General features: G+C 36.6%; 3 protein-coding genes and 1 pseudogene across 3 annotated transcripts; all 4 read right to left on the bottom strand.

The window, feature by feature from the left end:
* Positions 1-7273: 7273 nt before the first annotated feature.
* Positions 7274-8212, bottom strand: LOC140531397 (olfactory receptor 6C3). Its single transcript, XM_072650354.1, has one exon. It carries the CDS (start codon positions 8210-8212, stop codon positions 7274-7276), a length of 939 nt encoding a protein of 312 aa, XP_072506455.1.
* A 23422-nt stretch (positions 8213-31634) lies between these two features.
* On the bottom strand, positions 31635-35711 carry LOC140531976 (olfactory receptor 6C76-like; annotated as a pseudogene).
* Positions 35712-50756: 15045 nt separating this feature from the next.
* LOC140531396 (olfactory receptor 6C74-like) lies at positions 50757-51692 on the bottom strand. Its single transcript, XM_072650353.1, has one exon. The coding sequence runs from the start codon at positions 51690-51692 to the stop codon at positions 50757-50759; it is 936 nt and encodes a 311-aa protein (XP_072506454.1).
* A 10460-nt stretch (positions 51693-62152) lies between these two features.
* On the bottom strand, positions 62153-63091 carry LOC140531395 (olfactory receptor 6C74-like). The gene has a single exon (XM_072650351.1). The coding sequence runs from the start codon at positions 63089-63091 to the stop codon at positions 62153-62155; it is 939 nt and encodes a 312-aa protein (XP_072506452.1).
* Between the last annotated feature and the right edge of the window lie 8998 nt (positions 63092-72089).

The raw sequence follows: 72089 nt of genomic DNA, 5'->3' as shown, positions 1-72089 counted from the left end.
CAAGAAGATTGTTTTCACAGTGACCTACAGTTGGATGCTGTGGTATTTTCTGCCACCCTTTGAGGGTGTATTGTGCTGGGGCAGACTCTAGCCTGGGATCCTCTGACTTTAGGGATGCAATGATATATACTATAAGCCATATGACATTCTGAGTGTTATGAGATACATATATGTATTAGGTAATACATTTCGCTTAAGGATGGTGCTATGAGTGTTATGCTTTACCTCACTGAACAATGTTTAGCTTATTGCTGAATAGAAAGTTTGTTATATTATGCAATTAGACACTTAAAACTATTCACAACAGCAGACCTCAGGTGTCTGCCATGATTGGCATTATACCTGTCTGTAGCACAAAGATTTAGAAAGGACTTCAAAAGTCATCTAAATTTGTCTGAGGCATAACCAACATGTTACCACATACCCTCTGATTGAAAGCATCCAATGTTGGTGAGCTCAGAATACCCAAGGAATTTTATTCTACTTTTGTTCATAATTTATGTATTCTAGGTATGAAACAAGATTATTGCAGGCTGTGTTCAGCCTTCTTTTTAGAAGCAGACCATGACATTAGAGAAATGATGACACGACTTGCACTTGACTTTTTCTTGAGAGAGGGAGAGCTTCACAAGATCACCAGTCTCACTTTCTCCTCCTGAGTTATCTGGATACAGTGACCATATATTCATTAGTATAACTGGAGACAGCCCAAGATGCAATGGGAAACCTTGGTCTTTTAGGCCAAGGCATTTTCAGGTACTCACTTAACTTGAGTTAATGTCCATTCAGTGAATAGACCTCTTTAAAAAGTAGTCAGGGCGATGGTCCTTTTAAATAGAAAAGAAAAGAAAAAAAATGAATGATAAAATGAATAAATAAATAAATGGAAAGGAAGGAAGGAAAGAAGAAAGAAGGAAAGAAAGAAAGAAAGAAAGAAAGAAAGAAAGAAAGAAAGAAAGAAAGAAAGAAAGAAAGAAAGAAAGAAAGAAAGAAAGAAAGGAAAGGAAGGAAGGAAGGAAGGAAGGAAGGAAGGAAGGAAGGAAGGAAGGAAGAAAGAAAGAAAGAAAGAAAGAAAGAAAGAAAGAAAGAAAGAAAGAAAGAAAGAAAGAAAGAAAGAAAGAAAGGAAGGAAGAAAAAGAAAGAAGAAAAAGAAAAAATGTCAAAGGCATAGTGTCAGTCATTAATGGGATTAGGGCAGTGAGTAGCTGCTGCACTTTCAGCCTGGGCAAAATTGAGATGAAGAGGGAAGGAAAGTGGGAGGGAAACAGGGATGAAGGGAGAAAAAGAAAAAGAGTGACATACACAGAGTGACAGACAGAGACACACACAGAGAAAGACAGAGAAAAAAGAGGGAGGAAGGGATGGAGACATGAAGGGGAACAGTTTCAATGAGGAGGAAAACTGGGATTTTTCTGAAGAGACCAAGGTAGTTGCACGGGGAATTCCCTGACAAGCTTAGATTTTTTTTAATTACAGAAGTAAAGACAGATAATAGAAAATGAATATTAATGGAGAGTGATGTTTTTACAATAGTGTCAGGAGTGCTAATACTCTCAGCTTGTGGACAAGAGGGAAGGTAAAATTAACAAGAAGAGATAAGTTTAGAAATTGGGGGGAAAATGAACCTCGAAAGAGCACAAAAACTTTTTCTTGAATGGATAGGATGGTAATAACTGACAACAGAGAGGAGAATGAGCTTCTCATTCCTTATTTTGTTTTTAATTTTCTCTACCAATTAGAATATCCATGTGCTTGAAAATACAAAGCAAAAAATACTAAAATTGATAACTAATATAAGCAATGAGATAATGAGAGAGTACTTGATTCATAGGATCAAGATTCAACTTTCTCATTTCACAAATGAGGAAATTAATGCTCAGAGGTTCTGAATGACTTTCCCAATATCACAAAGGTTGAGTGAAGTAGAATTGGTATTTGAATCCAGATTCTATAACTATATATCCATCTCCCTTAATATGGTATCAAGTAGTCTTCCAATCTTAGAGGAAATCAAACTGTTTGGCCTAATGAACATTGTTATTGAGTACTTACAGAACTGGTGATGTGATGAATAGGTCACTGGCAATAATATCAGAAAGATCTTGGAAAGAGAAAGAGATATCCTGGAAGTGGAGAAAGGCAAATATTGTCCTATATTTTTAAAGGAACAGAACAGTCTTCAAACTGTAGATCAGTGAACTTGATGAATTTAGTGAGTCTTAAACTGGGTCAGAAAAAAAAAATCACCATTATAGAAGAGGGAAAGGCAGTATATTTGGGAAAATTTAGGGTTCTTAGTGAAATATAAATTCAGGTTAAATTAACATTGTGAGGTGAAAGCCAAAAACACCATTAAAGCTATCTCCCCTTCACTAAAAGAAAAATAATTTCCAGAAATAAGATAATGCTCTGTCTCTGTACTGAGACTTCATTAGATCTCATCTGAAGTATTATGTTTCATAATGGGCACCACAGTTTAAGAAAGATATTACTAAGCTATAAAGCATTCATAGGTGGGCAACTAGCTTGGTGAAGGACCTTGAGTCCATGCTAAATGAAGAACTATTGAAGGAACTGGGTATATTTGTATAAGAGAAGAAAAAAATTGATGGGAGACCTGAAAGTTGTCACTTGGGAGAAAAGTTGGAAATGTTCTTTTTGACCCTAAAGTGTAGAATCAAATACTGTAAGTAGAAGTTGCAAAGATGCAAATTTAGGTTTTATATCAGGAAAACTTTCCTCACAATTAGGGCTATCTATCTAAAAGTGAAATGGGGTTCCTGGAGGGGGAGCAAGTTACCTCTTCTTGAAAGTCTTCAAGATGGTTGACCACTTATTAGCAATGTTAACAGTGGGTATTGCTTTTGGCTGGACTTGATGGCTGCTGAGATCCCTTCCAAAGTTCAAATTCTTTGATCATGTAATTCTTATTTTTAGATTCTCTTTTTAGAAGTTTAGAGAGCAGATAAGAAAGATAGACATCCTAATCCTATGCTTGATGTGTCATTTAGTTTATCATTGCCCAGAATGCTGAGGAAATTGAAAACAGAAGCAGTTCAAATACGGAATCTTTTCTGAATAAAAAGTGAAAGCTGTTGAGTCATTTTGATGCTCTCACCTCATCTATGGTACTGCCAGTACAATGAACATTTTGTGTGCTATAATGCCTACTAGGCACCTACTGCCCCTTCTCCTGTTCCCACAATCTGATCTAAGGGTATTAGCCTCTGTGCTGGCCAGAGGTGCAGCCCCCACTCAAGAAAAAGACCTGAGGAACCTCCAGCCTCCTTAAGATTTCTTTTTCTTTTCTTTCTTTCTTTCTTTTTTTTTTTTTTTTTTTTTTTTTTTGTAGCCACTGGGAGCTTTATTGACACAAAAGCAGCAGGTCTGAATTTTAGCAAGGAGCTAAATAAAGGCAGTGATATAGGAAAAGGACCAGACTTACATAAAATGATTTTAGGGTTTCCTTATGGGTGGTTGAAGATGTAGGGTAAGTCTTGAAAGATAAAGAAGTTTTGCAAAATAAAGGCACAGGGTGAGAACTATGAATGACACAAGATAAAGAAATCTTATTCCCCAGGTTGGGGTAGGGACAAGGAATTCCACGGTCCAGGATAAGAGGGAAGTTTTGTAGTAAGGGGAGACTTTACAGCACCAAGGGCTTCACAAAGTCAATCAATATTATTTTAACTCTTAGGGCACTGTTTCTATCCATATTATTTCCCCACTCAACCACTAGGTAAGAGAATTCTTTGCGGGGGGAGTGGGAAGGGATGAAAGGTGCTGCTTCCTGTTGAACAGGAAGTCTGCTTCAAGGGCAGGGAATAGGTTGAGAAGGAGTAGTAGGGGTGTGAAATGAAGAGCCAGTTGAATCCAGAGTGGAGAGAGGTAAACCACTCAGGTTCATTAAGGGAAGGGGTTAGTGCTGGCAAAGTTTATCTCACATTCTACCTACTCTTTGCTTCTCTGCCTCAGCACTGCTGTCTGCTTCACCATCAACCCAAATGCTTTTGGGAGAGGGACAAAGGCATCATCCCTGCTTGAGTGAGAGTGGGGAGGAGAGTAAAATGAGGCTGAAGGAGCATCCAGGGGATGAGGGGATGAGGAGAGTGTAGAACAGGTACCCTTGCTGCATGACCATCTGCAGGTAGATAGCATAGTCTAGGAGACACAAAACCTTCCAGATAGGTCTTTGAAAGGTGTGCCTAGGTTCATGTCTTCTAACTGCTGGACCCAGAGCCTTCCAGTTTTGGCTGGAGAGGAGCTGTAGTTCCTTGTCTCTTTTACCTTTTAGACTTAGCAGACTCTTCTCCCAGTGGCCAGGAGAATATCATAGGAGTCCAATTAATATTTGGACTCCCAAGTTTTCAGCACCATAATGTTCAAGAGAGAGGTGTGAGAGCTGGTTCAAAATGTGAATGAATTCACTTAGACCTTCTGTTGGTTTATCTGCTTAGATGCCAAGCTATTATTGAAATTTTTCTCTTAATGTCCTCAGTGTTTCATTACTTTTATTATGTCACTTATATTCTGGCTCATCTCCCTTTCCTGGTGTTCAAACTGTTGATGCTGGGTTTTAGAGTTATCTCATCCCCCTTTATTGATCTATATAAGAATTACTGGTCTGGGTTGCTGTGCTGAATAACCTGTTGGTGCTATAGGATTTGCTTAGTCTCTTTTCTGGCATAGTTGCCTGAATGGGCATATTTTCATCTTGCCACATTCCTTTTTCTGACCCTCTCCTTTCTGATGTCAGGAAGGCAGGTAGAATCAATATCTACCACTTTTTTAAGAGTGAGAGTTTTATGGGACAGGTATTCAAGCAGAGTCCCTGCAGGGGTTCCTGGCCTAGGAATGATTCTACAGATGCAAGCTTGAAAGTTTGCTTTTGCTTGCTCTCAGATATGGCAATGTAGTTAGAATAAGAGTGCTATAAATATTTAAGTTCCCTGGTGTTAATTCGTAAAGTTTTTTATTTTTTACCTTGGTCAAGGAATTCAGTCTTCTCAACAAATACATTTAGTTATAATTACTGTATACCAGACATATGTAATTCCTTTCTTCTAGCGTTGAAGGGTCACAGACGTTTGGAAAAAGGAACTAGTCCACTATCTTACTAGTAACATACTTAATATTTTTTGGACAATTGCAAAATATGAATGTTGCTACAAGGACTTCCTCATCTTGTGTGACACATGACGTATGATATTTAAATGGTGATCTTACAGAGCTATCATAAGGAAAGATTTTTAAAAACACAAATCATTGTGGAAATATTCAATTCAATGCAGCAAATATTTTTACAGAGCTATGCTTGCATAAGCACTGTCCCATGAAATGGGGAGATAAGAACAAAAATAGTCTTGTTCTGATGTAGTTTACTTTGTGTTGAGGAAATACATGTACATAAATTAATAAATATAAAGTAATATCCGTAGGGAGAGACTATCCACTCTCACTTGGAGTATTCAATGGTTTGCTAATTAATATCATTGCCCCATCTCTCTCCACTACAAAAAACCATCACATAGAGGTCAAAGTGCCTTTTCTTTGGCACAGATATTCATGCTGTACTCAATAAATACTAATGGTTCCTTGCAGGATAAAATATAAAATCTTTTGGTAACCCTTTCCAACCTGGTTTTTACCTCTCTTAACATATTCTTTAGACATAATCCTCTTCCCATATTCTACAGTAGGGTTGAACAAGTCTTTTCTCTATTTCCTCACATAAAACTATTTCCCATCTCTGTGCCTTCCTCTGTCTGTCTTCCATGTTTGAAATCCATTTCATCTTTACTCCTACCTCACTTCTTTCAACACATAGTTAAAACACCAAATTCTTCATGAAATGGGGCTCTGGCACATGTACAGACCTCCTATTGATATAGACTCACAGGAAGAGGTTAGACAGATTGCTTTCAGGAGGTTTAAGTTCCGTGCACATGGATTTCTTGTTTACAGACCATGTGGTGACTAGGAGCTTCTTTGATCTTCTTCACAGGGGTTCAAAAAGGACTTACACACCAGAGCCCAGGTCCATTTTCTGTCTTTGATTCTTTAACTCATAAAATGTTGAGAAATATTCCCATCCTGAGAGAAGAGGCCTATGGGCCTTTGGCCCCTTATGGTCATGTGACGCCATGAATACAATCCCAGGTTTTTAAATGCCTTCCTCAACATTTGCACTTTTCTTTAAGATGAAAGGAGAGCAGTATCCTACAGTCCTATCAACCCAATAGATAAATTGTAAATGATCAACTCAATATCAGTGCTCTGAGGAGCAAGGAATGACCTTCAGGACCCAATAAACAGTAGCAGAGATGAAAATTTATCCAGTGGTCATGCCTAATCTGGAAGTGAATTTGATGAGATCAATGTTAGTTTGAAACTGCTCAGAGTGTACCCCTGATGTGTGTGTGTGTGTGTGTGTGTTATTTGTACTTTTTGTTCTTGATCTAATCTTGGAAATAAATATCACATTTTAAAGCTTAATAGATGTTAGCTGGCTACTGAAATGCTACAGATTGGTGGCTAGAGTGAGGAGAACATGAACAGTGAGAGCCTGAGCCAAAGGCAGGTTGGAAAAGTCAATTACAACCTTTCATGGTACACTAGAATAGGGCAAATGTATCTAGACTGACTCTCAGATCATGAGCCAGAGGATATTCACTAACTACACAAAGCATTTCCTCATTCAACCAACTGCTAGTGCCCTCCATCCTTAAATACTTTCTATTTAATCTCCTTGTATATATTTTGTATTTATTCAGCATTACTTATATGTGTACATATTATGTCTCCAAGCACAATGAAAAGTACATGAGGATAGCGATTGTTTTATTTTTTTTTTTTGGATAACAGAAGGGGAAAAAAAGCAGACTAAAATAAATGCATTTTGATTGATTGATTTTTTAACCCAAGGCATCAGGAAAAGTCTGGCATATGTAATACCTGAATTATTCTTTGAAATAACCTAGAAATCTAGAAATTCTATTAGTTGATGATATAGATGAAGCATGTTCCACATATAAGACATTTATGTAAAGGCAATGAGACAAGAGAAAGGCAAGACAATAAGGAAAGGGAATAAGCATTTATTACATGTGTTGGATGGCAGGAATGAATAGAAGTATGAAAGAAGATAGAAAAAATTAAATCAACTTTAATGAGAAGAAACAGTGATTTACAAGAGGTTATACACAGCTAGACAAAACATAATAAGTACCAGAACTTCATGAAAATGAAGTCATAACTTACTATAATACAGCATTTACCTTCTTGAGAATAGCACTACCTTTTGAACAACATCCTTGAAGGCTTGTTTTACTTGCTGGTTCCTTAGGGTGTAAATGAAAGGGTTCAACATGGGAGCAACTGAAGTATTAAGAATAGCTACTCCTTTGGTCAATGATGCTCTTTCTTTTGCTGAGGGGTTCACATACATAAAGATGCAGCTGCCATAGGAGATAGAAATGACAATCATGTGAGAGGAGCATGTGGAAAAGGCTTTTTTTCTCTGGCTAGCAGAAGGGATTCTCAGAATTGTCCGAATGATATACATATAGGACAGAATCACTAATGCCAAAGTAAATAGCAGAGTCACCAAAGCACAATAAAAACCAATCACCTCTAAGATATGTGTGTCTGAGCAAGAGAGCTGTAAAAGGGGAAAATAGTCACAGGAAAAATGATCAATGACATTGGATCCACAGTAATCAAGCTGTACAATAAGCATGAGTGGTGGAAAAATGATAATGAATCCTCCCAGCCAAGCACAGAAGACAAGCAAAGTGCAGACTTTACTGTTCATGATGGTTGTATAATGAAGGGGCTTGCAGATAGCAACATAACGATCGTAGGACATGGCTGTAAGTAGGTAAAATTCAGTTACCCCCATAAAAATGAAAAAGAATAACTGAGCTGCACAGTTGTTAAAGGAAATGGTTTTGTTTCCAGTAATAATGGTAGCCAGAAATCGAGGAATGCAAACAGTAGTGAAAGAGACTTCTAGGAAAGCAAAATTCCGGAGGAAAAAATACATGGGTGTCTGTAGGTGGGGATGCACCAGAGTAAGGGTGATGATGGTCACATTCCCAGTAATACTCAAGATATAAGCAATAAACAGAAAAAGAAAAATCACAGTCTGAAGTTTTGGATCATCCGAAAGTCCCAGAAGTATGAACTCTGTTATCACAGTATGATTTTTCATTTTTGTTTCATCCTCCAACTACAAGACCTACTGGTGAAAATGAGAAAGCAGAATGAGGACAAATGGAGATGAAAGATTTATCTACAAAACAATCAGCTAACAAAATTTTTTTAAATTAGAAAAAAATTATCACAGAATTTAAAAATCTCTGAGTTAGAAGCGGAACCATAGAAGCCATCAAATCCAACCCATATCTGGGCAAGAATCCATTTGATAACATAATAGAAGTGGACATTTAGCCTACATTTTGATAACTCTAGTAAATAACAACCTACTAGATACCTAGTAAATCATTTCCAATTTTAGAATTTCTTCTTTATATGAAAAATTTGCTTCTGAAATTTCTACCCTTACTTGCAAGTGACCGTCCCTATTTCTGAATTTCTGCTAAGTCAAAAATATGACAATCTCTCTTTCATATGACAGTTCTTCAAATACTTGAAGACAATTATCATATACCTACTTTCTTCAACCAATAGTCATACATATGATCTTTAAGCTCTTCAGTATCCTGGTCACACTCCTCTGGGTATGTGGCTTGTTCACCAATATGTAAATCCAAAAGTTTGTGTAAACTAAAGTTTGGCACCCAGAACTAAAACAATAATCCAAATGTGGTCTAATCACAGAATACAGTAGCTTTACTGTGTCTCTAATCTTGGAGCATAAGATGCTCTGAAAAAAGCCAAAGATCATATTGTTTGTTTGTTAAGCTGCCATATCACAGAATTATCACAAGTTGAGATTTCAATTCATCATCCTTTTCCTACCTCATCATTTTGAGATAAACTGTTGTGCAGTCGTAACTTCTCCATTTTGAACTTCTGAAGCTGAGTTTTTAACACCGGCATAAGTCTTTAATCCTTATCAAATATAATGTTTCATAAAAACTGGACCCATTATTCTAACTTTCTGATATCTTTCTGAATCCTATTTTTTAATATCCTTTTAGCAATAGGTGCTATTTCCATTTTAATATTCAAATATTTTCCATAACAACTCTGTGAGTAAGGTGGCACTAATTTAACCTTATTTTACAGATGATTAGCAGAACCCCACACTCAAAGCTTGGTCTTTCTCACTAGCTTATACAAACAGTATATAAAACAAGATATTCTTGTATTATAAATTATTTCCCTGAAGTTAAATTCAATAAGAGCTATTATTGTTTATATCTGAAAATACGTGGAAAGTAATTGTTACATTATAATTAATAATTTTATTTTGCCTATGTCATAATACAAATCACATTCAAGTTCAACGGATCATGATGATGAAATGAGAAACAATCCTTAAAAGATTCAACAAGTGGATGATTTAACATTTATACTTGGTGAAGTAAAACAACAACAACAAACAAAAATACGTGCTCAGATTACCTGGGGAGGGGGAGTACTACAAAACCTAAACTCATAATTGTTTATAGACATATATGGTTTTATTTTGATCTCCTGCTGCCAGAGCACAGACAGCATTTTACTTCTCTCTCAGCCCTCAGGAGTTTGTAAATATGTCACTAGTTAAAAAGCTGAAGCCAAGTCAAATGTTGGCCTTGAATAACTTCTGTATTTGTAACTGAGATCTGCTCTTCTATTTGCCTTTGTAAAAGTAATGGATGTCTAAAAATATTATTTGCATTAGTCACTGAGGTTAAAAAAAACCAACTTGTTAGTCTATTTCTAACATCCTGTATACAATGACAGTAACAACCAGGTTTAAAAAAAAAACTTCAAGACTAATAACATTCATGTTCAAAATGTAAACAGCTAGTCTGCAGTCTCATTTTTGAGTACCCAAAGTACCATGGAATAATCAGTGAAATCTTAAGTCATTTTCAAGATACAAGTGCACTAATAGGGCAAATTATCTCTCATAAAAGAGGCAAAAAAAAGCTTTTTCAATGGAGGGGAAACAGGGGGAAGTGAGAGGGAAAAAGTGAAGCTTCCTCTCATCACATTTGATTTAAGGAGGGAACAACATGCACACCCAATTTGGTATGAAAATCCATCTTACACTACAGGAAAGTAGGGGAGAAGGGGATAAATGGGGTGGGGGATGAAAGAAGGGAGGGCAAATGGGAAGAGGGAGTAATTAGAAGTAAACACTTTAGGGGAAGGACAAGGTCAAAGGAGAGAATAGAATAAATAGGGGGCAGGATAGGATGGAGGGAAATATGGTTAGTTTTTCACAACATGACTATCATGGAAGTGTTTTGCAAAACTACATATATATAGCCTATATTGAACTGCTTGCCTTCTCAGTGGGGATGGGTGGGGAGGGAGGAAGGGAGAGAAGATGAAACTCAGTTTTAGGAACAAATGTGGAGAATTGTTTTTACATGCAACTGGGAAATAAGAAATACAGGTAATGGGGTATAGAAATCTATCTTGCCCTACAAGAAAAGAGAGAAGATTGGAATAAGGGAAGGGAGAGATGTGATAGAAGGGAAGGCAGATTGGGGAAAAGGGTAATCAGAATTCAGAGTGTTTTGGGGTGGGGAGAGAGGAGAGTTGGGGAGAAAATTTGCAACTCAAAATCTTGTGGAAATGAATGTTAAAAATTAAAAATAAATAAATAAATTTTTAAAAATAAGAAAAATTATCAATAAAAAAGATGCAAGTGTATTTAAGAATTTCATCTGTGAAGATCATGGCATCCTTTCTTGAATAACTCAAGATTCAAAGACCAAAACCAAAATAAACAAATAGTCATGAATTCCCCATCAACCACTACCTCTTCTTCTAAACATTACTTATAATTACCCCATAATGTCACTGAAAACTGTAAGACCAAAAGGAAGTGACTACGTTTATGTCTGTGGTTTTAGTCAATGACAAGTCTAAATATTGTTCTCAGCTAAATTTAATTTCTTGATTTTGCTCCATTACTGCATGAAAAGCTCTCTCCCCGGAAGATTCTAATTAGTTTTTACATGAAATTTTTTTATTTAATTACCTTAAAATGTTCTCTCGAAGAAGCTGGAGAAGAGCTTCTCTTGAATATCAAGAAATATTAGTCTTTGTACCATATTTACATAGGACCTGCACACACTCAAGAATTTCAGTCTTTCCAGACTGAGTGACCCAACACAGGAGCAACAGCAGTCTTTCATAATAATCTGATTGTTTGTAAATCAGTACCATCTCAGGTAATGCAGGACAAATCAATTAAAACAACATATCTTCTCGAAGGGTAAAATGTGATTCTAGAAAATCAAAGTGACTACTCAAGACACAGAGTTGTTTCTCACATTGAGTCGTTTTCTATTTACTTTAAATCATAGATTTTGAAAGGATAGGTGTAAAAACTCAAGGATCATTTGTACTAAGAGTGGATACCAGAAGAAAATGAAATAACAATTCTTATTGTCAAATGCTACTCACTTTTGTAGACTTTTTATGACGTCAGTCAAAATTTGAGTCCTGAATTTTCTTTATGACTTACTTAAAAATCAAGATGTAATAAAACATTACTCTGTAAGAAGAGGCATATTTTAAACATTCATGTAGCTCTGTCCAGACTCATCTTTCATATATGTATTGCACAGAAACATAGATGTTATATGTTTATGTAATAAAGAACACTCCCTGTTATCCTTGTTCCACACTAGACAAAGGGATATTTCCCAGTTCATTTTGTTACTTTCCACCCAAACCAGTCTCTTGGTTTGAGATCCTATAAAATTCTATCCACTGAAACTGAGAAACAGTCTCCAAAATTCTAGAAAGAATGCTGATAGATGTTGCTCTGATGCAGGTTTCTTAACTTTTTTTGTGTGTCATTAAATGTACTCCTTAACACCCTTTGTAGAATCTAGTGAAACTTATGGAAAACGTTCTAAGAAAAAGTTTAAATGCATAAAATAAAAATGTAGGATTACAAAGCAAGTGAATTGTATTGAAATAGTTATAAATATTTTTTAAATCTAGTTCAAAGACCACAGGTACCCCTTGTTATCAAAAAAAGGAAGGCAAAATACTTTCAAACTTTCCAGGCAAGGAGCATTGTCTATTATCTAGAGCTGAATTTATCTTACTCTCTACTATTTTCTATGGGCTCTGAGGGATTCATCCAGCAAATTAATAAAGGATGTCAGGGAGAAGTTATATATACAGAAGCTATATATACAGAAGTTATGAATGAATCTATGACAAAGTTCTCTTTCACACAATTTTGATCAGAAAGTCTAAGGAATGGTAATCATAGAAAATAATTAAAAAGAAGCCCCATAAAGGAATGAAATTATCAACTAGGGTGATTAATCATGAATATGAGTTTCTAATGTGGGAAAATATTTCCCGTATTTTTCAAAATAACATTTTGCCTAAACTCAAGGGAAACTGTATTCTGAACTCCCTAGAGATGGATCAATTCCAGAAGAGATTTCTACTACTTTAAATTATGAGAGGATACTAGAACGTCCTTTGGCATCTTAGCATCTTATTTCTTATCTGCCTTACTTATTAAATTCAACTTGAAAGGTTTATGGGTTTAACTTCCTATTTTAACATCTATTTGCTCCTTCCTCATATTTTTTCATAGCTCTTATATACCTGTTTCAAACTTTTGTACACAACCATTTTTGATTATTTTAATGGCTTATATACTTATAGATTGTATAAGAATGGCAAATATGTTCTCATAACATCAAAAATGATAAGTTTTATCTGTAGCAATCATCGGTTCTTTTTTCTTTTTGACCCTTGATCTTCACTGAAGATTTTAACCTTCTTTAATCAACAACATTTCAATGGTTACCACATATCAGGCAGAGTACTAGGTGATAGGAATACTAAGAAAAAAATGGAACAGTCCTTGCCTTCAAGGAGCTTATCTCATTAATTCTTATTTTAATCACCATAATTCTCAAGAATGTGTGAATTTAAGTAATTTAATTTTCTTGCTACAAGTATGACTCCATTTTAAAAAAATAACTTCTTCATATTAAGGAAAGATTTGCTCAGTTTTGATTTTTCTTTGAAGATTTTTTAAGAAATACAACCTCTGGGACTCCAAAGGGGAAAGTCAAGATGACAGAGCAAAGAGATCACTCAGTTGAACTTTCCCAACATCGCCCTCCAAATAACTTTAAAATAATGCCTCAAATTGAATTCTCTAGTGACAGAGACAAAAAAAAGATCAGAATGAGACATTCTTCCAGATCAAGACAACATTGGAGGTTGGAATGAAAGATCTGTAACATGGAGAAGGAGACTGTCCCAGGAGCTGCCTGGACAAAGCATCAGTAGTAAAACCTAGTGGTAGTGACATAAGTAGCAGCAGCTTCAGGAGCTCTCAAGTCAGAGGTGGTAAGAGGATCTATCAACTGGTCAGAAAGACATTACATGGTACCCCTGTGCCAACATTCAATATATGAATGAACTGTTTAGCAATTCCATTGCCTCTACCCACTACTGGGTCAAAGTTCAAGGGCAAAGAACAACTTTGGTTAAAAGACAGTGGAGGCACTGAGAAGTTTCACTTCTAGTCCCAAGGGAAGACAGGCCCTAAGCAGTAGCATCAATTTCAGTCCCCAGGATTAGGGGCCATAGTGCAAAGAACAGTAACTACACTTCTGCCTGGATTGTAACACTTTGGAAGCATTGAAAATGTGCAACCCCCAGAATTAGCTCTGAAAATAATAATGCAAAAAAGCTTGAAGCTTTAATTAGTGTCCCACTTACCTCTCCACTCTAGGAATGGAGCCCAACACTAATATGACATAATGTTCCAAATCAAGAAATAGGGTGGAAAAAAAAATGAACAAATAATAAAAAAAGAATCTGATCATAAAAACCACAGGGGTGATAGGGAAGATCAAGACACAAACTCAGAAGAAGACAATGAAGTCAAAACAACTACAAGCAAAGCCTCAAAGGGGAAAAAAGTGAATCAGACATACACTTAATAAGAATTTCTGGAAGAACTAAAAGGTTATTTTAAAAATCAAATAAGCATAGTTGAGGAAAAATAGGTAAAGTGATGAAGCCAAAGGAAATGAAAGAAACTTTTAGTTCTCTCTTGTATTAATAACAAATTGTTGAATTAGGACGAAAGTTTTTCCCTTTTTAAATTTCCTCATCCAGAAATAAATCAGCATAGGAAATCTTAGGCAAATCCTTACCCAGGCTAAGAGCTAAACAAAGACAGTAAAAGAAATTCTAAGTTTAGGTGAATGAGTGAATTCTTGTTCATTGTGATTGTTCAGACAGGATTGGAGTAGAATTAGATTCCCTCTTTGATATGTATTGTCTCTTTGAACAAGATTTGGGTGATTCAACTTACATGTCCCTAAGACCCTAATTAGAATGCTCATTCTTATTATAATATCATTTCCACATCTCATAATATTTTTTCCTACTAATTGTTAACCAATTAGGAATTAGTTGCCTCTCTTAAAAGTATTCATTTGTCCAAGGGCATGTAAATTGTGAGCCCATCATTATAAGGCTCTTTGACATTCAAGAGAGTCACATAATTTTTTTATTGATAAAATGCTAAAATTATTAATAAAATGATTAATTACCCAGAAACTATGTCTTCTGAACTTTTGAAATGTCACAAAATTACAGAAAGAAAATTAACAGCTTTGTAAAAAACACCAAAAAGGTGCGAAAATACTAATGAAAATGCCTTAAAAAAGAGAAATTACCAAATGGAAAAAGAAGTTCAAAAGGTCACTGAATAAAATAATTCCTTAAAAATTAGAATTGGGCAACTGGAAGAAAATGACTCTATGAGATGACCAAAAAAAAAAAAAATGAAACAAAGTCAAAAGGATGAAAAATTTAGAAGAAAATGTGAAATATCTCATAGTAAAAACAACTGCCCTGGAAAACAGATCAAAGAGAGATAATTTAAAATTTATGGGATTACTTAAAATCAATTATCAAAGAAAGATCATATTAAAAATTGCTTTCATATCCTTGAATCAGAGAGTAAACATATCCTGAAAGAGATCCCAAAATAAAATTTGAAGGAATATTAAAACCAAGTTCCAAAGTTCCAGAGCAAAGGGAAAATACTTAGAGCAGACAGAAAGAAAACATTTAAATATCAGGATCACATAGGGTTTAGCAGTTACTACATTAAAGAAGTGGAGAACTTGGAAAATGCTCTTGTGCAAAGCAAGAGAGTAAGGTTTACAACCACGAATAACTTACCCAGCAAAACTGAGCATAATCTTTCAGGGGAAATATGGATATTAAATGAAATAAAGGGCCTTAGGAAATAAAGTATTCCGGATGGAAAGCCAAAGGTGAATAGAAAATATGACTTTCAATTACAAGACTCAAGAGAAGTATAAAAAGGTGAACAGGAAAGAGGAATCGCAAGGACTCAATAAATTTAAGCTGTTTAACTTTCTATATGGGTAAATATATGTATCTTCTAAGAGCTTTGTCTTTATTGGAGCTGTGAGAAAGGGGTGTATATTGAAAGCAAATGTGAGAATGAGTCAGTTATGTCGGTATGACATAGGAAAGTAGCCATGAAAGAGAGATTTTCTAAGAGAAAGGAGAGAAAGAATGGAGAAAATTATCTCATTCAAATCTGGCCTCAGACACTTACTACTTGAGTAATTCTGTCCAAGTCACTTAATCCTATTTGTCTCAGTTTCCTCATCTTTAAAATGAGCTAAGGAAGAAAACATCAAACCACTCCTATATCTTTGTTAAGAAACCCAAGATGGCAGAATGAGAGCAAGGACTCACCTAAGCTCTTGGACAAACTCCTTTGGACACCTCTGAAAGGAGAATCTGACCAAAATTTGTAGGTGCGGAATCCAGTGGGAGACAGACTGTGACAGATTTGGATCCCAGGTTAGACTGGAAGGTCCATGGGAAGGATCTGTTCCTCGGGAGTGAGCCTCCAGCAGCAGCGTGGCCAGCGCAGCCAAAAGGAAGGGAACCAAGAAACCTGAGAGCAGTGGGCAGAATTGGTGGAGCGGCAAAGAGGGTAAGAGACAAGCCAAACTGAGCCAGAGAGAGTTGCTGAGCCCCAGATATCAGAGAAGGAGCTCCTGAGACTTTCAGCCCAAGGATTAAACATCAAACATCGATAAATCACCTGCTTGAACTTCTGGGAGCCAGGATGGTGGAATGATAGGTAAATGCTCTCTCCTCCCCCCTTTATGACAGTGAAAGAACCATAAAATATTTCCCCAGAAAAGTCCTGGATCAGCGGGAACAGCAGAAGGGGGCAGATAGTCTCATAACATCTGAGGCTAGGAAAATAGCTAAGGGGGATTCCTCCTACTGTGCCAGAGGCAAACCAGAAGGACAGAGGACTCAGGGCAGAGAAAACTTGCACTAGGACCCAGGCAAGACTCAGCACTAGGAGAGGGCTGGGAACACACATTAGCATCTAGGCGTGCCTTATCATTTCTGGGGAAATGGGAAGACAAAAGGGCAACTGGGATCACTATGTCCTGAGCTTGCCTTTGCCTCAGTTCAGTTGAAGAGATGTCCAGTGACCAGACCACTCCTCCCACACACTTAACAAGGTAACCCCAGGGTTGATAGGGAAACAAAAAGCAAAAACTTGCTTTTAGTTTTTTCACACATCACCTCAACACAAAGTTCTGTAGCTTCTGACTGAAAGAACCAGAAACCAAAACACTCAGTCAACATCATGAACAAGAAAAAGAGATGAAGGGTGAAAAAAGCCATAGAATCTTTCTGTGGGGATAAAGACCAAAGCAAAAACACCAAAGAGGTCAGAGCTGAGACTGTACTTCCATCTGAAACTTCAGAAGGGACTATAAATTGCTCACAAGCACAAGCAGTTCTCCTGGAACAGATGAAGAAGGAAATAGAAGAAAAACTGGCCAATGATTTTAAAATTATAAAAAAAGAATTCACTGATGAGAACATCTCTTTGAAAAGGAAAATTGAACAAATGGAAAAGGAAGTTCAAAAATTAACTGGAGAAAATAAGTCCCTAAAAGGAACAGTTGGTCAAATGGAAAAGGAAACACAAAACCTAACTGGGAAAATTAGTCGAATGGAAAAGGAAGTACAAAAATTAACTGGAGAAAATAGTTCCTTAAAAGGAAAAATTGGACAGATGGAAAAGGAGATGCAAAAGTTAACTGAAGAAAACAATTCGATAAAGATTAGAATTGGGCAAGTAGAAACTAATGACTCAATGAGACAACAAGAATCAGTCAAACAAAATCTAAAGAATGAAAAGATAGAAGAAAATGTAAAATATCTAATTGGAAAAACAACTGACCTGGAAAATAGATCCAGGAGAGAAAATTTAAGAATTATTGGTCTACCAGAAACCCATGATGGGGAAAAGAGTTTGGACAATATCTTCCAGGAAATCATCAAGAAAAACTGCCCAGAAGTGCTATATTCAGAGGGCAAAATAGTCATCGAAAGAATCCACTGTTACCTTCCCAAAAGGGATCCCAAACTCAAAACCCCAAGAAATATTGTTGCCAAATTCCAGAGCTAGCAAGTGAAGGAGAAAATACTACAAGCAACCAGAAAGAAACAATTCAAATACCAAGGACATACAATCAGGATCACATAGGACCTTGCAGCTTCTACATCAAAAGATAGAAGGAATTGGAACCCAATACTCCATAAGGCAAAGGAGTTGGGTCTACAACCAAGGATCAACTACCCAGCAAAGTTCAGCATAACATTTCAGGAAAGAAGAAAGTCATTCAATGAAGTAAGGGATTTCCAGAGCTTCCTGACCTAAACGCCAGAATTCAATGGACAATTTGATCTTCAAATGCAGGTCTCAAGAGAATCATAAAAAGGTAAACAGGGGGGAAAAACAAAAGCTTGTTACTCAATTAGGGCAAACTGTTTACTTCCCTATAAGGGAAGATGAAACCTGTTAATCTTGAGAATTGTGCAGCTATTATGAAATATGAAAGGGATATATATAGAGGGAACGGGTATAAAGTAAATGATGTCATGTTAAAAATATGATTTAAGTATGAGAAGCGATTGTAATAGGAGGTGTGAGAAGGAGGAAGCAGAAAATGGTAAATTACATCACAGGAAGAAGTAAAAAATTATAGTAGAGGGAAAGAGGTGAGGGAGATGAGCACTGTTTGAGAGCTACTTTCATCCAATTTGTTTAAAGGAGGGAACAATAAACTTAAGTAGAAAATCCTAACTAGCTCTATAGGCAGTAGGAGAGGAAGAGGGAAGAAAATGGGAGGGAGGCTAAAAGGGAGGGAAGAAGCAATAAGAGTAAAGGGGAGTAAAAGGGAGGGGGGCTAAAAGAAGGAGGGGAAGGCGGCAGGAGGAGGGGGTGAAAAGCGAATACTAATGAAGAGGGGAAGGGAGATGGGAGAGCTAAAAGCTCAAATGGTGGAAAAGAGGATGGAGGAAAATACACAGATTGTAATCATAACTGCGAATGTGAATGGAATGAATTCTCCCATAAAATGGAGACAGATAGCAGAATGGATTAAAAGCCATAATCCAACAATACGCTGCTTAAAAGAAACACATTTGAAATGGGGGGATACACATAGGATAAAGGTCAAAGGGTGGAGCAGAATATATTGTGCATCAGCTGATGTAAGAAAGGCAGGAGTAGCAATCCTAATCTCAGACAAAGCAAAAGCAGAAAAATATCTAATCAAAAGGGATAAGGATGGAAACTATATCCTGCTAAAAGGCACCATAGACAATGAACCAATATCATTACTAAACATGTATGCTCCAAGTGGTATAGCATCCACATTCTTAGAGGAGAGATTGGGGGAGTTGAAGGAAGAAATTGACAGCAAAACTATACTAGTGGGGGATCTCAACCTCCGCCTCTCTGAACTCGATAAATCTAACCTCAAAATAAACAAGAAAGAGGTTAAGGAGGTAAATAAAACTCTGGATAAGGTAGATGTGAAAGATATTTGGAGAAAACTGAATGGGAATAGAAATGAATACACCTTTTTCTCAGTGGTACATGGAACATTTACAAAAATTGACCATGTACTAGGACATAAAAATCTCACAATCCAGTGCAGAAAGGCAGAGATAATCAGTGCATGCTTCTCAGATCACAACGCAATAAAAATTATATGTAAGAAAATGCCATGGAAAGATAAACCAAAAATCAATTGGAAACTAAATAATCTAATGCTAAAGAAGGAGTGGGTTAAAGAAGAAATCATAGAAACAATCTACAACTTCATTCAAGAGAATGTCAATAATGAGACAACATACCAAATGTTATGGGATACTGCAAAAGCAGTTCTTAGGGGAAGTTTTATATCTTTGAATGCCTACATAAATAAAATAGAGAGAGAGGAGATCAATGACTTGGGCATGCAGCTGAAAAAGTTAGAAAAAGAACAAATTGAAAATCCCCAAGTAAATACCAAATTAGAAATACTGAAAACCAAAGGAGAGATTAATAAAATCGAAATTAAGAAAACCATTGAATTAATAAATAAAACCAATAGTTGGTTTTATGAAAAAAACTAATAAAATTGATAAACCTTTGGTCAATTTGATTTAAAAAAAGAAAGAAGAAAATCAAATTACTAATATTAAAAATGAAAGGGGTGAAGTCACCTCCAATGAGAAGGAAATTAAAACAATAATTAGAAATTACTTTGCCCAACTTTATGCCCACAAATTCGATAATCTAAATGAGATGGATGAGTATTTTAAAAATATGAATTGCCTGGATTTACAGAAGAGGAACTTGAATACTTAAACAACCCCATCTCAGAAAAAGACATAGAACAAGCCATCAATAAACTCCCTAGGAAAAAATCTTCAGGGCCAGATGGATTTACAAGGGAATTTTATCAAACATTTAAAGAACAGTTAATTCCAATACTATATAGGCTATTTTTGAAAATTGGGAAGGAGTCCTCCCCAATTCTTTCTATGATACAAATATGGTTTTGATACCCAATCCAGAAAGAGACAAAACAGAGGAAGAAAATTATAGACCAATTTCTCTAATGAATAAAGATGCAAAAATTTTAAATAAGATTTTAGCAAAACAAATACATCATCTTATCAAAAGAATAATACATTATGATCAGGTAGGATTCATACCAGGAATGCAGGGCTGGTTCAATATTAGGAAACTATTAGCATTATTGATCATATCAACAACAAAACTAACAAAAACCACATGATTATCTCAATAGATGCAGAAAAAGCTTTCAACAAAATACAACACCCATTCCTATTAACACAGGAATAAAGGGAACTTTCCATAAAATAATATGCAGTATGTACCTAAAACCTTCAGCAAGCATTATACGTAATGGGGATAAGCTAGATGCATTTCCAATAAAATCAGGGGTGAAACAAGGATGTCCATTATCACCACTGTTTTTAAATATGGTACTAGAAGTGTTAGCTATATAAGATCAAGAAATTGAAGGAGTAAGAATAGCTAAAGAAGAAACTAAGTTATTTCTCTTTGCTGGTGATATGATGATATGCTTAGAGAATGCCAGAGATTCAAATAAAAAAAATACTCGAATAATAAACAACTTTGGCAAAGCTGCAGGTTACAAAATAAACCCGCACAAATTTTCTGCATTCCTATATATTAGCAACAAAGTTCAACAGCAAGAGATAGAAAGAGAAATCTCATTTAAAGCTAGGGTAGGCACTATAAAATACTTAGGAGTTTACCTGCCAAAACAAACCCAGGGATTATATGAACACAATTACAAGACACTTTTTGCACAAATAAAGTCAGATTTAAGTAAGTGGAAAAACATCAGTTGTTCATGGATAGGCTGAGCTAATATAATAAAAATGACAATTCGACCTAAATTAATTTACTTATTTAGTGCCATACCAACTAAACTATCAGATAATTATTTTTTAGAGCTGGATAAAATAATATCAAAATTCATTTGGAAGAACAAAAGGTCCAGAATATCAAAGGGACAAGTGAAAAAAATGCTTGGGAAGGTGACCTAGTGCTACCAGACCTCAAATTGTACTGTAAAGCAGCAATTATCAAAACCACTTTGTATTGTCTAAGAAACAGATGGGTAGACAAGTGGAATAGACTTAGCACTCAAGACGCAGTAGGCAAGGAATATAGAAACCTCCTGTTTGATAAACCCAAGGACCCCAGCTTCTGGGATAAAAACTCACTGTTCGACAAAAATTGCTGGGAAAACTGGATAACAGTGTGGTAGAAATTAGGCATAGACCCATGCCTGACACCATACACAAGAATAAAGTTCACATGGGTACATGATTTAGGTATAAAGATTGATACCATGAATAAACTAGGGGAGCAAGGAATAGTGTATTTATCAGATTTATGGAGAAGGGAAGAATTTTTTACTAAAGAAAAATTATGAAATTTTAGAAAGCATTATGAAATGCAAGATGGATAATTTTAATTACAGTAAACTGAAAAGTTTTTGCACAACCAAATCCAATGCAACCAAAATTCGGAGGGATGTAGTAAATTGGGAAAGAATTTTTATGGCTTAGCTCAGGGATAAAGGCCTCATTTCTAGAATATATAGAAAAGTGGCTCAAATGTATAACTATACAAGTCATTCCCCAATTGATAAATGGTCAAAGGATATGAACAGGCAATTTTCAGAGGAAGAAATTAAAGATATCTATAATCATATGAAAAAATGCTCTAAATCACTATTGGTTAGAGAGATGCAAATCAAAACAACTCTGAGGTACCACATCACACCTATAAGATTGGCAAACACGACAGAACAAGAAAATGATAAGTGCTGGAGAGGATGTGGGAGAGTTGGAACACTAATTCGTTGTTGGTGGAGCTGTGAGCTCATCCAACCATTCTGGAGAGCAGTTCAGAACTATACCCAAAGGGCTACAAAAACGTGCATACCCTTTGTCCCAGCAACATCGCTACTAAGACTGTATCCCCAAGAGATCATAAAAATGGGAAAGGGTCCCACATGTACAAAAATATTTATAGCAGCAGTCTTTGTAGTTGCCAAAAACTGGAAGTCAAGGGGATGCCCATCAATTGGGGAATGGCTCAATAAATTATGGTATATGAATGTAATGGAGTACTATTGCTCCACAAGAAATGACGAACAAGAAGACTTGTATCAGGGAGGCCTGGATGGACTTATGTGATCTGAAGGTGAGTGAAAGGAGCAGAACCACGAGAACTTTGTGCACAACAATGACCACAGTGTGTGAGAGTTTTTTCTGGTAAACTTGAAACTTCGTAATAACACAAGAACTTATTTTAAAAAAAAATCCCAATGGTGGTTTTCTAAGGCAAAATGCCTTCCACATTCAGAGAAAGAAATATGGAATTCATTTGCAGAATGTAGCAGATCATGTGTGTGTGTGTGTGTGTGTGTGTGTGTGTGTGTTTGTGTGTGTGTGTTTGTGTATTATGTTTTGATTTGTTATATGATTTCTTCCATTTATTTTAGTTTGACCACATAGCATGACTATAGTGAAACATACTCAATAGGAAAGTACTTGTAGAATCTATACAGAATTGCATGCTGTTTTGGGGAGGGAGGGAGTAGTGTGGAGTAGGTGTGGGGGGTTAAAATCTTAATTTTATGGTAGTGATTGTAGAAGATTAAAAAAAAGAAAAAGAAAACTTCAAATAGGGTCACAAAGAGTCAGACATGACTAAAATTACTAAATAATAACAAACAAAATAGAGTTGAAAGATGCACATAGAAACTATCTGAACACAATGACAAAATACTTTTCACACAAATAAAGTCAGATATAAGCAATTGGAGAAATATTAATTGCTCATGGGCAGGCTGAACCAATATGATACAAATAGCAATTCCTCATAGGTTAATTTATTTATTCAATGCCATATCAACCAAACTACTAAAGAATTATTTTATACATTTAGAAAAAAATAGAAAAAAACAAAATTCTTCAGGAAGAATGAAAAATCAAGAACATCAAGGAAATTCATAAGAGGGAAAGTATTAAGGAATTTAGCCTAGCACTTCCAAATTTCAAATCACAAAGAATTAATCATCAGAACAATATAGTTAGCTATGAAATAGTGTGGTGGATTAGCGGAATAGATTAGGTAAAAAATATACAGTAGCCACTGACTATAATAATCTAGTGTTTAGTAATCCCAAATGTCTAAGCTTTTGGTGTAAGAACTCAACATTTGACAAATGGGAAAACTGGAAAGCAATTTGGCAATGATTAGACATATATCTATTTCATATACTCTACACAGTAATATGGTCAAAATGGATAAATGATTTAAATACAAAGGGTCATATGATAAGTAAATTAGGGAAATATACAAAAATGTTATCTGTCAGATCTATGAATAAGGGAAGGGTTTATGACCCAATAAGAAATAGAGAGTATTATAGGAAATAAAATAAATAATTTTGAATATATGAAATTAAAAAGCTTTTTTTCCCTGTATCATCTATTTATTTATTTTTCCCTTATTTATTTATTTATTTTAATTTATTTATTTCACTTTTAACACTCATTTTCACTAAATTTTGGGTTCCAAATTTTTTCCCCATTTGTCCCCTCCCTCCACCCCAAAACACCAAGCATTCTGACTGCCCCTGTCACCAATCTGCCCTCTCTTCTATCATCCCTCCCTTCCCTTGTCCCCATCTTCTCTTTTGTCCTGTGGGGCCAGATGACTTTCTATACCCCTTTACCTGTATTTCTTATTTCCTAGCAGCAAGAACAGTACTCAACAGTTGTTCCTAAAACTTTGAGTTCCAACTTCTCTTCATTCCTCCCTCCCCACTCATTCCCTTTGGGAAGGCAAGCAATTCAATATAGGCCATATCTGTGTAGTTTTGCAAGTGACTTCCATAATGGTCATGTTGTGTAAGACTACCTATATTTCCCTCCATCCTATCCTGCCCCCCATTGCTTCTGTTCTCTCTTTGGATCCTGTTCCTCCTCAAGAGTGTTGACTTCAAATTGCTCCCTTCTCCCACTGCCCTCCCTTCCATCATCCCCCCCCACCCTGCTTATCCCCTTCTTCCCCACTTTCCTGTATTGTAAGATAGGTTTTCATACCAAAATGAGTGTGCATTTTATTCCTTCCTTTAGTCGAATGTGATGAGAGTAAACTTCATGTTTTTCTCTCACCTCCCCTCTTTATCCCTCCACTAAAAAGTCTTTTGCTCACCTCTTTTATGAGAGATAATTTGCCCCATTCCATTTCTCCCTTTCTCCTCCCAATATATTTCTCTCTCACCGCTTAATTTCGTTTTTTTAACGTATGATCCCATCCTATTCAATTCACTCTGTACACTCTGTCTCTATGTGTGTGCATGTATGCATGTGTGTGTATGTAATCCCACCAACTACCCAGATACTGAAAAGTTTCAAGAGTTACAAATATTGTCTTTCCATATAGGAATGTAAACAGATCAGCTTTAGTAAAGTCCCTTATGACTTCTCCTTGCTGTTCACCTTTTCATGCTTCTCTTCATTCTTATGTTTGAAAGTCAAATTTTCTTTTCAGCTCTGGCCATTTCATCAAGAATGCTTGAATGTCCCTAATTTCATTGAAAGACCATTTTTTCCCCTGAAGTACTCAGAGTTGCTGGGTAGGTGATTCTTGGTTTTAGTCCTAGTTCCTTTGACTTCTGGAATATCCTATTACATGTCCTTTGGTCCCTTAATGTAGAAGCTGCTAGATCTTGTGTTATCCTGATTGTATTTCCACAATACTTGAATTGTTTCTTTCTAGCTGCTTGCAATATTTTCTCCTTGACCTGGGAACTCTGGAATTTGGCCACAATGTTCCTAGGAGTTTCTCTTTTTGGATCTCTTTCAGGCGGTGATCTGTGGATTCCTTGGATACTTATTTTGCCCTCTGGTTCTAGAATCTCAGGGCAGTTTTCCTTGATAATTTCATGAAAGATGATGTCTAGGCTCTTTTTTTGATCATGGCTTTCAGGTAGTCCCATAATTTTTAAATTGTCTCTCCTGGATCTATTTTCCAGGTCAGTTGTTTTTCCAGTGAGATATTTCACATTATCTTCCATTTTTTCATTCTTTTGGTTTTGTTTTGTGATTTCTTGGTTTCTCATCAAGTCATTAGCCTCCATCTGCTCCATTCTAGTTTTGAAAGAACTATGTTCTTCAGTGAGCTTTTGAACCTCCTTTTCCATTTGGTTACTTCTGCTTTTTAAAGCATTCTTCTCCTCATTGGCTTTTTGAACCTCTTTTGCCAATTGAGTTAACCTATTTTTCAAGGTGTTATTTTCTTCAGCATGTTTTTGGGTCTCCTTTAGCAGGGTGTTTACTTGTTTTTCATGCTTTGCTTGCATGTCACTTATTTCTCTTCCCAGTTTTTCCTTCACCTCTCTAACTTGATTTTCAAAATCCTTTTTGAGCTCTTCCATGCCCTGAGCCCATGGAATCTTTGTTCTGGATGTTTGGGATACAGAAGCCTTGACTTCTGTGTCTTTCCCTGATGGTAAGCATTGTTCTTCCTCACCTGAAAGGAAGGGAGGAGATACCTGTTCACCAAGAAAGTAGCCTTCTATGGTCTCATTTTTTTTTCCCCTTTTTTGGGCATTTTCTCAACCAGTGACTTGACTTTTGAGTTTTCTTTCCACCCCACCTCGCCTCCAGATCCACCCAGCCAGTGCTTGGGGTCTGAGATTCAAATGCTGCTTCCCAGCCTCAGGACTTTGGGGGAGGGGGGGCAGGGCTGCTATTCAGTGTGAGATTAAGTTCAGGTGCTCAGGTGGGGGCAGGGCCGCCACACAGGGCTCAGTTCCTTCAGGGGTTTATGTGGAGACCTTCAGCAATGGATCTGAGCTCCTGCCTGCTTTGGGAGCCCCTGTCCACCGCCGCCCCTGTTGCTGCCTCCTGAGGGGGCCTGAGCCATAGGGACACCTCACTCTCCTCTTGGGGAGCCAAAAAGACTCTCTCACTGACCTTTAGTACCTGTGGGTGGAAGGACCTGTGCTGCAGATGGAGATTCTGTCCCTGAAGCCTGCTCGGATCTGCTCCTCTCGAGCAGCCAAGGCAGAGCTGGGCTCCGCTCTGGGTCTGGGGTGCAATGGATCTTTGGTGTCAGTTTTTCAGGTCCCTCTGGAACAGAAATCTCCTCCACTTTGATGTTCTGTGGATTCTGCTGCTCCTGAACTTGTTGGGAGTTCTTCTTTACAGGAATTTTATGGGCTGTGGGTTCGGAGCTAGCATATGTGTGTCTTTCTGCTCCGCCATCTTGGGTTCCTCCCCCATTGTGTCTAAAAAGCTTTTGAAAAGACAATTTTTAGAAGAAATCAAAGGTATCAGTAAATAGATAGAGATAAAAATGCTGTAAATCACTACTGATTAAAGAAATGCAAATTAAAAGAACTCTGAGATGCTACCTCCTACCTGTAAGATTGTCTAACACTACAGACAAGGAAAATGACAAATACTAAAGGAAATGTAGAATAATTGAGAAACTAATGCACTGTTTATAGAGTTATGAACTAGTCCAGCAATTCTAAAGATCAGTTTGGAACTACACCCAAAAGGTTATTAAAAACACAACTATATGTACCTTTTGATCCAGAAATATCAGCACTAAGTCTGTATCACAAAGAGATCAAAGAAAAATGAAAAAAAGTACTTATTTGTACAAAAAATTTAATATCAGTTCTTTTTGTGGTGGTAAAGAATTAGAAATTGAAAGGATGCCCATCAGTTGGGAAACGGTTAAACAAATTGTGTTATATGATTGTGATGATATACTCTTCTGTTATAAGAAATGACAAGCAGATGACCAAACAAGAGAGAGAGAACATTATGAAGAGTAAAATGGATGATTTTTATTTTATTGAAATTGAAAAACTTTTGCACAAACAAACCCAATGCAACCAAGATTAGGAGGGAAGGAGAAACCTGGGAAAGTATTTTTGCAACTAGTATCTGTGATAAAATTCTCATTTCTAAAATATATAGAGAACTGAGTCAAATGTACAAGAACACAAGTCATTCCCCAGTTGATAAATGGTCAAAGTATATGAACAGGAAGTTTTCAGAGGAAGAAATTAAAGCTATCTATAGTCATATGAAAAAAATGCCCTAACTCACTATTGATTAGAGAAATGCAAATCAAAACAACTCTGAGGTACCACATCACACCTATCAGATTGGCTAACAAGACAAAACAGAAACGTGATAAATATTTGGCAAGATGTGGGAGAGTTTGAACACTAATTCATTGTTGATGGAGCTATGAGCCGATTCAACTATTCTGGAGAGCAATTTGAAGCTGTGCCTAAAGGGCTGCAAAAATAAGCATACTCTTTGACCTAAAAATATTGCTTCTAAGACAGTATCCCAAAGAGATCATAAAAAAGGGAAAAGATCCCACATGTACAAAAATGTTTATAGCAGCTCTCTTTGTGGTGTCCAAGAATGGTAAATCAAGGGGATGTCCATCAATTGGGGAATGACAGCAAGTTGTGTTATATTAATGTAATGGGATACTATTGTGCTAAAAGAAATGATGAACAGGAGGACTTCAGAGAGGCCTGGAAAGGCTTACATGAACTGACGCTTAGTGAAATGAGAAGAACCAGGAGAACATTGTACATAGTAACAGCCACAGCAATGTAGGGGCCTAAAACATTTCCAAGGGTCTCTTCAGGCAAAATGCCATCCACACCCAGAGAAAGAACTATGAAATCAGAATGCAGAATGAAGCACAATATTTTCTCTTGTGTTCTGTTTTGTTCTGGTTTGTTTTTTTCTCATGTTTTCCCCTATACATTTTAATTCTTCTATGCAACATGACTAATATGAAAATGTGGTTAATAAGAATGTATGTGTAGAACTTCGGAGTATATGTACTCTTGTCAGAGCCAGAGGGCATGACCCCTCCTGACTCAGTGCCTCAACAATCAGTAAAAGGTGGGCCCCCATACAAAACAAACCTTGTCCAATCAAGCCTCCCTCAATAGCCCCACCTGAGGTCTATCAATGGGTGGGGAAGATTTTTAACTCCTGTTGTACCCTCACAGGTTAATGAACTTTCCAGGGTCACCTACTCAGTATGTGTCAAAGGTGAGGCTCAAACTTAGGTTTTTCTGGCTTTCAAATCAGGAAATACCTCTATCCATTATGCTATGTTCCCTCTCAATAACTATCCAATCCAACTGAATAAACATTTATTTAGAGCCTACTATGTGCCAGGCACTGTGCTAAGCACTGGAGATTAAAAAAAAAGTCAGTTCCTATCCTCAAAGACCTTAAAACCTAAAACCAGATAACAAGAAAATAACGAAAGAGCTAGGTCAATATTCCTATAAATATATACAGAGGCCTAAAAAGAACCAATAAAATAATAATTCAATAATAAATCAATGAAACCTCTGAAACTGCATAACTTTGTTACTCTGTCGGTGGGATAATGTCATTTGCTTATAGTACTTGGGAATAAAGGTCCCCTAAAATATTATTTCTTTAGGTTGTGTTGGCCACTCAAGGTTTAATTCTGTGATACTATCATACCACTATCCTTATTCCCCTAAATCCCAGCAATTCTGTCAGTGTCAAGGAAGCTTCTTCTGACCTTCTGAATTCTAGGTCTTTGCCAATGCACCTCCTGTAAGATAATGGTAAGAAAGTGGCTCTGTGGTAACATAGAGGATGAGAATATGGGGGCTTAGGTCTTATTGTTGCAACCTGAGCTAATAATGGGCTGTTAGGTTTGCCCAGTGGATAGAGCAATAGGTTTAATAACATGAAGATACACTTTCATGAGTTCAAATTCTATCTCACACACTTATAAGCTGTGTGACCATGGTCAAGTTAATTAACCCTTCTTGCTTCAGTTTCTCATCTTTAAAATGAACTAGAAAAGGAAATGGTAAACCACTGTATTTCTGCCAAGAAAACCTCAAATGGGATCAAGAATATTCAGACATGGCTGAAACAACTCAACCACAAGAAGTAGCTAATAATGACTTTCCAAATCCTTGGCTTCAAAAATTAATGGGCAGGAGAGTGTTAATGTACAAATGTGTTAGAAGAAGCAATGGGTATGGAAAAATAATGCTGGTAGCATCAGATAAGCAGCACAGCATAACAGAGAAATAGCAATAAGTTTAATATTACAGGACCAAGGTTGAAGTCTGGATAAAGTCATTTCAGTTACCTGATGCTTAACTTCCTGAGTTCAAATCTGATCTCAGTTACTTACTAGCTGTGTGACCCTGGGCAAATAACTTCACCTCTGTTTGAGTTAGCTTCCTCATCTTAAAATGGGGATAATGATAGCATCTACCCCTGGGTTGTTGAAAAGGTCAAATGAGGAAATATTTTTAAAGTGCCCAGCACAGTGACTAACACATAACAGGCAGTTAATAAATGCTTATTCATTCCCCCCTTCCCTAGTAAAATATTAATGAGATTTTAGCACATACTGAAACAATATAGATTGTAGATTTACAGCTAAAAAGCCCCTGAAAGGCCATCTATTTCAATCCCATCATTTCACAGATGAGGAAAGCCTGGCCTATGTGCGGGTCAACTTTCCCATTTCTTTAAGCTGCCTGCTGTTTTTTAGGACTAAGAGAAGTATAATCCTTTCTACTTTTTCTTGTCCCTTGCAGCTATTAAATGGAATTTTCATCTTTATATCTTTCTTTGGGAAGGATTCCTCCATTTTATGCTAAATGTGAGCCAGAAATGAAAGCATAGAATTTTATGTAACTAATGAATATTTATACCATATATTGTTCTATATCTTAGTAATTTTCATGTTATAAATTAATAGAATCTTTGCTTAGTAAGGACTAGAAAAATAATATTCTAAGTAGACAAAAAGAACAAACACAAATTACTACTCATTTCATCTAGGAAGCTTTTTGGAAAAAGTGATTTTTAAGATGCCACTTTTGACATTAGTATTTACTATCAGCACATCTGGGTTCATCAAAATATAAAAAAGAATCATTTCATTAAAGGTAGATAAAATAATTTATAAATGTTGTTTACTATACTCATTATTCACATGGACATCATATAAACTCTAAGGCATAAACGCTTAGTGCCTACAAATGTATTAAGGCAGTAACTGTATGTTGGCTTCTTTTTTCTCATTGATTTTCATTACAGTCAATCAAACAGGCAATCATATGTTAATTCTTTTTGGGTTTAGATTCCACTAGCTTTTTCCTCTGAGCTTTGACTTGTAGCTGTTTTCAAATTGTTGCCTTCTAAATTTACATCCTGGTCTTTTCTGCCACCATAGTAATTTTGCATGGTTAAGTTCTTGTTGTTGTGTGCTGATTTTTCCTGTTTATTTCTTGACTTTGGACATTATGTTAAAGTTGGTCTTCACTCACCTAGAGGTGGGAATGCAATGTCCCAATCTTCAGGCTATTTTGTGCTTTTCTTTTCAGAATGAGTTCTGGGGACTCTGCAAGATTTTTGTGCTTCCAAGGTGTGGGAGAGGTGTGGTCATTACTCCTCTGGTTCTTGCTTTGGTCTTTGATCAACAAGGGCCCATATTCCCCAGCAGCCATAAACACTACTACTTCTGTAACTTTGCCCTGTAACTGTGACCCAGGCCCCTGCTATCCTACATCCACAAGCGTTAATATTCCTCTTTACCTTGGAATTGCTACCAGTGCACCTTCTCCCTTGTGATTAACCACAAACTTTCCACTGTTTCATGGAACTGTGACCCAGAACTGCTTATTGAGAGTAGATTTGCCAATCAGCACCAGCTATACCCAGTACAGCAAAGGGTCCCCTGTAATCTCTTTCTGACCAGTTGTCCAAGTCCCTTACAGTCTCTTTCCTGACATCTCCTAAAGCTGCTGCTGCCACTGGTACATTGCCTCTGAGGCCCAATACTGCTGCTTCTACTGTACCATGACAGTAGCACAGCCTTCTTGTTGGTCTCCTAAAATCTCTTACTCTGAAATTTTGTTGGCTCTGCCACTCTAAAATTTTATTTGAAGAGTTATTTTTAAGTTGTTTGGATGGGAATGTTGGGAGAATTCAGCTGGGTCCCAGTCTGTATTCCACTATTGTGACTCTGCCCTGAAATTTCATTTTCTTCTAAAGTCACTCTGGATAAAAGCAGTACTAGTTTGGGTGATATATTGAATTACTATTTTAATATAAGTAAAATATTTTAATTTAAATTATAAATTAAATATACATTTAAATATTTAATACATATCTAATTATAAATGTACACATATATACAATTTATATATTATAACTAAACTGTCTCTCCATTCAGAAAGCCTTATAAAGAAAGGTGGTAGGCTTGCTAGCTCTCATGGCGTTAAAAGTTGTACCTTGAAAGAACAGTACTGAAGAGATTTTGGTGCTGAATGAAGCTGCCAAAATGGCACAAAATAATATGATAAAGTAAAATACCAATAGAGATAACATATAACAGGTTATTTAAAATTTTTTTTTAATTCAGAATTTTTTCTTCATGATTTTTGTTCCTTATGTCAATAGATCCTCTTATTTCTTTTTGCAGCAAACATAGTCTTTCAGATCATATCTTTGGAAGCTTGTTTCACTCACTGGTTTCTTAGGATATAAATGAAGGGATTCAACAAAGGGGCAACAGAGTTATTGAGCACAGCTATTTCTTTGCTTAAAGCCACTCTTTCATTTGCTGAAGGCTTGATGTACATGAAGATGCAGTTGCCATAAGAAATGGAGACAACAATCATGTGGGAAGAACAAGTCGAAAACATTGTTGTCCTCTGTTGAACAGAGAGGAATTTCAGAATTGTCCTAATGATGTATGTGTAAGAGACAATTACTAACACTAATGTGAGCATTAGTGTCATCACAGTTAAGGTGAAAGATATCTGTTCTAGAGAGTGTGTGTCTGAATAAGAGATCTGCAGAATGGGAGAGGAATCACAGATGATCAATGACCAATGACATTGGAAGAAAGGAATTCCAGTTTAAGTTCCATGATCACTGGTGGAAAGATGATGAAGAAGCCGGTTATCAAAGAACTGAGTAGGAGCTGATAACAAACTTGGTTGCTCATGATGGTTGTGTAAAACAAGGGCTTGGGGGCGGAGCCAAGATGGTGGAGTAGAAAGACACACATATGCTACCTCCGAACCCACTGCCCATAAAATATCTGTAAAAAAAGAATCACCAGCGAATTCCGGAGTAGCAGACACCACAGAACAACAGAGCAGAGGAGATTTCTGCTCCAGAGAGCCTGAAAACCTCTTGCAAAAGGTCCCTTGTGCCCCGGACCTGGAGCAGAGCCCAACCCTGCCTTGGCGGCGCGGTGTTGAAAGGAGCAGATCCAAGCAGGCTTCAGGGATAGAATCTCCAGCAGCCACGCGGGTCCTCTACCCACAGGTGACAAGGGTCAGTGAGAGGGTCTCTTTGGTGGGTCAAGAGGGGAGTGGGGTGCCCCCATAACTCAGGCCCCCTTGGGAGGCAGCAGTGGAGGCGGGAGCAGACCAGGGCTCCCCAAGCAGACAGGAGCCCTGATCCGTTGTTGAAGGTCTCTGCATAAACCCCCCGAGGGAAGAGAGCCCGTGAGGCGGCCCTGCCCCCACCTGAGCACCTGAACTTAATCTCACACTGAATAGCAGCCCTGCCCCTGCCCAAAGCCCTGAGGATGGGAAGCAGCATTTGAATCTCAGGCCCCAAGTGCTGGCTGGGAGGAACTAGAGGCAAAGTGGGTGTGAAGAGAATATTCAGAAGTCAAGTCACTGGCTGGGAAAATGCCTAGAAAAGGGAAAAAAAATAAGACAATAGAAGGTTACTTTCTTGGTGAACAGGCATTTCCTCCCTTCCTTTCTGATGAGAAAGAACAATGCTTACCATCAGGAAAAGACACAGAAGTCGAGGCTTCTCTATCCCAGCCCACTCAATGGGCTCAGGCCATGGAAGAGCTCAAAAAGGATTTTGAAAATCAAGTTAGAGAGGTGAAGGAAAAACTGGGAAGGGAAATGAGTGACATGCAAGCAAAGCATGAAAAACAAGTAAACACCCTGCTAAAGGAGACCCAAAAACATGCTGAAGAAAATAACACCTTGAAAAATAGGTTAACTCAATTGGCAAAAGAGGTTCAAAAAGCCAATGAGGAGAAGAATGCTTTAAAAAGCAGAAGTAACCAAATGGAAAAGGAGGTTCAAAAGCTCACTGAAGAACATAGTTCTTTCAAAACTAGAATGGAGCAGATGGAGGCTAATGACTTGATGAGAAACCAAGAAATCACAAAACAAAACCAAAAGAATGAAAAAATGGAAGATAATGTGAAATATCTCACTGGAAAAACAACTGACCTGGAAAATAGATCCAGGAGAGACAATTTAAAAATTATGGGACTACCTGAAAGCCATGATCAAAAAAAAGAGCCTAGACATCATCTTTCATGAAATTATCAAGGAAAACTGCCCTGAGATTCTAGAACCAGAGGGCAAAATAAGTATCCAAGGAATCCACAGATCACCGCCTGAAAGAGATCCAAAAAGAGAAACTCCTAGGAACATTGTGGCCAAATTCCAGAGTTCCCAGGTCAAGGAGAAAATATTGCAAGCAGCTAGAAAGAAACAATTCAAGTATTGTGGAAATACAATCAGGATAACACAAGATCTAGCAGCTTCTACATTAAGGGACCAAAGGGCATGTAATAGGATATTCCAGAAGTCAAAGGAACTAGGACTAAAACCAAGAATCACCTACCCAGCAACTCTGAGTATAATACTTCAGGGGAAAAAATGGTCTTTCAATGAAATTAGGGACATTCAAGCATTCTTGATGAAATGGCCAGAACTGAAAAGAAAATTTGACTTTCAAACATAAGAATGAAGAGAAGCATGAAAAGGTGAACAGCAAGGAGAAGTCATAAGGGACTTACTAAAGTTGAACTGTTTACATTCCTACATGAAAAGACAATATTTATAACTCTTGAAACTATTCAGCATCTGGGTACTGGGTGGGATTACACACACACATGCACACGCACATGCACACACACATAGAGACAGAGTGCACAGAGTGAACTGAAGAGGATGGGATCATATCTTAAAAAAATGAAATCAAGCAGTGAGAGAGAAATATATTGGGAGGAGAAAGGGAGAAATGGAATGGGGCAAATTATCTCTCATAAAAGAGGTGAGCAAAAGACTTTTTAGTGGAGGGATAAAGAAGGGAGGTGAGAGAAAAACATGAAGTTTACTCTCATCACATTCGACTAAAGGAAGGAATAAAATGCACACTCATTTTGGTATGAAAACCTATCTTACAATACAGGAAGGTGGGGGATAAGGGGATAAGCAGGGTGGGGGAGAGGATGGAAGGGAGGGCATGGGGAGGAGGGAGCAATTTGAGGTCAACACTCATGGGGAGGGACAGGATCAAAAGAGAGAACAAAAGTAATGGGGGACAGGATAGGATGGAGGGAGATATAATTAGTTCTTACACAACATGACTATTATGGAAGTCATTTGCAAAACTACACAGATTTGGACTATATTGAATTGCTTGCCTTCCAAAGAGAAGGGGTGGGGAGGGAGGGAGGAAGAGAAGTTGGAACTCAAAGTTTTAGGAACAACTGTCGAGTACTGTTCTTGCCACTAGGAAATAAGAAATACAGGTAAAGGGGTATAGGATGGAGACAAGGGCAGAGAGGGATGATAGAAGAGAAGGCAGATTGGCAGACAGGGGCAGTTAGAACGCTTGGTGTTTTGGGGTGGGGGGAGGGGACATAAGGGGAGAAAATTTGGAACCCAAAATTTTATGAAAATGAATGTTAAAAGTTAAAGAAATAAATAAAGAAGAAAAAAAAAAAACAAGGGCTTGCAGATGAGAACATAGAGATCATAGGACATGGCAGCCAGAAGATAAAATTCAGTCACCCCCAAGAAGATGGAAAAAATAAACAGCTGGGTTGAACAGCCCATGTAAGAAATGGTTTTATCCTTGGTTATGATGCTGACTAAGAATTTTGGAGTACATACAGTTGTGAATAAGATTTCTAAAAATGAGAAATTGTGTAGGAAAAAATACACTGGAGTCTTAAGATGGGAATTCAGCAAGGTGAGGGTGATGATAGTTATATTAGCACTCATGCTCAACATGTAGGTGAGAAAAAGAAAAATGAAAATGACAACTAGAAACAATGGGTCATCTGTCAACCCCAGGAGGATGAACTCAGTGAGTGTTGTGTAGTTATTCACTGATATCTTCAGAGTTCTTCCAACAATGCTTCATAAGAAAAGAACAAAAATCAGAATGAACAATGAGTAACTACTGACTCAACAGATTGTACATTACAATGCTGTTTGTTGACAGACTACTTAAGTGTGAGTTCTGAATCTAGATATATTTGCCTCCACCATCCCTCTCCTCCACTGCTCATTGAGCAAACTAAACATATCATTGAAAAACAACTGAAATAATTCTCTCAGCTAAGATGACCAAATCACTACAAATTTGTTATCTAACCTCAACTGGATCCTCATTATATAAAGGCAATTGTTTTCCTTTTCCCTAATTGAATCTCTATCCCAGTCTCCAAAATGGTTGTTCCCAAACTGCATCGTTTTCTGTTCAAGCCTGCAACTCCTTTTCTCTCTCAGTTGAGATCCTATTTACAAAAGCAAAAAAACCTCAAAACGTTCAAAGAGATTTCCTTCAGCTCCCCTGATATCTCATCTGATGTATCATCTCATAACCTCTTGCCATCATTTCCTCACTGTTTTTTTCCTTTACTCTAGTCTGTGAGGAAGAAGTTGCCTTTCTCCTCACCATGACTAGCCTCTCTATGTTCAGTCGTGATCCCCTCTTCCCCCATCTTCTCCAGTAAATTTCTCCTCTTATAATCTTTCCCCTAATCTTCAATTTCTCCCTATCTATTGGTTCTTTCCCCTCTGTCTACAAAATTGTTGTGAAATGAAGACACCTCATCTCTGTTGTTATCCCATGCACATGCACACACACACACACACACACACACACACATATACATTTATAGGTATATGCACATATATATGTATGAATATAGATAGATATCTCTATATATTTGAGATAGATATCTATCTATATCTATATTTGAGGCAATCATGTTTAAGTGACTTTCCCAGGGTCACACAGCTGGTGTCTGAAACTAGATTTTAACTTAGGTCCTCCTGACTCTGAGGCCAATGCACTATCCAGTATACCACCTCACTGGCCCTTCCTTTATTTTTTCCTTAGTCAAATTCTTTGGAAAAAAGTTGTCTATCCTTGCTATTTCCATTTTCTCTCCTTACTCTCTAAGTGGAACTAAGTGGTACAATGGATAGAGAACTAGGTCTGAAGTCAGGGCACACCTTAAACTCAAATACAGTCTTAAGTTCAATATAACTTCTGTCTGCCTCAGCTTCCTCAACTGTAAAATGAAGTTAGTAATAGCATCTACCTCCAAGGATGGTTGTGAGGATCAAATGAGTTGATATTTATAAAGTGTTTGTCTAAATGCCTGCCACGTAGTAGATCCTTCAGAACCCTAACCCTAATTCTCTAATCTCTAATCCTTTTCCCTTCTCCCTCTTATTAAACTCCTACAATGTGCCTTCCAACCTCAACATTCAACTAAAATCGCTCTCTTTAAAGTTACCAATAATCTCCTAATTGCCAAGTCTAAGAGAGACTTCTCATTGCTCTTCCTCCTTGATGTCTCTGCCACATTTGATCAACTGTTGTTATCTCTCTCCTCCCAGGTGATGCCTCCTTTCCTGTTCTCCATGATATTGCACTATCCTAATTCTACCTGTCTAGTTATTCCTTGGTCTTCTTCACTGATTCATTATCCACATCTTGCCCCCTAATTATGGGTACAAGACTCTGCTATAAGTCCTCTTATCTTATCTTTCTACATTCCCAATGACTTCAATATTATTTCTTTCCAGGTACCTTCTTTGAAACCCGAAAAAAATACCCCAAAACTGATGGATTCCAGTATTTACTTTTATATAGATGTTACTATTAAGAAAAATAGGCAGGGGCCATGTTATTTACATATTGGGACTAACTTCTACATGATACTTGTTTTATCCAAAAAGAAAAACATTTTCTTCTGATATATTTTTCCAATGCTTTGTCATCTTTTTATTGCTTATGTCTTCCTTCATTTAAAGGAACAAACACATACACACACATATACAGATACAGATACATATATACACTAATATATATACACACATATATAAACACATATATGTGTACATACACATATTTACTTTTCTGACAGTCCTTATTGGTTTCTTATAATTTTGAAATGAGAGAACATACTTGGACTATAATAAGAATTAATTTGATCCTTAAACTCTGTTGGTCATTTAGCAAACAATGAGGCTTAAATTAAAATTAAGTATCCTCCTTAGTATGATTCACAGAAGAAAGATAATGGGGGTGTTTATTTTTTAAAAAATTATGATTTCTGGCCCAAACTTTTCAGCATTCTCTTACACAAAAGTACATTTACATCAAAACCTAAAGCCTATTCACTGTACAGGCCTTTCAGATCACCAATTCTTGTTATTTCAACACTTTAATCTCTAACAACAAAAATAACTAAAATCTAAGATACACTTTAAACTTTAAAAGTTATCTTCTTGTACTAGAAAGAAAATATAGATCTAATGGGAAAAATATTTCTGAAACTCTTTCTAGTTCAGTTACTTCTAAAGTATCTTCAATAGCAAAACGGGTTTGTCAACAAGCCCATATTTGCTTCATCTGTTGGCTTATTACAGAAAGGAACTAATCCAGAAAATGACTATTAAGTCCCTGGGGCTTCACTTACAAAGGATGCTAATTAAACAATACTTTATACTTCAAAGATCTGTAATTGTCTTGGTGTGGGGAAAGAAAACAAACTTAAAGACAGTCTCAAAGAATAGCTGAGAGAGATGCAGTTGTACAAACAGAAAGGCCATGTAGATAGAAATATGGAGTCTAGTTTCCTCTGATTTTGATTCTTCATGTATTATCCATATAATTATTTTTCTCAACTAAAGAGATGGGTTGGGTCCTAGTTGCCCTGATCTGAAGGAATACAAGGACACAAGTGAGCAATAGTTATTTTTTTTTAATTTTTTTGTGGATGAGAGAGAAAATAATTGCTAAAAGACCCAGAAGGAGAGGAGACATGTAACTGTCAGTCATCTGAGGCTAAAGTGGAAGAGGCTAAGTGGGACAAATCAGAAATTATTATATAAAGTAGGGATTCTTAACCTTTTTTGAGAAGTGGACCCCACTGCCTGTCTGGTTAAGTTTATGGATACTTGTTTTTCAGAATACTATTTGTTGCTGACATTCATAATTGAAGGAAATGCTAAATATCAATTAGAAATATGTATATAGATATATATAAATAGATAGATACATGCAGACATAAATATGATACACACACACACACACACACACACACACCCCTTGCTTTTTTTGTCCAAGTTCAAGAACTCGAACCAAAATTACAGGAAGGGGAGACTAGAAATTTGGAAAGGTGTTTGCAAGGAATGTGAATCAGACTAGGGAAGAATTGACAGGAGTGTGTAAGAGAGGCTGGATTTTATTAACAGGTTACCATATTATGTGTAAAAGCAGAGACGAGATGTTGAAGGAAAAAAATTCAGATGGAAAAAGAGATGCATGGGAATTCTCAGCATCAGGCTCTCCTTTAAAAGAGCAAGCTGAGGTTATCACAGGGGGTAGAGTCAAGATGGCTGAGAGGAAGCATGGACCTGTTCAAGCTCTTCCCCCCAAAGCCCATATAACACCTATAAAAATGACTCTAAACAAATTCTAGAGCAGCAGAAGCCACAAAATGACAAAGTGAAACAGATTTCCAGCATAAGACAATCTGGAAGTTTGACGGGAAGGGACTATTGCACTAGGTTCAGAGTGGATTGTAGCCTAGTCTGTGCCATGCCAGCACAGACAGGACTGGAGCAGACTTCAGGGCACTGAATCATAGGCAACTTCTACAGTTTTCAGATTTCTCAACCTCAAATGCCAAAGACAGCTTCAAAGGGTCGATGAGAAAGCTCTTTTGCCAGGGTGAGAAGGGAGTGTGATCTGCCTCAGCCCCAACCCCAAGGTAGCTGCAGCCACTGTCATAGTAGTGGCTGCTTCTGGAGCTTGCAGCCTACAGATGGTGGGGAAATCAAGCAGCTGATCTGGGTTTCAGTCATGGGTGTGAGTCTTGGGGTGAGGAGGAGCCCTGTCATGGCAGAGATGGTGGCAGCTGTGGAGAAGGAAGTGTACTTGCAGTTCCAGGACAGAAAAGAGTGCTTGTGGCTGCTCACAGACAAGAGCACGGGCCAAGAGAGGAATAAACACCTATTCCTTGACTATGCCATTGTGGAGGAACTGAGAGCTTACAGGTCCCTTGAAGTATCTCAGAGAACAGCTACTGAAAACCTCTGAAGCCTGGGTTAATATACCCTCCAATGGACAAAAGGATAGTATACCCTCCAATGGACAAAGACCTAGAAAGTCAAGTAATTAGCTGGGAAAATGTATCAGAAAAGGAAAAATAAAGAATATCAAAAGTTACTTTCTTTATGGAAAGAAATTTTTTTCCATCCTTGCTGATGAAGAAGATCAAAGAATAAAACAATAGGAAGATGAAAAAATACAACCAGAGAAAGACAGCAAGGTCAAGACTCCTACATGCAAAGCCAAAATTGGGAGGAGAAATGAGAGTAATGCAAGAAAATCATGAAAAACGAGTCAACAGCTAGCTAAAGGAGACCCCAAAATGCTGAAGATAATAATACCTTTAATCCAAATGACAAAAGAGGTCAAAAACACGAATGAAGAGAAGAATTTCTTAAGATGCAGAATTGCCCAAATGGAAAAGGATATCCAAAGCTCAATGAACTATAGAACTATTTTCTTTGAAAATTAGAATGGAGCAGATGGAAGCTAATGACTTCATGAGAAATCAAGAAATGATAAAACAAAATCAAAAAAATGAAAAAAATATAAGACAATGTGAAATATCTCCTTGGAAAAACAACTGACCTGGAAAAAATCCAGAAGAGATAATTTTAAAATTAGTGATCTACCAGAAAATCACGATCAAAAAAAGAACCTATACATCATGTTCCAAGAAATTATCAAGGAAAACTGCCCTGATATTGTAGAACTAGAAAGTGAAATACAATTGTAAAGAATTCACCAATCACCTCCTGAAAGAGACCCCACAAGGAAAATGCCTAGGAAGATTGTAGCCAAGTTTAAGCATTCCCAGGTCAAGGAGAAAATATTGCAAGCAGACAGAAAAAAAATTCAAGTATTGTGGAAATATAATCAACATAACACAGGACTGAGCAGCTTCTACATTAAGGTACTAAAGGGCTTGGAATATGATATTCCAGAGGTCAAAGGAGGGAGGATTAAAACCAAGAATCACCTACCCAGCAAAACTGAGTATAAAACTTCAGAGGAAAAAAAACAATAGAATTTCAATGAAATAGAGGATTTCCAAGCATTCTTGTTGAAAAGACCAGAGATGAATAGAAAATCTGACTTTCAAATACAAGAATCAAGAGAAATATGAAAAGGTAAATGGGAAAGAGAAGCCTTAAGGAACGTTCAACTGTTTATATTCCTAAGTCTAAAGATGTTATTTGTAACTCCTGAGACCTTTTTTAGTATTAGGGTAGTTAGAAGGAATATATATATGGATATATACACATATATGGATATATACACATACCATATACATATATAGTATGTATGCATATACATATGTATGTGTATGTTATATGTGTATAGGTATGTATACATACAAGTGTATTTGTGTGTATATATGTATATACACATAGACAGAGGGCACAGGGTGAGCTGAATATGAAGGGAGAATACCTAAAAGATAAGGTTTACTATTGAGTGGAGTGCATAAAGAGTAAGAGAAAGGGAGAGGTAGAATGTAGCAAATCATCTCACATAAAAGAGGGAAGAATGAGCTTTTACAATGGAGGATAAGAGGGAGTATGAAAGAGAATAAGTTAACCTTACTCTCATGGGATTTAGTTTAAGGAGGGAATAACATACACTCAATTGTATATGGAAATCTAGTTTGCCCTGCAGGAAGGCAGGGGAGAAGGGGATAGCAGAGGGGAAATAACAAAGGAGACAGCACATTGGGGAAAGGGACAATCAGAAGCAAACATTATTATGGGAGGGCAGGTAAAGGGAGAGAATGGAATAAATGGAGGCCAGGATAGGACAGAGGGAAATGTGATAAGTCTTTTACAACCTGACTGTTACGTATGTATGAGTTTGTCCTTAGTTGCTGAAGAAAACCATGCCATTAGAGAAATAATGACATTATTTGCATTTGACTTTGCTTTGAGTGAGTGAGGGCTGTGCAGGTCACCAGCCTCACTTCTCCTCCAGAGACATCTGAATCCAGTGACCAGATAGTCATCAGGATGACTGGAGATGACCCAGGATGAGGCAATTGGGGTTAAGGGACTTGCCCAAGGTCATGTAGCTAGTGAGTGTCAAGTATCTGAGGTGAGATTTGAACTCAAGTCCTCCTGACTCCTGCACTGGTGCTCTATCCACTACACCACCTAGCTGCCCCAACGTAACTGTTGTAGAAGTGTTTTGCACGACTACACATGTATACTTGCTTTCTCAATGAGGGTGGGTACAGAAGGAGTAAGGGAGAAAATGTGGAACCCAAAGCTTTAAAAATAAGTGTTAAAAGTTAGTTTTGCATGCAACTGGAAAATAAGATGCAAAAGCAATGGGGTATAGAAATCTATTTTACCCTACAGGAAAACAGAGGGGAGGGGGATAGAACAAGAGGGGAGTGGTAGGAAGGAGGACAGACTGGAGAAAAGCATGGGTAGGGTGCACACTGTCCTGGGGTGGGGTTTGTGGAGAGATGGGACAAAAATTTAGAATTCAAATTCTTGTGAAAGTGAATGCTGAAAACTGAAAAATAAATAAATTTTATATATATATATGTATATATATATATATATATATATATATAGTAAAAAAATAAGATTTTTTTTTTTAAAAAAGAGCAAATTGTATGGTCACATGTGGTAGAAAAGGCTGTTCATTTAGCTAAGAAGTAGTGGAAGGCTAGCAGAAGAAGTATGCATACCACCTTTGTACAGAAGTAACCTAGTTGTCATGACTGCAACAGCCAGGAGAGTGCATGGGCGGAAAATGTAATGAAGTCAGAGTTTGAAAATGAAACAATGTTACAGGGAAAGACTTCTCAGACTGAAGCTTGGCCTATACTAACAGAATATGAGAACCAGTCAGGGAACACTGTACTTAGGGAGATAATTGAGGATTTTACTCAGCAGGAGGTCACAAATATTCTGAGTGAGTTTACCCAAAGAAAGGGAGAATCATTAATATCTAGGACGGTGAGAATCAGTGATGAAAGAACTGGAGGAGTATCTATAGATGGTGTGGACTGTTTGAAATTTAGAATTATCAGTCATAATCCTTTTGCACAGTAAGCCTTTAGAGATTACAACTGGCAAGGAAGTAACAATAATATTTATCTGTTGACTTTGGCTGCAGAAGAATGCAGTAAGCAGTACAGATTCAGGGACTGTATAAGAAAGTTAAAGGAGGAGGTAATGAAGACCACCATGATGAATGGAAACACAGATGCATACTATGATACCCTCTTTTCGGTTTGCCATAGGAATATAATAGTGAAGGTAGCTCCTCCTGCTTTCAAGCAACTAGTTTTGACTCTAGTGTTGGACAGGATTTCACAATTAAGTGGTTAGGAGACTGGGGAAAAGACACACTTCCTTGAGAGAGAAGAGTAAATAGTCAGAGGATTCAAAGTCAGAACAGATTGACAAGAAAAGAATTGCTAACTGCTCTATTGAGAGCAGGCATAGATTTTGGAAGCAGAGATGGTTATGTCAACTAATAAACTGTACAGAATGTACCAAGAAACAGGGCTTGATACCAGATGGAATAGGGAAGCAAAAACTGCTCTTACAGATCCTTCTAAACCCTTGTATCCAAGTTTGTCACACTTTCAGGGTGAATAAGAAATTGGCCGAGCCCCAGCTCCAATTAAAGAATACAGGGACAGGATTACGGACTATCTCCACTAAGCCACGTAGAATTTACGTTAGGCTAAGTTCCCTAAATGTTTGAGAAATTAGGTCTTTACAGGAGAAACATGTAGTAAATCGTTTTTCCAGTTGCCTTCTTCTCTTTTAATCTTGGCTCCACTGGTTTTGTTTGTGCAAAAATGTTTTCATTTCATATCAGCAAAATTATCTATTTTACATCCCCAAATATACTATATCTCTTATTTGATCAAAACTTCTCTCCTTATTCATAAATCTAACAAGGAAAGTATTCCATGTTCCTCTCATTTGCTTATGATATCACCTTTTATGTCTAAATCATATTGCCATTTTGACCTTATCTTGGTATATACTGTGAGGTGTTGGTTCATACCTAGTTTCTCTGAACTACTTTCCAGTTTTCTCAGCGATTTTTGTCAATTAGCAATTTGTTTTCCCAAAATCTTGGACCTTTATGTTTGACAAACACGAGATTACTATGGTCGTTTTCTACTGTGTTTTGTGTACTTAATCTATTCCACTAATCCACTACTCTATTTCTTAACCAGTACAGGATTGTTTGGATGATTATAGCTTTGTAATACAGTTTGAGATCTGGTGCTGCTAAGCTACCTTTACATTTTTTTCATTTATTCTCTTGATATTCTTGATATTTGGTTCTTACAGATGAATTTTATTATTTTTACAATTACATTTTTTTAGTAATTTCATTGGTACGGCCCTGATTAAGTAAATTAATTTGGGTAGAATTATTTTATTATATTGGATCAGTTTATCCATGAGCAATTAATATTTCTTAAATTGTTTAGATCTGCCTTTATTTGTGTGAAAAAAGAATGTTTTGTATTTATGATCATATAGTTCTTGGGTTTTTCTTGGCAGGTAGACTCCCAAGTATTTTATATTTTATATTTGCATTTATGATATGCAGATATTTTAATGGATGTTATTTTTCTATCTCTTCCTGTTGAACTTTGATAGTAAGAAATAGAAATGATGATGATCTATGTAGATTTATTTTATGTTCCGGACTGTTATTTCAGTTATTTTTTTAGTTGATTTTCTAGGATTCTCTGAGTATACAATTATCTTATCTGCAAAGAGTAATAATTTTGTTTCCTTATTGCCCGTTCTAAAAGTTGTGGTGTCTTTTTTCTCTTATTGCTATAACTAGCATTTCTAGAATAGTACTGAATAATAGTGGTGCTAACCGTATACCCTTGCTTCACCTTTGATCTTTCTAGAAAGACTTATCCCCTTTGCATATAATGCTTGCTGGGTCTTAGATAGATACTATATATTATTTTAAGGAAAGTTCCATTTATTCCAAAGATTTCTAGTGTTTTAAATAGCAATGAGTATTGCATTTTGTCAAAAGCTTTTAATATATCTATTGAGATAATCATATGATTCTGTTGTTATTGATATGGTCAATTATTCTGATAGCTTTCCTAATATTGAGCCAGCCCAACATTCTTGATATAAATCCCACCTGGTCACAGTGTATGATTTTTGTGAAATATTGGTGTAATCTCCTTCCTATTATTTTATCCAAAATTGTTGCATCAATATTCATTAAAGAGATTGATCTATACTTTCTTTTTCCTCTGTTTTTGTCCCTCCCTGGTTTAGGTATCAGTACCACATTTGTGTTGTAAAAGTAATTTGGTAGGATTCCTTCTTTGCCCATTTTTTCAAATAGCTTATATAGTACTGGAATTAATTGTTCTTCAAATATTTGGTAGAATTCACTTGTGAATGCATCTAGTCCTGAGTATTTTTTCTTAGGGAGTTTTTGTTGCTTTCTCCATAGAGTTTCTTCCCTCTTTTTATTCCTTGTACCTGAGGCATCAGCAGTGGGTTCAAAGACAAAGATGCCAACATGTCTGTTGCATCTTTCTAGAAGCCATCAGAAATCATATTCAGATACATCTGGTACCAAGAATCAGCTTGATCTAACCCATATGCTTTTCTTTGGGAAATCACTTAATGTTTCTGGGCCTTGGTTTCCTCATTTGTTAGATGAAAGATTTTGACTAGATGGCTTCGACTAGAAGCCCTTTCCTCCTCTAGATGGACTATTTTGTAATCCTATGAAATTTAAGTAATTTGTTAGAAGTAGCATCTGCAAAGGAGAAAAGTGTCTGGATTTTAAAGCTCAGCTAAGAGTTGACTAGTGAGAAAATTGAGGCAACTGAGTACACTACACTTGACTCCATCTTGTAACAAAATTCTGGAGCTAGCTCAGTTCCCTTTTTATTCAATTATAGGTCTAGTTCAATTTCAGTCTTGTGAGAAAACTTTATTTAGTTAAGGGTATTGAATGAGAACTAAAATTATGGGAACTGGAAATGAAGTGAAGAGAAAACCTCACTGTATTGTTAGAATCTAGCCCTGTGGCTGGGAAGCTGGATCACTACCTGATGCTTAGACACCCTTAACTAAAAGTCTAGGTTATACTGCCCAGAAACCCAGTCAGATATAAAGATTGATGCAAGGAGTTTTCTCACAATTATACATTTCCAGCAATTTGTCTTATCTGAAAACCAGCTTCATTCTGGTTAATCAATTATTGTTTCCATATGTTTTTGATCAAATAGAGTCAGTTGAGGGAAGTAGGAGACCTCTTTCTCTTATTTCAAGGAAAACAGTGTCTGCCCTATATCAAAGCTCGGTGACTCATGCCAGACTAGCAGATTAGGAAGTCTCTCTTTTCCACAGGACCCACTAACCTTCCTCGAAGCACTGTGAATTACTGATTGAAAACCCACCAAGACAGTTTTTTTTCCTTCACAGTATGCTATAAGTACCAGTAGAGGCAAGCAGGCTTCTGGATACAGATGTTTTTTCCACTGGTACTTATAGCATACTGGGAAGAAAAAAGTCACTGAGCTTTGATAGAGGACAGACATTGTCTCTTTCTTTCTTTTTTCTTTACTGTCATTGTCCAAGGACTGTGAGAGAAGAACATTTTTTTCAAATAGAAGTTAGACACGGTTTATCCTTTGCATTGAAATGAAGACTTCTTTTTCTTTTCATAAATAAATTTTTGTTGGTGTCTTTCAGTTTTGCATGACTTACATTTCCCAGTAGTGCTTCCACCTCAATACAGCCATCCTTTATAACAAAGACTAAAGGGAAGAAAAAAAATAGATCAGCAAGACTAAGCAATTTATCAGTATCTGATATTACATGAATTTTTTCCACACCTGCGAAGAAGTGGGGTAAATTGTCTTCTCATATATTTTCTTTGGGATCAAGCTCTGTCATATTATTTTCTCAGGATTTTGTTTCAATTGGTTTGTTGTTGTTCTTTCCATTTCCATCATTGTTGTAATTGTGTATATTGTTTTTCTAGTTTTGCTTACTTGGTTTTGCATTCATTCATATATTTTACCATCTCTGTATTCATCAAACTCATCATTTCTTAGAGCAGAATAATATTTCTTAATATTTCTGTATCACAACTTGCTTAGTCATTTCCCAATCAATGGTCATTTACTTCATGTCCAATTCTTGATAATTATGAAAAGAGTAGGTATAAGTGTTATGTTGTATTTGTGACCTTTATTTTTGTCATTAGCCTCCTTAATTAAAAGAAAACAATTAACTGGGATAAAAAATTGGGTATTCTGATTTCTAATTGGAAGAAAGATTAGAGACTTTCCAGGTTGGGAAGAAAGGAGCAAACAGGAGTAGTGGGTATCAAGGAAGCATGTGCTTCAGGAAAGATGTGATTTTGCAGTATGATGAGATCCCCACGAAGTTTAGGAATTCAGTTGGATGGGAAACGATGAGAAATAACATATGCAATTGGTTTTTGTTTTTATGTTTCTGTATTTCTTAATGTGTGCTTATGAGTCTTTTTTTTCCAATGTTAAGTTTTATGGTGGAGGAAATAAACAAATAATATAAATAATAAATAAATGAATGAATGAATGAATAGCTATTCTATAACCGATACCTGTTTTATCAAGCATCCTTTTAGAAGGGACTTATTCATCCCTTTTGGGAAGGACTTAGATATTTTTACATAAGTGAATTATTGAAGAGATTTTCCCCCAGATTTCCTGGTCTGGGGTCATAATTAACCAGAGAAAAGAGCTCCCCTATCCCATTTGGGATGAGAGAAATCCTTCAGATGAACTTTTGTCTGTCTGATCCCAGAGAGGAAAAAGAACAAAGGTAAGTTTCTCTATCAATGTGACAGTACGTTGTTTCTAGCAGAACAAAAGGAAGGGGTTGGAAAGAGTTGAATAAGAGGCAAGACGGGGAAAATGAAAAATTTCTCAGGTCTTTAAAGTTGTAATTTGCCTCATGTCACAAAAGTAGTAAACCAAAGAGCCGGAATCCAAAATCAGGTTTTCTGACTGAATTCAGCGTACTTTCTACTACGCCATACATATAAACTCTTTCCAATGCCCCTTCCAGTTCTATGCATACTCCAAATCCTATGACCCTATGGTGTTTAGACAAATATTTTATATATTTTTCTTTATAAATAAGTCTTTTACTGTATTTTTGTCAGCTACATTAAAGGTTAAATTGAAATCTAGCCTAGTAATCTTAATATCACTTAAGATATTGTTTCTATGATAGGAGAAAACTCAGAATGCTGGGACCTCTCTTTTTTTTTAATCATGGAAAATGTTTCAATATTAGTCATTTCATACAAGAAGATGGATTTAGAAAAGAATGAAGATAAAATGGCATGTTTTAGTTAGTATACAGACAATATTAGTTCTTTCTCTAGAGGCAGATAGTATGCTTGCTTCATCAGAAGTCTTTTGAAGTTGTTTTGGATCATTGTATTGCTGAGAATAGCCAAGTTATTCACAGTTCTTCATAAAACAATAGTGCTGCTACTGTATATAACATTCTCCTGCTTATGCTAACTTCACTTTGCATCAGTTCATGTAAACCCAGATTTTTTGAAATTACCCTGCTTGTAGTTTTCTATACCATAATAATATTCCATCACAATCGTATACCATAATTTGTGAAGCCATTCCCCAATTGATGGACTTACCTTCAATTTCTAATTCTTAACCACCACAAGGAGAGTTGCTATATATATTTTTTATAAAATAGGTCCTTCCACTTTCCATTTTCTGATGTCTTTGGGATATAGATCTAGCAGTGATATTGCAGGATTAAAGAGTGTGCACAATTTTGTAGCCCATTGGGCATACTTCCAAATTACTTTCGAAAATGTTTATATTCACTGGGGCACTTACCCACCCTGTTCTAATTACAGGACTTGAGGGCACTCAGTTGTTCATAAGTTGTGTGGCTGATTTGTGAACAGGGGTGTGAAATAGGAACAAATCTACTGAACCTGAAGGAGGAGGAAGAGGAGGAAGCAGAGAAGCAACAAGAGGAGAAAGCTCAGCATGACGTTGTACACTGAGCCTTCTCATCCCTTCCGTGTTTTACAAAATGTTTTCCTCCTATTTGGGGAGCAGAGTGGGATGGATGGGGGTGAGATTATTCTATTAAGATGAATAGTCTTTTTTTCTGTTTTTAGATCAACCTGAATCAAAAGTTTCCTTTCTGGCCAGCAGATCCTCCCTTCCCCTCTACCTTTTCTATCAAAGAATTATACTGAGGGTGTCATTGTAATAGTAAAAGTTTCTTGCAGTCTAAAAACTCATATTCTCAGGTGACAGACTGGTTTCAATCCTCACTTTCATTTCATTCAATAAATGTAGATGATTGAGGAAAAGATGATTTCATATATATATGTATACAATATGTATGTATGCATGTAAGTACATATATGCATATATATGTGTATACACACATACATACATGCACACACATATCCATATCTTTTAAAAGAACAAGCATCAACTTTATTGTGGAGTGGGAAGTTCTAATGAAAAGGGACATGGAGGATGGGTTTGAGCTAAATATAGAAAAAATAAAATTGAATGAAGTAAAACTAAAGTAATTAGAGTGAAAGAACTTGAATAAAGACATGGAGACCTGAGAAGATTTTTCATTGATCTTTTCATTCATCATTTGTTCCACAGAGCTCAATCATTTCTTTTTTGGTGGTAGTCAGGGAACTGACTCTTTGGACCATCCTTAAAGGCTTTTGTCACTCGGTGATTCTTCATCTTGCCTTGAAAGACTGCTTGAATGAAATGGAACATTTACCCCTCCCACTCTTGTACCCAGCCATTTGGTGTGCATCAGGTACAGTCTTGGGTAAGCCTGATCTTTAATTAGAAGGATTAGGCTACCAATTTTTATACTTTTTCGTCCATTAACAAACCCCATCCCCATATTGTTAGGATGATGATAATGTGGGGATAGATGAACCATGTCTGGAAAACCTATATTTTTCCCCAAAAGGGAAAAGTAAGTATTTCTTGTTCAGACATGGGAGAGGTAGCACAAGTAGGAATACTAGACACAGAAGAATCATAGCATAAGTTAAAATAACTAATACAATGAACAGAATTCTGTAACAACTTTTAACTCTGGTTACAATTGATTACAAGTATCATCAGAATAGAAAGCAATTTTACAAGACTACTAGTCAGACATTTTATATTTCATCTCAACACTGCACTGTCCAAACAATCTTGGCATTTGACTTCTGGTAGCATTCACTAAGTTTAAAGCAATTGTACTGTAGGTGACCCTTTCTTTCCCCTGTTTTTTCTTAACCCTGGGCAATCAAGCTTCTAATTTTATCCTTCAACTGAAACTGCCTTCTCCAAAGTTACCACTGCTTGCTTATTTGCTAACTCTTTTCTCTCTTCTCTTTCTTCTTGATCTCTCTCTAACATCTGGCACTTGGAACACTTTACCTGCTGTATATTGTCTTCACTATGGTTTTTGAGAATATTCTCTCACTTGATTCTCCTATCTGTGTGAGTGTTCCTGTCCAATCTTCTCTGCTGGTTCCTCATAATCTTACCTCCTAACATAGGGTGTTCCCAAGGTTCTGTCCTAGGTCCTCTTTTCTCTATATATTTTTCACCTTGGTAATCTTATAAGATCTCAGTGGTTCAATTATCATTTCTATGGAAATGATTTTCAGATGTATAAATCTAGTTTCAATGTCTTAGCTGAACTTCAGTTACACACCACTTACTGTCTCTTGAACAGTTTGAACTGCTTGTCCTGTGAACATCTCAAATTGAACATGTCCAAAAACAGAGCTTGTTTTCTATCCCTCCGGACATATCCTTCTGAAAGTTCTTAACACTCTTGAAGACACCATCATCCTTCCAGTAGCTCAAGTTTACAACCTTGGTGTCACTCTTAACTCTTTACTCTTGTTCATCCTGTATATGAAATCAGTTACCAAACAGTGTAGAGAGGGAAGAGTGTGGAAAAGAGTGGGGATAAAAATGGGAGAAGTAAAATAAGTGGAACAAAGATATATTATAAGTAGAAAGAAGAACATGGTCCATGAAAGCATACCAAGTAACATGCTTCCATTTAGCTTTTCATTCACTACTTCTGTCGCTTCTGCAGATAAACCACATTCTACTTGGTCGAAAAAGCTGTTCTCTGTATTGCATCCTTGAAGGCTTGCCTCACTTGCTGGTTCCTTAGGGTATAAATAAAGGGGTTTAATAAAGGGGCAACTGAAGTATTCAGTAAGGATATTCCCTTGGTCAAAGATATTCTCTCCTTAGCTGAGGGTTTAATGTACATGAAAATGCAGCTGCCATAAGAGAGGGAGAGCACAATCATGTGAGAGGAACAGGTGGAAAAAGCCTTTTTCCTCTGACTAGCAGATGGAATTCTCAGAATTGTCAGGGCAATGTGGGTATAAGATAGAACCACTAATGTTAAAGTAACTAAGAGTGTCACTAAAGCTAAAATGAAACTGAGTAGCTCGAGGAATTTTGTGTCTGTACAGGACAGCTGCAACATGGGGCCAGTGTCACAATAGAAATGGTCAATGGTATTGGAGGCACAGAAATCCAGTTGGAGGCCTACAATAAGGCCTGGAAAGATGATCAGGAAGCCAGACAGCCAAGAGCTAAGAACAAGCTGGGTGCAGACTTTGCTGCTCATGATGGTTGTGTAATGAAGGGGCTTGCAGATGGCAACATAACGATCATAGGACATGGCAGCTAGAAGATAAAATTCAGATGCCCCAAGAAGGAAGGCAAAAAACAACTGAGCAACACAACAATTATAGGTAATCGTTTTATCCCCACTTGCAATACTAACCAGAAATTTAGGGATACAGACAGTTGTATAGGAAATTTCTAGGAGAGAAAAATTCCGAAGGAAGAAGTACATGGGCGTCTTGAGGTGGGAGTTCAACAAGGTGAGAAGGATGATAGTCAAGTTGCCAGCAACACTTAATATGTAGGTGAGGAACAGAAAGAGAAAAAGTACAATTTTCCAGTGTGGATCATCTGTCAGTCCTAGGAGAATAAACATTGTCACTGTTGTACGATTCCCCATTATTGACTTCAGATTGTTATCATGCCTGGATTTGAAAATAAGAAAATACATACTGAAGATACCCAAGACAAAAGTGCATGGTCACTATTGCTTATCAGTACTAATGAGGGGAAGACATAGTATTGCAAAAGAAAATATGTGCAGTATTCAAAAAAAATTATGTTTATCTTTTTAACTAGTGTTTCTTTAGTAGATTAGGAATATGTAGTAAGAAGATTCTATAACTTACTAGTACTGCCACACAGACCCATAGACATTTGTGACCTCAGGCTTTCATGGGGTTGATAGCAATTGCAAGAGGTTTGTATTGTCAATATTTCCAAATTTCCTCCAACTCTAGCATAGAAAAATGGAGAAGAGACACAGAGAACATACTCACTTTTTCTGACAGCTCTTTTTTTTGATGGTTTATTTCAAAACTTAACTTTTACTAAAGAAATGCAATGGGTTAATCCTCAACTTGAGGAAACTCAAGTCATTTATACAACCCACCTACCTCTCTCTCTCTTGCATAAGTCCACTCTCACAAGTGCAACTCCATATTCATAGGCACCATCAAAATAGGAAATGATTCATCTGCTCTATATCTGTTAATGGTATTTTGTCCATTGAAACATGGTCCCAGGTCTGAGATCTTGGGAAATTGCCTTTGTTATAACAGTGAGATGTATTTTCTTGTTCCTTAGAAATGTAGAAGGAAGACACTATTCATCTAATGGGAGATCTCATAGCACCAAAACTATGATAGGATTATAATATACAAGTGTTCCCTAGAAAGGAAAATTTCAGCTCTTTTTTTCCTTTAAAAAAAATATTGAGCTCATAAAAATTAGACAGGACTTACCTGCTATTTTTGTAATGTATTGTTAATTTAGTGCACAAACAAGTAACCCCAGGGATCTATGTTCAGAAGCAGCTAATGAATACCCAACCTAATTGACTTTGGTGAAAAGTTCAAATTTGGAACAGAGGGAATGGAGTCCACAGAGATATGGTAAGATATACCCAGATAAGGTACATAAAATTAAGAGTTGTGTGCTGTAGCATGAATCTGACTTTTCCTTGTGGCAATTACATACATTGCCCAAGTAATTAGTGGTCTAAAATTGTGAATAGTATGGGGCAAGTTACATTTGCCTGTATGCTCCATCTCTGGGGAGGGAGATTTTACATGTACAAAAACCTTAACAATGGAAAATAGAAGGTGGTTGAGATAAAGGAAAGAAACAAAAAAATTGCAGAAAATTTCAGTGTGGAGAAATCATTTTCATACATATATTCTATGTTGTGGGCGTATCTTATCCTCTTGGAGACTATAAGCTTTGTAACTATGGTATTTTTTCAGTTTTTGCATCTTTAGCAACTAACATAGAGGCTTATGTTTATAACTAATTGTATCCATTTCAGTACCAACATATGCAGGGGGAACCTGCTCTCCTGGTTATTAGATCTGCAGTCATGAAAGGAAAGGCAACTTTTAAGGTGTTGACAATCACTTTAATAAAGTACATGTATCAATCCTTGTCAAGCACATATATCATTCACATAGTTCAAGGGAGTCAACACCCTGAACCTCAAAGTAATCAACAGACATAGCTTTCTCTGTCTAACATGATTCAACAGACTTCTGACCATTTGCCAGAGAGGGAAGCACTTCTGGGTTCTCAAAGACGAGAGGCTCCTTAGTGGTTTCCCAGAGACCTCACCTGGCACCCAATCCTTCTTACCAAAACTAAGCCCTAAAACAAAACCTCACCCTCAGAGTCTTTATAAACTTTTTTGCAGTCAGAGGGAATGACATCCTTTGAGAACCAGTGCCTCACTAACAAAAGGCATGGACCTTCTTAATAATCTTCCCAGGCCTGACAATGTGTGGGAAAGATTCTCTTAATCACATTCTAATAGAGGCATTATACTTATTGATTATACTGAATCAAAAACAGCAAAACAGCCTTCTTTACTTGCCATTGCACTAAATTAAGTTCTTGAGTTCAGGGAACTTCCTGTATTCCCAGCCATCATGTCTTACATATTTTGGATTTGGTCCTGTGATTTCATCACTGTGGAGAGGTTCCCTATAAGGAAATTTTCTATTCAAACAGACTGGCAATTACTTGGCAACTGATTGCCTTAGAGAGTTGTCTGGGGGCACTGAAAGGGCTTGCCTAGAGCCACACAGACTAGATTGGCCCTGAACTACCACTCCATGCCTTTCACTTACTGTATCATCTCACTCATTTGTTCAAATGAGGATCAGACAGATATGGTCCCAGAATGTGTTGCTATTCTGTTATTATTCTTTTATATATAATTTTTACATTATATTGCACCAATAGATAAAATATATTCATTTTAAGTTTAATAGAATATGTGCAAATTGGTATTGTATGGATGTCAATTGTTTTTAAATTCTTATCCTTAAGCTTTGATTTTAGGATGCCAATAAATTGTCTGAAAGTATTCAGTTACAGCTTCTCCTTCATGGCTGTCCTGATATGTTTTGCTGGAGGAGACCAAGGTATTTGTAAGTGTCACCTGCATCTACTTGTTCAACATGGTCTCCCTATTTAACCTTGAAATCTTCAGTGGGAATGTGTTAAGAATTTTATACTTAGCAAGGTCAAATAACATTTTGACATCACCCGAGAAAGATTTCATGAGATGAAATACCACCATTTTCTGTTTTGGGTAGAGCCATACAGATTGATGTCATATGTGTATTTGTATATGTGCATATATATATATATATATACACATACATATATATACTCATATGCATTATATGTGTGTACATATATGTGTATATATATATATGTGAAAGGATTAAAAAGACATTTTGATTCTATTCCTTTTTCAATTAGAAGTGATATTTAGTTCAACTAAGGGAAGAAGAGACTCCGACTTCCTAAAAAAATGCCGCATATTGTAGAAATTTTTCTCGACATTATTTTATTGGTGGCATGTTTTAAATACAGAAAAGCATTTCAGGTAGGTATCAATACTCCAGTGCTTTTCCACTCAACATAGGTCTTTCTTATATATTTACAGTACATGAATGAGGTAGGAATATGTACATGAATTGGCTTTGAGATAATCAATAAAAGTATTACAAAGTCTTGAGCAACTTACTCAATAATTATTGGATCAAGAATATTCTGTTCTTTATACTCCTGGGACTTTTTGGCACATTCTTTTTGCTTTCCAATTAATATGTTATTATCTTACAATTCTTCATAGATTTTTAAGTGATATAAGTTGTGAATACTTTAAATATAATACATGAATATGTAATCAACTGTTATCTGAAGGAATCACTGACATTAAGCCTTTGAGAAATATACACAAGTTTATCTTTATTTCTTTTAGAAAAAGCAAGATCAAGCTTACATGTGAGAGGAAACTGGTCAAATTATCCTCTAGGAATTCATACCCCATTGGGAATCATTTGAGTAAACAATTATGGATTCTAATCCAGAGAGGCAATGAGTTGGTATAGTGGATAGAGAGGTAGCTCTGGAGTCAGGAAGTCTTGAGTTCAAGTACAGTCTCACACATTTACTAGCTGTGTGATCCTGGTCATGTCATTTCTCTGTCTCTTAGTTTTTGTAGCTGTAAAATGAGGATAATAATAGCACCTAAAACAAAACGAAATGAATTAACAGATGTAAAAAGCTTTGCAAATCTTAAAGTTCTATATGCATACTAGCTGTTATTATTATTGTTAACCCAATAGACCACTGTGTCTTGACATCTGATTTTCACCTGAAATCTCTTATATGTCTTATTTACTCCTATTAGAATGTGAATTCCTTGAGATAGGGACTGACTTGTTTTTCTGTTACTAGCTCTCGATTTGTAGCATACTGTTTCATGAAAAATAAAGCATTTTTAATTCATTCCTTAATGGCCTAATATGATTGCATTTGTTAAGAACAAATTATATTAGAATTTTTTTTAAGATAATTACTAAGACAATTCAATCAACAAAGTATGCCTGAGAGGACTTCCAGGTCACATGAGTTACAAAATGGAGGACTAAGCATTTTCTCCGATTCACATCCAAAAAAACAAATTATACACCAAAGATAAAACAACTTTATCTCTTTCCATGGCCCAGTACACACGGAATCCAAAAGAAGACAACATTCCCACCCTCTGCTCACACACACAAAATGTATGAACTGACACTCCCTGAAACTGAGTTCACTCAGTACTGTTCCTCGTCTTTCATGCTGTGGGCTAGAGTAACAGACCCAAATAGTTCCTAAAGCATTTGGGTTTTTTTCTAAATAGGGCTTGATTCTTCGTGGTACGATACAATAAAGTACCCAGGGCTATCAGGTGATTCTTTATTCAGCGTGATTCCTGAAGCACCTTCCAGTGATTGATTAAATAACTCTAATTCAACAAGCCTTTACATTCGTTATGCATAGTTTGAGATGTGCTCTGAACGGCAGATATTGAATTTTGATATGCTCCATCTTGAGGTTCCTCTATTCCAGGTGCCCACTCACCTTGGACCCAGGTTCTGCACCCCAGATCACTTGTGGGAAACCCTTCACTGCCTCATGCCTTTTGCATTTGTTCACTAATTTCTACATACCACAAGGTATTATTGGAGTACTGTTTTAGGGGGACATAGACCCCAAAGATAATTCAGTCTTATAGGTGTAATAGAGGTATGGTGTCCACAGTGAGAGAGATAATAATTGTGCTGCTGTATTGAATCTTTAAGGTTAGACCAAATCTGAAGCCCTGAGTTTAGATCTTACTGTCACATCATAGGAAGAATATTGAACACCTGAATCTACTCCAGAGGAGATAATCATAGACTGGGAACCATGGACTGAAAGAATTAAGATATTTGACATGGAGAAGAGAAAATGTAGAAGTCACATGATAGTATTTGAAGGGCTGTCATGTGGAATGAGCATTGGACTTGGTTTTAATGTGTCCTAAGGACAAGATTAGCAGCAATATGGCAAATTTAGACAAAGAAAGGCAAAAACAAAATAAAACAAATGTTCCTGCTCACAAGGAAGTAACAGTCTAATAGCAGAGACAACAGGCAAACACCAATGTTCAAACTTTTGAGATAAAAAGATAAAGATTATTATAGCTTATTTCCTAACAAATTCCTTCAAAGTAATTGTCCCTGTCTTATTAAGACACTTACCTCCAGCATGGTGCAGTGCATAGAATGCTTGGAGGTTTTGAATCAGAGGACATGAAATGCAATCCTGACTTTGTTACTATATTGTAACTTTAACGAAATCACTCGAGCCTTCTGAGATTCAGGTTCCTTACCTGTAACATGATAATATTGGACTAGACTCTAGATGGAAGGTCCTTTCAAGTGGAATCTAAAATTCCTATAAGAAAATGGTACTCTCCAATTTCATATGATCCAAAGGACTGAAGAAAGGAAATCTGTTTCCTATCAGAGGCAGCTATGTCTACTAGGACTGAAATCTTAACCTCATTTTCACCATGGAATCAGGCTTGCCCAGGAGAAATTTTTAGAGGAGGTATGCTAGATACTCCCCTAACACCAAAGTCACTTAGAGAATAGGGAGAAATGATGATTCTTCTATTCATTTTTTTAACTTAATTAATTTATTTGTGTTCAATATTCAACAATCACTTCCATAAATTTTAAATATTCTGCCCCTAATCACCTTTCCCTCCCTCCTCAAGACAGCATGCAATCTTATATGGGTTCTACACATGCATTCTTGTTAGACACATTTTCACATTAGTCATGTTACATAGAAGAATTAAAACGAATGGGAGAAACCATAAGAAAAATCAAACCAAAACAAAAAGAGCATCTGCTTTCTTGACAATTAGAAGGTGAATATTCTCTGTTCTTGATGGTCACTGGAGAGTTTTTCAGATGCTTCAATATCATCTCATTCTTCTTTTGAGCTCAGGGCCTAGAAACTCATAGTGCAAATTCTGGATCTAAAACAAGTATCCTTGCCCAAACCCAAAGAAGGAATTAGTTACAAACCCAGGATTTGAATCTGTCTGGTCTTGATCCAACACTGTTACTACAACTCCATACCTTTCTGTGCAAAACAATGTGTACATAGAGTATTTTCATCAAAAGTCTTATCTCAAGAAAATAGGAACAGATATTGAGAGTTGATATTGGTAATGTATTGGACATCATTTTTGGTAAAGTCACTGTACATAAGCTTTTCTATTCTTTCATATGGCATCTACCTACTTCTCTGAGATATCTTTTAAAAAATGATTCCTGAATGTTATTGACATTGTCTCATCTCTAGCACAAATTCCTTTCTAATGTATTTGGTCAGATACAGTTGCTTTTCCTAATTTAATTACCTGAATTTCCATTGCCATTTCCTCTCACAGTGTACTGAGCCCTGAAGTCATGGAGTCTAAATGTGGAAGTCTTCTATCTTTGCTATTGAGAGTAGATCAGTATAGCAGAGATCTGAGTTCAAATGTGACTCAGACACTAGCTAACTGTATCATGTTAGGCAAGCCACATGATTTTGCCTCAGTTTCCTCAACTGTAAAATGGGGATAAGAGCACCTATTGTGAGGAATAACTGAGATATTTGTAAAGCACTTAATGCAATATCTGACACATAGTAGGTGCTATATAAATGCTAGCTGCTGCTGTTGTTATAGTTGATATAATATGCCAAGATATTTATTTGTTCCACTTTGTATGTAATTACTGTCCTTCCACTTTAACTTTTTTCCTCAGAATGAAATCGAATTACTGGATTTCAAATCAAGCTCTTTGCAGTCTCATTTCCTTCAAAGATATTTCTTATTGTATTGTGGATATAGCATTTCTCATGACTGTCTAACATTATCCTCTACTAGATTTTCCAAGTGAAGTTGTACTAAAAACAGACAGTAACTTTTAGGTAAGGCAGTCACATCTGTTGGCTGAGGAAGTTTCTAGACTCTTTCAACCTCCTTTTTGTGTTGACTACTTTGCATTGGTTACATTTAATGAAAAAGTATGATTTTATTCATAAACATTCAAATTTAAATGCAAAAGGAAATGTTAAAACTAAATACAAAGCTTTTTGCTTATTTTTCATTCTTGATTATCTGTGCAGTTTCCTCCCATTATTACTTACAACTAAGGTACGTATTCTTAAATCCAACTCCAACTTAGAACTCACCAAACTTTTAAATTTATGATCCTTCTATGGCAAAGTAGCAAAGATAGGTTGCTCATTATGAAGTCAGAGATAGAATGATAATAGTTGTTTTCATTTGTTTTAGAATACGTAGACAATGACATACAGTACAAGAATTCAATTTTATTCCATAAACATTTATTTAAGTAACTGTTGCACGTTAAGACATGATCTTGTGCCCTGAGGATACAAAGATGAATAGTGATACAACCTCTACTCCCAAGGAGATTTTAGTCAGGGAGAAGCACAACTTCTAGAAATAAAAATACCATAGTTCCTCTGTACTCTCACCCAATCAGACTATCTCTGGAGTATAGTTTTTAGTTCAAGGTGCCATATTTTAAGAAGCAAAATGAAAAGCTAGACAATGTTCAAGAGAGAGAAACCAGAATGGTGAAGGGCACTGATCTTGTACAATATGATAATCAGTTGAAGGAACTAGAAGTGTTTTGACTGTAGAAGAGAAGACTTTGGAGAAGTGGGACATGTTGGGCAATCTCTTGTAAGAGACAGGATGGAATGAGGTTGTTTGTGCAGGTAGACCTGCATGCTTCTACAAGGAGTCTGGTCAAGTCTTTATGGGAGACGAATTAAGGGGGCAATAGTGACAGAACGCATCTGAGTGATATGAAATGAGAAAGGGGAGAAGAAGGAACTATTGGTAAATAGCTTCAATTTTTTAATTTTAAAGGAGGAAAGGTTCTTAATTGAGAGGGTAGGGAAAGGGGAAGACATGGGGAAATTGAGGAAGGATGAAAATGTTTGGAATAACTGTGGAGAGTAGACTAGTGAGTTGATAAAGTCTTTTCCTTATCCCTCATCTTCAGTAGCAACATGGATGATCTTCTTTCCTCAAGAGGCATGCATCACAGGAACCCCTGCTTTTGTTCTAGAATGTCCTGTCTCCAAATTCTTGTTCTTGTGATTGATGTTGAGGAAACTCTAAATATTGGTATAATCCAAGAAATTTCTTCTATTTCTTTAGAAGGTTTGGTTGGAGAATCATGTTGCTTGGGAAATTCTTGAAATCCTCTCAATTCTCTGCTACTCTAAAAAAAATAAAGAAGTTCTGGCACATTGTTTACAAATTCTCCCTCTAGATAATGTAAATGAACATATGCAGCAACTGTCTGCTTCTCCAGGATACTCTTCCACTTCTCTACCACGAGAGTGTCTTGGACTAAGAAATTCCACTCTCTTTAGTCCTCCTTTTAGACTGAGTATGTGAGAAAATCATAGACAAATACATGCAATTCCCACGTGCTGCTCCAAAATAGCCATTAATGGTTTTTAGTAGGAGTCAGGGATAAATCCTTTCCCCACCCTCTTTAACACTGTGCTTGAGAAGAAAAGCACAAAGAGAAATACAAAAAGGCCCCCAAATCTGTCAACTTACATTCTTTTCTTGGCTAGTCAGAGAGATGGTTCCTTTGACCTAAGTTAATCATTCTAAGAGTCCAATCAACAGAAGCATCTTAAGAGCAGTAAGTCATCGAAAACCAGTCAGGAGTTGTCTTTGATCTTAACAAAATACCAATAAGCACATCTCTACTCTCTGTATTGGGAGATGACTATGAAATGCTTCAATTAAAAGACTCATCCTTTCATAAGTCTGTCAAGGGAACCCTCCTTATTCAACTATCCTTGAAAACATTGCTATTTAATCAATCTTAATATAATCCAGGCTGTCAAAAAATAAAATAAAAGACCAACATTTTCCTTGTCATAGTGCAGTTGAGTTACATCTCACAAAGTTTCATTTATAAATATGGCTGCATTTTATATTCATTGGCTCAAGCTAGATACTTCATTGTGTTCTCTATACTTGATACACTTATATGCATAAAAATGAGGCCATAAATCTTATTATTTCCCTTCTCTGGATATTCTCCACTTTCAGGTCATTCCTCTTGTGTGTTGCTGAATATCTCCACTGTTGCTGTTTCTCCTGTGCTATAGAAAGTGTGTTGTAGCTTTATGTACTTATGTGGATATTATCTTCCTTTCAGGTTTTTTTTTGTTTAAAGCTTTGTTGATGATACCTAAATGTCCCTGGGCATTTTTCACATTAATTCTCATTACATATTTGAAATCCAATTCAAGAACTCATTTATATATTTGAAATCCTAATCCAGATTTACAAATCCCATTCTCTGAGACTGTCCTCTACCAACTTGGGCTCTAGTGGATAGATTCTTTCTTTCTTCCTTTCTTTTTTTCTTTCTTTCTTTCTTTCTTTCTTTCTTTCTTTCTTTCTTTCTTTACTTCCTCATTCTTTTCTTTCCTTCCTTCCTTCCCTCCTTCTCTCCCTCCCTGCTTCCCTCCTTCCTTCCTTCCTTTCTTCTTTCTTTGTTCCTTTCTTTCTCTCTCTTTCCTTCTTTTCTTCTTTCCTTCTTTCTTTCTTTCTTCCTTCCTTCCTTCCTTCCTTCCTTCCTTCCTTCCTTCCTTCCTTCCTTCCTTTCATTTTTCTTTATTTCTTTCTTCCTTTCTTTTTTCTTCTTTCTTTCTTCCTTTCCTTCTTTCTTTCTTTCCTCCTTCCTTCCTTCCTTCCTTTCTTTCTCCCTTTCCTTTCTTCTTTAAAGTAGTGCACTCTGAAAGCTATAAGACTGGACAATGATAGGTTCCTGCCCAAGCTCCACTTAAGGACTGTTTTCTGGACCCTCCTGGCTTAAGAGTGATTATCAATAGTAACTGTTGCTGTTTCTCTCCCAGCTTGATTTAGTTAATTTTTTCTTTTGCTCATTAAAGGAGCAACTCCCTCACTACTTCTTAAAGAGGCCGATTCACTGAATGGGCATTACCTCACTCTAAGTATCTACCTGACTAGGCCTTAGCCTAAAGAGGCCAAGATCTCCTATTGAAACCTGGGCCATCTCCAGTCATCCTGATGAATATCTGGTCACTGGAATCAGATGACTCAGGAGGAGAAAGTGAGACTGGTGACTTTGTACAGCTCTCCCTCACTCAAAATACAGTCAAGTACAAGTCATGTCATAATTTCTCTGATGTCATGGTCTTCTTGGAAAATGAAGGACAAATACAACAACAACAACAACCCACAACCCAAAGGCAACTCCTGACTGGTTTTCGATGACTGACTGCTCTTTCCTTTCTAACAACCTACCTTGAATTAAAGTCAGTGATGAAGATACAGCCTGGGTCTCAAAGACCTTGTTATCTATCTAGAATAGGATAATACTTAGAAATCACTACTAGGTTATTTCTGGTAGTTTAATCTGACCACATAGAGTCATCAAAAAATCAACATTTTCACTTCTTTGAAAAAAGTGCTATTCTCTGGATTGTATCCTTGAAGGCTTGTTTCACTTGCTGGTTCCTTAGGGTATAAATAAAGGGGTTTAATAAAGGGGCAACTGAAGTATTCAGTAAGGATATTCCCTTGGTCAAAGATATTCTCTCCTTAGCTGAGGGTTTAATGTACATGAAAATGCAGCTGCCATAAGAGAGGGAGAGTACAATCATGTGAGAGGAACAGGTGGAAAAAGCTTTTTTCCTCTGACTAGCAGATGGAATTCTCAGAATTGTCAAGACAATAAGGGTGTAAGATAGAATCACTAATACCAAAGTAAACAAAAGTGTCACTAAAGCTAAAATGAAACTGAGCAGCTCGAGGTATTTTGTGTCTGTACAGGACAGCTGCAACATGGGGCCAGTGTCACAATAGAAATGGTCAATGGCATTGGAGGCACAGAAATCCAGTTGGAGGCCTACAATGAGGCCTGGAAAGATGATCAGGAAGCCAGACAGCCAAGAGCTAAGAACAAGCTGGGTGCAGACTTTGCTGCTCATGATGGTTGTGTAATGAAGGGGCTTGCAGATGGCAACATAACGATCATAGGACATGGCAGCTAGAAGGTAAAATTCAGATGCCCCAAGAAGGAAGGCAAAAAACAACTGGGTAAGACAACAACTGTAGGTAATAGTTTTGTCTCCACTTGCAATACTAACGAGAAATTTAGGGATACAGACAGTTGTATAGGAAATTTCTAGGAGAGAAAAATTCCGAAGGAAGAAATACATGGGAGTCTTGAGGTGGGAGTCCAACAAGGTGAGAAGGATGATAGTCAAGTTGCCAGCAACACTTAATATGTAGGTGAGGAACAGAAAGAGAAAAAGTACAATCTTCCATTGTGGATCATCTGTCAATCCTAGGAGAATAAACACTGTTACTGTTGTACGATTTCCCATTATTGACTTCAGATTTCCACTATTCCTAGATATGAAAATAAAAAAAAATTAAACAAAAGATCACAAAAGACTGCAATAAATGTATAGTTCTTAGGATTTTTCAGTTAGAGGAACTTAGTACTGAAGGAGGGGAGAAAACACTATGCAAAAAGAAGAAAAAGAGGAAAGGAACACTAGAAGAGGGAGAGAAGAGAAGGAAAGATAGAAAGGGATCAAGGAAAGGAAGAAGCAGAAAACATTCTGGGATTGGAAATTTCACAGAGCACTGAAAGCAATCATATAAATACATATTTACTCTATGAAGAATATATGTATTTCCCTTTTAAATTATATGTTCCTTTGATAGGTTTGCCTCTTGAATTAAGCTGTCTATAACAATATTAAAAAGATTTGTACTCCCTGAGAGTAGGCCATTTCACATATGCATCTCTAAAGGATAGCTCTCTGTCACAAACATACTGAAAGATGAAATTTACTTGATATCCAGGGCCATCTACATGTGTATTTCTTCTCTTTATACTATGCTTAAGGATCCATGACTTAATTGATGGGACTATTCACTCTACCATCATGGATCACAGACCTTCTATGCCTTAGTCGACAATTTCATACATTTCTATGACCAAAGTTTCTTTTTATAAAATTATTTAAGTATATCAGCAAATGCATTTATCAATCAATCAATCAGTCATTTGGTGGCCATCTCTGATAATGACTCTCCCTGTACTTCTCTATGCTGGTTTCAAGGCCACAAGCATGCAGTCTTTCACCAAACTGATACTTTAAGCCTTTTCTGCTTTCTAGGAACCACCAAAGCCTGAATTCTCCTGTAATAGCATTCATTCCATGATTAAACATTAAGAATAAGTCTTTAATGGAAACTACTTTTGATCAACAAAAATTTAAAAAGCATAATAAGCAAGGATAGCTTAAGACTAAAAATTCATCTTATCCTTCAGCACATACAAGTGAACATTTGCAACATCTAGAAGGATTCTAAGCCCAAGAGTAAACTAATTTGACTACCAAGGTCTGGCATCCCATTACTATATCTATTCTCTATTCATTTGGCCTGTACCATCTTCTTCATCATTAAAATTCATTTGGATTCTCTATGATATTTGCCTCCTCTGTCTAAAATGATTCAATTTTAGAAAAAAAAGACAATGCCAGATTCCTACTAAATTCATTCTGACCATTCTGTCAAGATGTATAGTTATTAGGATTCTTCAGTTAGAGGAACTTAGCACTGAGCAATACACTGTGCAGAAGGAAGAAAAAGAAGAAAGGGACACTATAAGAGGGAGAAGAATGAAGGAAAGTAGGAGAGGGATCAAGGAAAGAAAGAAGTAGAAAACATGTTGTAAGGTTGTAGATTCCTCCAAATTGATCTGAAACTGTTCAAGCAATACAACATTCTGGGGAAGGAGAGAGAGAGAGAGAGAGAGAGAGAGAGAGAGAGAGAGAGAGAGAGAGAGAGAGAGAGAGAGGGAACAATCCAAATTGGATTAGCCTTCTGTCCTCTGAACTTCCTCTCTATTTTCTCACTTCCATTCTATCACTCACACTATTTCCGATAATTACAATGTCATCCCTCTCCCACTTTGACTGTTGAACACTTTCCTACTTAAACTCTTGGTCTCCCCAATTAGTAATTACTTTTCCTCCACCTACTTTATATAACATTTGGTTTTTCACTTTTCAAGTTGTGAAATTTGACCTTATAAAGTAATATTATGCATTACTATTCTCTTTTTTTTCTTCCCCTCAACCTCTCCCACCAGACCAAAACCTCAATGAAGCCATGGGCTATGGTATATTTATTCTTTATATTTTATTTTGTTAACTAGCATAGTATTCTGTACAAAATCAGTACTCATTGTATGTTAAATGAATGGATGGATAGAATGATAGCTAAATTAATGAATGAATAAATGAATCTATAACTGAAGTGATTGACTGACTAAAAATTAATAAGTCTCAACTAAGAGAAACATCAGAGACAATGAATTGGGACAATGGATACAGCACTGGGCTTGAAATCAGGAAGACAAAAGAAAAATAGCATGGTAATTCACAGACAAACTGAAAGATCCCAGTCTTCCAGGGAAGTCTACCACTCTGAGGACAGTATATTTCTTGGCCAATTTCCTCATCATCATCATTTACTAAGCATGTACTATTTGTAGAGAACTGCCCTGGGAACTGAGATGTGGACTCAGTGGCATCTTACATTTCTTTCCATTACAGAGGTAGCATATCATTCTATTTTCATCAAGATCCTTCCAGACAGTAATATTCTATGACTTACCAGACAAAAATAATCAAGTTCCAAGTAGTGTAAAATCACTCTTTCTTCACTTGAAATTTCTGACTATATTAGGGGAAGAGAGCAGGAAAAAGACACTGATTCAAGAGTTCTAGAACTTGGTTCAAACCCCACCCCTGATGTTTCCTACATATAGGACCTTGGATATCATTCCCTTAAATTGGACTTTAGTTTCTTCCTGTGTAAAATGAAGAATTTGACCTTGAAGATTCCCTCTAGCTCTTGATCTGTGATTATGTGATTCTGGAGAACCACTTCTATTCCTCCACAGTGTAATTTGAACCAAATTAATATGACAGAAAAAAAGAAAAACTCCAGATAAATTGTTTTAATGGTAAAATGCAGGGAAACAGATTAAAACAAGAACAAAAATAGAAAGATATGAAGGGTAAGCTTATTAGTCAATAACAAGCATTTATAAGCACCTAGTATGTGTCTGATATATTCCAAATCATCTGCCTACAGTTCATACCTACATTATCTCACTGCCAGCAATACACATTATTTTCTCCTCCAAAATTATTTTTCCAATCCTGAATATGATTATTTCTCTAACTTGTTTTTTTCTTCCTATTAACCAATTTATAATTTTCTGTTTTGTTTTTTTTAATGAGGGCAGGGCCTGTATGGATCAATTTGCTGGAAAAAATAAATGCAGAATACAAGAAAACCATTCAAACAACTGTTTTCTAGTTTTTATGGCATGAAAGAAATCATCTGGCTGTTTCTTCCCCCACTGAAGTGATAGCTTTTTGGAACTGTATAGAGTCAGCTTCATTTCATGTTTAAGACAATACCTAATCTATGGTTGGGAAAAATATCAACATGGACTAATTAATTAATCCACACATATCCACATGCTATACACACACATATACAATATATATATATATATGTATGTATATATATATATACACACATATATATGTAGTGCTAGAGCTGGAAGAGTCCTTAGAAATCATCTATTTAAACTACCTCATTTTACAAATGAGAACACTGGGAGCCTAGAGAAGGGGAATGATATGCCCAAGGTCACAGTTAGGAAGTTATGGAATGGAAAATAGAAAATAAGTCTTCTGATTCTATGCCCAGGGTCTATGAATGTCACTAATACTGCTTTTAAAATGAGCCCAAAGGAAAATCATACAATAAAGCTTCCTAGAATGTGGGGAAATATGACTTCTCTTTCTACCTAGAAGGGTAGTTTTACTTCTCACTGAATGCACAAATTCTGCATAATGCCCAGGACACGCAGAAATAATGACAGGAAAGAAGTAATGACCAGAGTGTCATAAGTTACTTGGTATTTTGTCAGATAGCTAAGGATCGTGTGGGAAATGAAAAGATACAATGTCTAATCAAAAGGGGTCAACTAGGAATCATTGTTGTAAAAGTTCTACGATAATTGGTTTACTTTCTTTGAAAAAGAATGCTTCAAACAATTCAGGTGATATGCTATCAACAAGAGGTGAAAATTATTCTTGACATTATGCTTGAATCTTTGTATAAATGCAGATACTTTTTGAGGATCTCACTGATCCTTGAGATGTGTGTGTGTGTGTGTGTGTCTGTGTGTGTGAAAAAGAGAGAGAGAGAGAGAGAGAGAGAGTCTGGTGGTATCAAATGGTTGCTCATCCTTTGCTCTCAAAGAGGATCAGTGATAGTATCAAACAGAAATTAATTAGAAGACTAAAACTTGAGAAAAGTGTTCTTTCTCTGGAACATTTAAAGAAAGCACTCTGAGGTTCTTCTCTCTTCTTTCCTATTGGGAATGTTCCCCATTTTTTTCTATCACAATAACACTGTAACATAGTGTATTTCACTGTCTCCTGTGAGGTACATCTGTATTATACTATATGGCTCCATAACAGAGAAAAATGAAATAGTAGAGTTGACATATAACAACCATACTCACTTTTCTGATAGTATTTGTGATAGTTTATTTCCACCTTAATCTTCACAGTCTTGATAGGTTACCGTAATGCTAAGGTACATCCAGTTTATCCTTGGTGACACGTAAAAAACGCACATCTCTATTTCCTCTAAAAGTGCACCATGACAAATACACATTTATATTTGCAGAAATCATCATCAAAGTAAAGCTGCTCTCCTAGTTGTCCCTGCTCTGTATTAATCAGAGAGAACATTCCTAGCCCATTTTCTCTTTATGCATTGAAATGAGGTTTTAGGACTGAGATCCTTGGAGAGAAAACACTATGATGTATTTTTCTAAATCTTAGAAATTTAGGAGAAAGGAAATATTGATCTAATGGGAACAGATGCCACCATAACTTTTATTAGAATATCAGGTACCATGGTCCCTATTCTAGGAAGGCAAATGAATTCTCCTGCAAATTTTAAGCCAATAAGAACCAGAAATTTTTTTTATTTGCTGTTTTTATAAGGCTCTGAAAGATTAATTGATTAAAGAAAATACAGGACCTTGGGGATCTATGATGAGAAGGTACTAATGATTCCCTAGCCTGACTTTTGCAAAGATCTCAGATGTTGAAGATGAGGGAGGAAATCCACAGAGACAGGTGAGTAAGATGCAAGAAATAAGGGGAAAAGATATGCAGTAGCAATATGCCAAGCCCTGTGCCAGACACTAAGGTTAAAAAGAGAAAAAATAAAATAATAATTGTTCTTAACAAGTTTGCTCACCACTGATAAAAGTGCCCTATGAAATTTTAAAAAATGAGATATGACCACACGTTTGTTATAGTCCATATTTTGTGTCATTTTTTAATGAATGTCTTATTTCACACAGGATCTTTCAAGCAGTATATTCTATTTTTCGCATCTTCCACAGCTATGAAATGACTCTCTCCTTGTAAATGCCTTCTTGGAATGTAGCATAGAATAGGTACTGAACCTATGATTTCGTTAATATATGGAATTTCCTGGTAAGGAAAACTCTTCTGCCAACACAAATCTTTAGAAAGTTGCCTACAGTACTGAGAAATTAAGTGGTTTACCTAGGGTCATTCAGCAGCAACATTCACAATACATTATTTCACTTGGATACCATACTTTACCTTGATCTGGACATCTTATTAATATTATTGATGCTTATTTTATCAGGTCTTTGGACAAACTGTTATTAAAGGATCAACATAGCTAACTTATAAAGGATGTATTTCCTTTTTATTAAATTATTTTATTTGTTTTCAGTGTTCTACAATCACTTCCATATATCTTAGAATTTTTCCCCTTCCTCCCTCCCTCCCCACTCAATCCCTGAGATGGCATACAATCTTATATAGGTTCCACACATACATTCCTATTAAATAAATTATCACCTTAGTTATGTTGTATAGAAGAATTAAAATGAATGGGAGAAATCATAAAATAATACGCCAAAATATAATACAAAAGAAAATGGTCTGTTTCGTTCTGCAATCCAATTCCATAGTTCTTTCTCTGGACGTGGAAGGCATTTTGCCTCAAGAGTCAACTGAGAATTTTTTAAGTTCTTGCATGGCAATGAGGTATTAAGTCTACCAGAAAAATTTCTCACACACTGTGGTTGTTGTTGTGTACAAAGTTCTCCTGATTCTGCTCCTTTCACTCAGCATCAGTTCATATAAGTCTTTGCAGGTCTCTCTGAAGTCTTCCTGTTCATCATTTCTTATAGCACAACAGTGTTCCATTACATTCATACACCACAACGTGTTCAGCTACTCCCCAATTGATGTGCATCCCCTTGATTTACAGTTTTTGGCCACCACAAAGAAAGCTGCTGTAAATATTTTTGTGTATGTGGGGCCCTTTCCCATTGCTATGATCTCTTTGGGATACAGTCCCAGAAGTGATATTGCTGGGTCAAAAGGTATGCATATTTTTTGTAGCCCTTTGGGCGTAGTTTCAAATTGCTTTCCAAAATAGTTGTATCAACTCACAGTTCCACCAATAACGAATTAGTGTTCCACCTTTCCCACATCTTCTCCAACATTTGTCATCTTCCATGTCATGTTAGCCAATCTGATAGTTGTGATGTGGTACTCAGAGTTGTTTCGATTTGCATCTCTCTAATCAATAGTTATTTACAGTATTTTTTCTTATGACTATAGATAGTTTTAATTTCTCCCTCTGAAAACTGCCTGTTCATATCCTTTGACCATTTATCAGTTGGGGAATGACTTGTATTCTTTTACATTTGATTCAGTTCAAAGGAGGTATCGCCTAATTGGCTACAGGGGATCTTTATATTTCTCAAGGACCATTTATTCATTTGCCTAGAGGTTTGGATCTATGCTAACAGAGAAAGTATTCATGCTGATGATATCACTGATTCTTAAAAATATTAAAATTAGTGATATTTTATTAGTATTTTAAATCATACAATTGAAGAGAGCATTAAAATGTGCAAATGATATTTAACTATTTATTTGTATTCTTTGTACAGATACACATTTTTCTTTGTGCATATATGTGTATTGACATATTTGTATGTCTATTCATACGTGTATATGTGTATATTGGCATGCATATATGTCTATACACACATGTATGTGTGTGTATGTATGTACTCATCTTTTATAACCTTTGATTCGAAAGGCCAATTGCATGGGATTCTCTTCTCATTAGTGGAGATTTATTATTCAATGCCCTGTGTCTGAAGGGTTGGCAGAGTTGATGACCTAGAGAAACAAGAAATGCACTCTCTTTGGGGTTCCAGTTTTGAGACAAAAGATGTAGTATTCCATCCTCTCTTTAGGGAAAGAAAGACTCTACCAAGAAATCTTCATGTAAGAGTAACTAGTGATCTCTGTGATATACTTATTCCCAGCTTGCTACAATAGAGACATCAGGGAATTTCTCCTGGGATGAGATCTGGGACTTTTTCTCTCTCTTGGTTGAATTGAGTTCTTTTGTCCCCAAAGTGAGAGTTCATTCACTCTGTTTATTGTCTGATATATAGTCACACATGCATTTTCTTTGATTTCTGTTGTCTATGAATTTTGGGTAAATGGGTTGGTTTGCTATTTGCTATGTGTACTCATTAAGAAACTGATCTTTGATGGAAAGGCCTTGAATACATCACATCTTCTTCACTATTAAGGGATAGTGACCAAGAATACAGCTTGAACCATAAAAAAAACATTTCCTTATACTAATAATAATTAAAGGAACTGATAGATTTCATTCTAGCCTGGTACTCCTTTCCTCTGAGGAGAGCAGGGTGACCAACCTCTGGTCCCAATCTCCTGCTTCCCTATCTGATAGGAATCAAAGTCTCCCTTGAAGAGGGGTAAGGAAAGAAGATACTAAAGATGTCTTGCTTCCCTGTGATCCATTTCTAAATAGAGTGATATGGGCAATACAAAAACATACCCACAAATACATGCTCCCTTATAGATAAATAGTGTAAGGAACTGCACTAAGTGCTTTACAAATATTATCTCATATGATCTTCACAATATCCCCGCAAGGTAAGTGAAGTCATTATCCCCATTTTACATGTGAGAAAACTGAGGCAGAGCAGGGTAAAGTGACTTGTCCAGGGTCTCATAGTTAGTAAGTGTCTGAGACTAGATCTGAATTCTGGTCTCCCTGTCTCCAATCATAGTGTTCTATTCACTCCACTAGTTGCCTCATTACATTAGACCATAAGCTCTCTGCACTTAGATATCAGTACCTTAATTGTGTTCATATCCCCAGTGACTAGCACAGTACTAGATATATAATAGGTTTAACAAATGTTTGTTGATTGATTAATTGTTCTTAGAAGGAAAGGGAGATTATGGCTAAAGAATTAGGATGTGGCATTCGAGTAAGAACTTGAGGGAACTGTTTAAAAATCTCTTCAGCCGTATATGCCAGCTTATCTGTCAATATTTTAAAGAATTTGACATTTTACTTTTTTTAAAGTATCTATTCTTTTTCTCATCTTTTGATACTTCATCAGCATCCTTGATCTTTTTCCCATCTTTCAATATACCAGACATTGCTTTACATGCTGGGGATACAAAGAAAAGCAAAACAGTCCCTGTCCTCAAGAGGCTCCCAGTCTAACGGAAGAGACACCTTGAAAATAGCTATATACATAAAAATTGTATATAGGGTAAATGGGAGTTAAAGATAGCCAGGGGGCTCACTATATACAACACTGGGCCTGGAATCAGAAAGACCTAAGCTAAAACCCAGCCTCATTCACTGATTTGTTGTGGGACCCTGAGCAAGTCACTTAAACTCTGTTTGTCTTAATCCACTGGAGAAGAAAATGGCAAGCCACTCCAGGATTTTTGTCAAGAAAACCCCATGGACAGTATTGGTGTGCCATGGTCCACAGGGTCACAAAGAGTTGGACACAACCAAATGACTGAACTACAACAAAATGGGAGTTAATCACAGAGGGAAGGCATTAGCAGTGAGTGAGACCTGGAAAACTTCTTGCAGAAAGTAGTTTTTGAAGGGTAATGAAAGACTCGAGGGAAATGAGGCAGCAGAGGGGAGGAGAGAAAGCATTTCAGGTGTAGAAGAGAGCCAGTGCAAAGGCCAGGAGTTGTACAGGTAAGAGGACTGGAAAACTAGCAAGGGATCAGTTTGTAAAATATTTAAAAATCCAGACAGAAGCTTTTCTATTTGATCTTAAAGAGAACAGGAAGCTCCTAGAGTAACAAGATCAGATATGTGTTTTATGAATGTCTTTGGGAAGCTGAGTGA

The sequence above is a fragment of the Notamacropus eugenii genome, chromosome 3 (assembly GCF_028372415.1).
Source record: "Notamacropus eugenii isolate mMacEug1 chromosome 3, mMacEug1.pri_v2, whole genome shotgun sequence".
NCBI classification, from domain to species: Eukaryota; Metazoa; Chordata; class Mammalia; order Diprotodontia; family Macropodidae; genus Notamacropus; species Notamacropus eugenii.
The sequence above is the reverse complement of the archived record's forward strand: the minus strand, read 5'-3'. Positions and strand labels throughout refer to the sequence as shown.

Bases quoted from the DNA above. Each gene is read 5' to 3' on its own strand.
- LOC140531397 (XM_072650354.1), bottom strand. From the start codon at position 8,212: ATGAAAAATCATACTGTGATAACAGAGTTCATACTTCTGGGACTTTCG.
- LOC140531396 (XM_072650353.1), bottom strand. From the start codon at position 51,692: ATGGGGAATCGTACAACAGTGACAATGTTTATTCTCCTAGGACTGACA.
- LOC140531395 (XM_072650351.1), bottom strand. From the start codon at position 63,091: ATGGGAAATCGTACAACAGTAACAGTGTTTATTCTCCTAGGATTGACA.